Source organism: Protomyctophum parallelum (assembly GCF_964188405.1).
Source record: "Protomyctophum parallelum genome assembly, chromosome: 16".
In the NCBI taxonomy this organism is placed as follows: Eukaryota; Metazoa; Chordata; class Actinopteri; order Myctophiformes; family Myctophidae; genus Protomyctophum; species Protomyctophum parallelum.
In genome coordinates, this window is record NC_139711.1 from 24140501 (window position 1) to 24212589 (window position 72089).

Sequence of the window (72089 nt, forward strand, 5' to 3'; positions counted from 1 at the left end):
TGTGTCATGTACTGTAATACACCTGCAATAATAAGCGCAGCGATAGTTCATTGAGACACGGAAGGCATGAAGGTTTAAAGGTATTATGACATGATTTATAACATAATTTTAACAACATTAAAAGTCTTGGCCATGGTCCTTCAAACGTGTCTAAAAAGTTTGAACACTCAACTCCACTCCAGTATTTATTTTTTTCTCGTTTTTGTGTATGTCTAATCTTCATCCTGAAAAGCCATGGAAAAACACATTATTTTAGCCTGTAGATGTCGGTAATTCCCCCTTTCCTGTCAACCCAAGATGCGCTACTTTGACAACTTGGTAGGAAGTCATCGTCAAAAATAAAAGAGTCATCTAGGCCAGTTGGTATCCAGTGTAAGGACTTGTGTTGATTGACACAGCCAACAACAGAGCAGATTGATTTTTCTCTAGAAGCCATTATTAGTAAATATTACAAAGAAACAAAGTCGCGATCACAATGAGGAAGCGGAGAAGAGAGGGTAGGCACTAGGCAGGGAGCAGAGGGGAGGGGGCGGAGCTTTAGCGGAGATCTACGTATATCTCTGCCGTCCAACCAGATGAGACATTTTTGCATAATTATTCACAGAAGTCCAGAAAGCAGAGAATACACTGAATGTTCAAACTTCGTTTTTTTTGGTGACATTGATGTCAAGAAAAGCCAAAAAAGCCAAAAAATCTACAAAAATGTGTTTTAAATGTCACAATCCCTTTAATATATAATACCCTTCATTCTCTATCAGCAATTCATTCCGCTCCTTTAAATCAGCTGTCTCTCTCCATGTCAACTAGTAACTACCCTCACTCTCATTCGCTGGCAGCTAAGTCACTCACGCCCACATTCAATCAGGTGTTCTTTTTAAGCAGTCACTACCCTGTCCTCAGTCTTCATGCTAGCTGACTCTGTGGTTGTTCAGTCTTCATGCTAGCTGACTCTGTGGTTGTTCAGTCTTCATGCTAGCTGACTCTGTGTCTCTGTTGTTCAGATGTCAGCATTCAAATTCCCTCCACCTCCCCAGCCTCCTCCCTGTGGCATTCGTTCTGTAATGGGCAATTTTGTGATTATACATGTGATTTATGGATTGTACTATATGTGGTATCTAGTTCTGTTATGGGTATCTGTGATTATAATATATCTTTTATTATTATTTTTCCATCATGGCTATATAAGTGTCATTTGTTAGGGTTATTCTTTTCTATGATATCTTCTAATAAATATTTTTTATCCCACGATTTTGTAACCCATTTTTCACCCCTGTGTCAATCATCTAATGTGATCCTGGGCTCTACACACCCTCCACCAACCTAGTCCCCATATATGGGGGACAAGGGGAGAGCAACGGACTTGAACTCATGCTTCTTTTCTATGATATCTTGAGAGATTATTATTTTGTGTGATGCTGCTTGTGAATCTATATACTCTCATAGTATTTTCAAGTTCCATTATTGTTATTATTATTATTCTGTTAATAAAATACATTATGCTGCAAAGTGGTTGTCCTCCATCCAAAATGTTGCGGGCTCTTTTGGCCCTAGCCATAAGGGCCGTAACATCAGCATCTCCAGGACCATAAAGCTTGTCAACGTACTGAAGCACACATTTACAACACTGCAATGTGTGTACATAAACACAAATATCATGTTCAGCCAATAGCATAACATTTCAATGCCCCTATTTTCAGCTCTCTCCTATACTCCATTTACTATGTAGCTGAATTTAGCAGCAGAAAGCTTTATAATTGGACGGCTGCATCAAAGCAAATTCTAGATTTTAGAATTATTCTAGCGGTTGCACCACTCTACACATGAAGGTGCTCACTGCTCAGTTGCATATCCCACATGCCATGATATAGTTTATCAACCTTATAATTGACTATTTTAAGTCCTTAACCAATGCCTCGACCCCAGATGTCTGATCATGTCTATAGTGGTGGTGCATAGTGGCAGCCTGAGTCCAACACTCTTCAACATAACAACGAATTAGCAAAAACGTTAGAACAGTCTACAGCTCCAGGCATCCCCTTGGCAAACACAGAAATCAAATGCTTACTTTAAGCAGATTACCTGCTGCTGCTGTCCCCAACCAAGGAAGGACTACAGCAGCAACTTGATCTCCTAGACAAATTCTCCCAGACATGGGCCCTGACAGTGAACCTAACCAAGACTAAAATCATGATATTTCAAAAAAGGCCCAGCCGCCAAAACCACCAATTTTTCCTAAATACAATCCCACTAGAACAAACTAAAAACTATACCTACCTTGGCCTAAACATCGTCAGCACAGGGAACTACAACCAAGCTGTAAAGGACCTGAGAGACAAGGCAAGAAGGGCATTCTATGCCATCAAAAGAAACATCAAAATAGACATCCCAATTAAAATCTGGCTTAAAATACTGGACTCTGTGATAGAACCAATTTCCCTCTATGGTTGCGAGATCTGGGGACCATTAGCAAACCATGACCTTGAAAAATGGGATAAACACCAAACCGAGACCCTACACACAGAATTCTGCAAATCCATTCTCCGTACCCAGCGAATAACACCAAATAATGCATGCAGGGCAGAATTAGGACGATACCCACTCATAATCAAAATAAAAAAGAGAGCACTTAAGTTCTACAACCACCTAAAAGAAAGCGACCTAGATGCACTCCATAACAAGGCACTCACACACAGTGAAACTCTAGAGAGATGCCCCCTCAGCCAGCTGGCCCTGGAACTCCGGGCACAAACACAAACAGAGCCACGAGATAGAAAACCCATTGGACTAAACCAAATTATAAAACAGCAAAAGGAAAACTATCTGACACATTGGAAAGAAGCAACACAAAAGCAGAGTAAACTAGAATGCTATCTGGCCCTAAACAGAGAATACACAGTGGCAGAATACCTGAGCACCGTGACCGACCCAAAACAAAGAAAAAACTTAACTAGGTACAGACTCAGTGAGCACAGTCTCGCGAACAAGAAAGGCCGTCATAGGCAGACTTGTATCCCGAGAGAAGACAGACTATGCACCCACTGCACACTAAATGAAGTGGAAACCGAGCTACACTTCCTAACCATCTGTCCATTGTACCAAGACATCAGAGACACATACTTCCCACAGATTACAACCACACACGTTGATTTTGAAAACATGACCAATGACAAAAAACTTCCATATCTGCTGGGCGAAGTACAACAATGTGCAAACACAGCAGCAAGATTTGTGAGCTGCTGTGATAGGAGAAGGATATCAAATGGAACACAACCACCCTAAAGACTAATCATTGTGTATATTCCTGCACTATACCTGCATCGAGTGATCTTGGTACATAGAAGTTGATCTATTGAAGATCATGACCTTCAAAGTACATAATTTTTGTTTTGACTGTATTGCTGTATTGTTGTATTGTTCTTTCTGCTTTGGCAATGTAAACGTATGTTTTCTCGTGCCAATAAAGCCCTTTGAATTGAATTGAATTGAATTGCATAGTGTTCCCTGGCCCAGTTCCTAATTAATAAAAGAGAGGGGAAAGAGGAGGAAGTTGGGTAATCAAATTGATCCACTCCATTAGAACAACCACGGGCACAACAGGTCACAACAACATTAATTATCAGGTCATAGAAGAAGATTAGATGAGAGAAAACAAGCCAAGAGCCAAAAACAGCCGCACTATAGACTCCACGCTACAAAACATGTCTTCACAATTTGTACTGTGTGGCTCTAGAGGCTAGCAATCTATGACAGTGTGTGTGTGTGTGTGTGTGTGTGTGTGTGTGTGTGTGTGTGTGTGTGTGTGTGTGTGTGTGTGTGTGTGTGTGTGTGTGTGTGTGTGTGTGTGTGTGTGTGTGTGTGTGCGCGTCTGTCTGTCCGTCCCGAGCTAATCTTACAAAACTCTGCCAGTAGTCCAGGTACCTCAACTATTTTTATTCATCGTCACCTGTCTTTTTGAAATATTGAAACTTTCATTTCATAAAGGAAGTTAAAGGGGCCGTGCTCCCACTGAAACCTTGCCCGAACTTTCATACCTTCGTCACAGACATTATTGATGACTGATGTCACAGGCTGGTCACATGAAGTCGGAGTAAAAGTAGAGCTAATTATTTTTCAAACATTCAAAAATAACACTGAAGTACAAGCTAAAGTATAAGTTAAAGTTAGGACATAAGACCTGCTAATGAAAATGCACAAAACATGGCCCTGTCTGTGTGTATGTACCAATATGTACGTACGGTCTGTCTCCGTGTAGCATGAAGACCTAGAAACCGATTACAACACCAACGGAACAGCAGCAATCACACTCACCACTTAAAAAAGACCGCATGCATCCTTGTGAATACAATACATGTATGTTGCATTCTAAAGTGGACACTTTCTACAACATTTGGGATCCCTATTTAGATCATATTGGACCTACATTGTCTGCCACAGTACTTGGAGGTTTTCCGTGCCAACCTTAGATTTCTTTGGGGTGGGGGCTTGTGGGGGGGGGGGGGGGGGTCTACTCTCAATGTAATGATTTGGTGCCTATGATGACTGTATTGTCTGTCTTTTTATATTATATATATATACACAGTAAGCATTTCCTGAATGGGAGTCTATCAATAGCCACTTATTGCCATTATGGTTCATTGTCTTGCCATGTCTTTATATATTCCATCTTTTTATTTACAATAGTGTTGTGCCTGAGCTGTTTTTCTTTTTTCTTTTCTTGTCTCGTTTGTTATTATGTTCTTGTTGTGTAATGTCTGTGTTTATTGTCCTTCATTTTGTTAAAACCAATAAATATACTTTATATAAAATAAAATAAAAGACAGCACACACCACACGCACAAAGAGGGAACACGCACGGATGCGCACACGCACACACAAACACATGCATTCGCACACAAGCACACAGCGTGTGCAGTTTTGATCTTTAATTACCAGTATATTTGCCATGTAAATCTATGACAGTCGACATTAACAAACTCCTTACTGTGAAGCCAATGGATGACACGCTGAGACACACTTAAGATGCACACAAGCACAAATAAACTCATCAAAGTCACCACTTACAAGCAACATAATGTACAGTATGTTGTTTGTCTTGTATTTGTGTGCTCTACCATGCAGAGCAAAGTGAGGGGATTCACTAATGACGTATTTGATCTAAATGCAAGGAACAGCAGGTGATTTGATAGACCTGCTGAACTCAAAGAATTTCATTAAATATTTTATTAGCTGAGCTAAAACCAGTGTCAGCAATGCCATCTCATTATATTATCATTGTAGCATTTAAATGTTGATCCTAGGTGATAAATATGTGGATGAACTAGGTTTATGTGCTTTATTAAAAATAAATAACTGACTCTATAAGCCAAATGAGTATTTGGACCTATTTTTTAGGCGATTCATATGGATGAGAAAGGACATTATTTGGCTCTCTCTAGAGAAGCAAACATTGTTTACATGAAGGGAACCGAGTTTGTGTCCTACCTTTCTCTAAATAGTTTAACCACATTAATCCTAGTGTCCCTATAATGTTGGCAAATTGTTAAAAAAAACAAAAAAAAATATATATATATATAATAAAGTTTAAAACAAGCAATATTGACGATATATTGACAAAGTGGGGCTTAATCCACTTAGTGGCAACAACCCCGTCTATATGCTCCCCTCCCTTCTCATGTAATCTGTTCTTTTATAAATCAACAGCAAGCATAAACCAAACAAACACATACAATTTCATAAATACAACCTGACACACGGGACCTGAGGTTTGCCTGTTGGTTGTGTTGAGCTAAACCGTGTTTGCTCCACAGTGTGCTAATCCTGGAGCCTGGCCCAGTTCTGTCTCACTGCAGCTGTGGTTCAGAGAGCACATTAACATGCTTAAAGCCACCATCCGCAACTGTTGAACCCGGATCCCCAACTTGTGTTGGTAGAGGGTTTATTGCACTTTGACCTTCATGCAAAATACCACTTGTCTACCAATATCCTACCCGACCACAGGATATACATTTCTCAACAGAAGAGCATATGTAGGCCAAATACATCCACCACATTTAAGTTAGTTATATTGTGTTCAACACAAATTGGTCACAAATTGAATATCCCCACCAAAAAGTTATGGATTGCCGCTTTATGCCAACATGCCAGGAGAAACCCAACAGATTTCACCCAGCATATGGAAGCTCTTTGGGGGCTAGAACAAAAGCAGCCTGCCTGTGATGCCCTCTGCACCTGCAGAAAACATTTAATCCTCAATTCTCTCTGCATCAGTGACTCCTGTTTGGACAAACGGTTTGCTGCACAGAAGTATTGAGGAGAAGACGGGAGCATTGATGATAAACTGAAAAGAAGCAACAAGGCTGTTTGTTAACCACACGCTTTATTCTCCTTGGAGAATAGAGAGTACTCACACTGCCATTATAAACAGGCAATAATAGAGACAGGAATGAAAGTAATCTCATTGTCATACTTCGATGTGGTAATTTTGGATCAGCATTTTCCTTCCTTTTACATTTGAACTTCAAACAACCTCCTGTGGACAGGTGGTTTGTAGTGTGATTTTCCTACAAAACAGTAAATGTGATCATTGCAATGTCTAATCTAATTCTACCATGATATTCACATCTACTACAATTATGGTCATTTTGTCACTTCATATGGACACCTCCATTAACTCTGACCATGATACTGAGATAATATTGACCACGATACCAACAATGATAATGACATAAGCAAATTACAATCAATCAATCAAGTCTCTCCCATGTAATGGCAGTGTTCAATGTCATGATGTCAAGTCAGCTGTTGACAGTCTGTCTCCAGAGCATCTGCCTCCACAGAGAATCACATCAAGTTTATAGAACACCAGGGAACGTCCTTTCCCATAGCACAGCCATCTGTACATTATGAAATCATAAGTATACTTCAGAGTTGAAGCACTGATCAGATGGAAGGAACCTGTCAGCATCATTTCAGTGCTTTACATTGACTGGTAGAGGGGAGGAGGTCTCCGTAAGACTTTGTAAGAAGAATTTGTTCCCCTGTTGCCTGTGAGAAAATGTCATCACACACAGTAGCCTATCCATTTCACTGGTGTGTGCATATTCAGGAACACATCTTCATAAAGGTGCTGGTGATGAAGTGATGAAGTTAGTACTCAGTGGGGATGAGATGAGTCTTTGCTGACAGCGCAGTGGGAGCACATTTGGCATCAGTTGACATCTGGAAAAACGACAGGCTGCTGACAGGGAGATTATTTCCACCAGGGGCTTGCGTCTCGGAGAGGGCTGTCCACTGTGGGAGCAAGGCTCCCTGCATGGGACGGAGGCCTCTGAGATGTGCCAGACTGTTTTACTGGCACGTTATGAATTGAGGTGGAAAATGCACAATACATTCACCTCACTTAGCCCACCATGTCACACAAAAAGAACAGTGGCGAGGGCATCCATCAAACAGCTGGTGAGAGATGGAATGCAGCCATGATGAAAATCATGATGGTTGCTGGTATTAACTAACCTGACTCTGCCAGATGAGGGCGGTATTGGGTAACCATGTTTCCCAACACAGCAATCATCTGGGATCTCTCACACAGTTGAGCTTACAAAAATCCGTTCCGTACCGGACCAATCAGCGTGAGCTAAGGGCGGGATATGTGCGAAACCGGACGTGAAGCTATATAGACACGTCAATATGATTGGTTGTGTTTGCACGCCCACACGGTGATAGACAGACGGTCCCATCCAATCATCTACCAAGTATCTTGAAAAAAGGAACAGCCCCGTCATCGAATTTGCTTCCGCGATCCCAGATCCCAATAAGCTGTGAAACAAATTTGTGTAGCAAGCTTCTTGGATCTGGCAGCGTCAGGTTAGGTATTAACTGGTCTAACCTTGAATGCCCGGATGTAGTTGGAATCAGTAAATCAGTGTGCCCAGCGATTTGCAGCTTCAGAGCCCATTTCAAGGTGACACAGCCGTCAAAAACACAATCTTGAGCTGTTTGAATATCACAGGTGATTGTATAGTCTGCAGTACTGGCTCTTTGAAAGACAGTCTAAATGTGTCACTGAGATCTACTTGTGGACAAATTTGATGAATTGAGTATGTTTTCACCTACAGTACCAAAGTGCAATAAGCTGTGTCTTCACAAAGAAAGGCAAAGTCACACCACTACTCGGTAGTCGGTAGATTCAGAGTTATTTGCATTTAGATTTTTAATCCCATCCATTAACTAACTGGACTTAACTTAACTTTCTAGGTTAAAGTATAAAGGAACAGCGAGGTGTAGTAAGTATTCAGATAACAAAATACGTCAAAGTAAATCTTTTAAGCAAGTACATAATGTCTTGTATGTCCATTTCATTTTTTTTGAAAAGATTATCTATAGGTGAAAGTGGTTTTATTTTAAGCCCAGTTTCCTCCCACCCCAACTTTACACCAGAAAAAAGTGACCTTTCAAATGACCAGGTTCGGATTTGAGTGAATATATGCCAGAGGTCTGACTAATAAATGTTGAATGCAAATTTTCTCTCACACACACACACACACACACACACACACACACACACACACACACACACACACACACACACACACACACACACACACACACACACACACACACACACACACACACACACACACACACACACACACACACACACACTCCAACATCAAACACCACAAGCAGTATCCAACAGCATACAGTACAGTACACCATAGCCAGCATCTAGCCCTACAAGTCAGAACCCAATGCTACTGAAGTTTCTGACATTTTTGAGACCCAGATAGCATGGGGTCCTATTCCACCTCCACCCTGCCACCGGGTACGCACACATAATTAAACATAAATACCTTCGGATATGTTCTTCTGCTCTCTTTGAGGGCTTTTGTTCGTTTGAGGGCTTCTGAATGTGTGAACTATAAATACCTATAAATACCGCTGCGAATATCTCCTGTGGCGCGGAAGCCGTTAAGTATTTTTAATCTTTGTTTGACCGATTTGGTCGCTTTGATTCTTCTCTTCCTTCCTTATTTATTGACACCTCATTGTACCGCCTATCTGGCTAGCTACTGGCTATAGCTATGACAGAGCAGATCAGAGGCAGGAACGTAGCCACGCACAAGCCAACCGCACATCGGGAGGCGGTACAATAAACGGTAAATAAACAAGAACAATCAAAGCGACGAAATCGGTCAAACAAAATACTTAACGGCTTCCGCGGCACAGGAGAATTCGCAGCGGTATGTATAGGTACTTATAGTTGACACATTCAGAATAACTCAAACGAAAAGAAGCCGTCAAACGACGCAGACACGACGTATCCGACGATATTTATGTCCGCGTTCTATCATTTCAATACGAAAACACAGATACGCACAGGGACCCTACGTAAAGTGACATCCAAATTTCAGAAAAGCTTTACGGAGGGTTCCGAGAGGGGCTAGCCAGCATCCAACACAAACAGCATAAAGTACAGTACACCATAGCCAGCATCCAACACAAACAGCATACAGTACAGTACACCATAGCCAGCATCCAACACAAACAGCATACAGTACAGTACACCATAGCCAGCATCCAACACAAACAGCGTACAGTACACCATAGCCAGCATCCAACACAAACAGCATATATCAAACCAGCACCCAACAGCAACAGCATACACCATAGCCAGCACCCAACACAAACAGCATACAGTACAGTACACCATAGCCAGCATCCAACACAAACAGCATACAGTACAGTACACCATAGCCAGCATCCAACACAAACAGCATACATCAAACCAGCACCCAACAGCAACAGCATACACCATAGCCAGCACCCAACACAAACAGCATACACCAAGCCAGCATCCAACACAAACAGCATACACCATAGCCAGCACCCAACACAAACAGCATACACCACAGCCAGCATCCAACACCAACAGCATACACCACAGCCAGCATCCAACACCAACAGCATACACCAAGCCAGCATCCAACACCAACAGCATACACCACAGCCAGCATCCAACACCAACAGCATACACCAAGCCAGCATCCAACACCAACAGCATACACCACAGCCAGCATCCAACACCAACAGCATACACCACAGCCAGCATCCAACACCAACAGCATACACCAAGCCAGCATCCAACACAAACGGCATACACCAAGCCAGCATCCAACACCAACAGCATACACCACAGCCAGCATCCAACACCAACAGCATACACCAAGCCAGCATCCAACACAAACGGCATACACCAAGCCAGCATCCAACACAAACGGCATACACCACAGCCAGCATCCAACACCAACAGCATACACCACAGCCAGCATCCAACACCAACAGCATACACCAAGCCAGCATCCAACACAAACGGCATACACCAAGCCAGCATCCAACACCAACAGCATACACCAAGCCAGCATCCAACACAAACGGCATACACCAAGCTCTAGGCCAAGCTTGAATGATCCTCTTTCAATCTGCCGAGCTTTTGTTTCATAAAAATCCACCGTAGACATGCTATGAGCTACTTTCTGTCAAGAAATTCTATGCATCTGATTCTTTTTATAAGTGTTGCCGTTTGGAAGCACTCGTTTTTATTAACGGGTCCCGCTGCTGTCTCCTGCATTATGTGCAAATTCAAAACAGGTGGTAGTTCAGTGACTTACGACGAGTGCTTCCAAACTCCAGCACTTAGAAAAATAATTACCTGCACAGAATTCAACTTATTCCCATCCAAATCTACAAAAACTAATAACTAACATTTTCAAATAATTGTAGTGGAGTAGAAGTAAAATAGGGAATGTAGTGGAGTAGCTATAGATCAAAGAATTGAAAATTATACCCCGGTAAAGTTAAGATTTAGACTCGTATACGAGAGTCTAAAATATTAGGCTGCAGTAAAGTAAAAGCTCCTAAAAGATTTGTACTTATAGGTACTTTACACCACTGACCAGGCCTGATAACCTGCCAGTCTCACAAACAAAACCCAGCTCAATACAACATAGGTTACCGGTATTCACTTCATGCTGCATTCGATTCCTTATACTTGTAGCTTTTTACCAACTGAAATGCCATGTTGTAGCTAAGCTAACAGACCTGCAGGCACCTGCAGAGAAAACTCACCTCTTTGGTGTGATGGAGAGAGAATTCACTTGTCTTTGTCTCACGTTGTCTTTTAGCAGCCTTTTTCCAGCAACCACCCTGGTAAACCACCAACTTCACTCGACGTCCACAAGGAGTAACATTATTGCATTATGGAGATGTTTATTTAATTGTTTTACTCCCAAACAAAACGGAGCTCAAAACAAACAGTGTGCCGTGTGTGTGTGTGTGTGTGTGTGTGTGTGTGTGTTAGAGGGGAGGGCGCGACAATTGGAGAACTCAAATAGCCCCACCCCTTGATTGATTGAATATTGATCGATTGAATATTAGAAGTTTGAAAAAACAAAAAAATAAAATAAAGAACACAAAGCACAGTTAATTGTTTATAGGCCTACGGATTTTTAAACCCAAGAAAGCACTATGCTTTTTCCTTTAGGGTCCTTATGTACCAAATTCAGAAAAACGTTTTATGACAAATAAAATTATAATAAAAATACTATGCAACAAAAGAAAAAAAACGTCATATAAGATTATAAGAGTAGAAGTCGAAAAGAGGAAATATGTACAGCATTCTCCCTCCACACTTTCAGCATCTGAAAGTTTGATGAGATGCATTTTTACACACAAGTGCAGTGACTACTTTTACATTGCATCTTATGGTCAGTCTTTTGTCCCATGCAGCCTGTACCATCTATAGCCAGTGTAGATCGACTATCGGCCTTGAGTCGGTCGGATACACTGTTGTCGAGTCAGTCCAGAACCGCCAGAAAAGGCTCTGGCCAGGCTCTGCCAGTAGACCTAATGACCCCACACCTGTCCAATTTCCAGGCTCTGCCTGAGCCAATTGATTGTCATGGCAACCCCAGACTACTGCCGAATTCCCCACACCTGCCATTTGATTACTTATAGTCACTCCACTTCTCAGTCTTCAGACATTCTTCACACATTCTCCACAGGTCTACGTTTACCACGAGCAGAAGGACTTTCCACAACTACCGTTCAACTTTTCTCTATATGATAAGAAAATAAGCAAAGCCAAGCCAATGTTGGTAAAATGTATGTAACATTAAAAAGGAGCGGATATATCAATTCTAATGAGTCATGCAAAAAACATATTTTAACGTATTTGAAAATAAATTAAAGCAGCAATTCAACCAATAATATCAATAAAGAAAAGTACAAGTTTAGTAGTTTAACACTGAGCAGACAAAGCAGATATTCTTCAAAGAGGGATCGAGGGACTCCGGGACAATGACACCTTAATTCTTTCAACGCCATTGCTGTAGATGTAGGTCAACGATACAGAGACACCTCCCTGACAATATCGCTGAGACAGTTCATTTATTTTTGGACCACAATTATGCTTATATGAGACTATTTAAAATTAAACTAAGTGAGTGACGTCAGGACTTGGTACAGCGTCTGTCCGGCTGTAATGCTGACATAATGAAGTGACATTATTCCTATAAAACAAACGCGTCTTGCACTATTGTTTTCTCTCTTTTCTGTCCTCGCTTGTTTTCTTTCTATTGCTCTCGTTTGGTTGTTTACTTGGTTGTCTCTTGTTTGTTTACTTAAATGAAAATACTTGCACTCTAATGACGTCAGTAGCGCTCGGGTCGCGCTGCAAGTGACGTTTGGACAGTTTGATATGTGACTCGAGTCACTTCATGTGGTCGTTGCATTCAGACTGAGCCAGATCTCCTCAGATAGGATTTAAATCAGATTTGAAACCACCTCTGGATGTGACTCAAGTCACATTTGAAAAAATCCTAATTCCATGTGACCTGTCTGCGTTTAGACTTATTTAAGCAAATCGGATTTCTATATCTTGAAGTGACACAGATCTGATTCAGGCTACATTCAGGCTAGATTTGGCTGCCAGTGTAAATCAGGCCTAAGGGACCCCAGCTTATGTTGCCTATTCTGTACTCGCTCAAGGACACTGCAGGGTATTGATAAGAGCGCTTTGTCTTGAACAAAGAAAGAAGACAAGATGAGGAGAATGTAATTCATCCACTATTTGATTCCAGAGACTATTTGCTTCCCTATCCTGAGAGAGCTGTTCTTTCTGCACTCTGTGTGTGTGTGTGTGTGTGTGTGTGTGTGTGTGTGTGTGTGTGTGTGTGTGTGTGTGTGTGTGTGTGTGTGTGTGCGACTGTGCGTGTGTTGCCATTTTCAACCTGGCATACGTATTTTGGACATGCCATTATACTGTAGGGGAAAACTTTATAGTATATTTTTAATGTATACTATTTTTTTTTACAAATAAAAATAGAATCTAAAACAGCTGATCTACAACCTCACAACATGCTGTTGCTGCATTGCAGTTATATTTGCCATGAACACATGGTGTGCCTTGAGATTTTGACTTTCCCATTTGTATGCTTTCGGCACAAAATGCATTGTCCTGCAGACCCGCGCCGTAAAAATGTACTTCCTGTTGTTTGATGTTGTTCAGAGCCATGCTCTAGCTGTAATTTAACACTGATAAATCTCTGACCCAGTCAGCAACCTCCTGGTACCACCAACCATCCTAAAATGTGTTCTCAATTTTTTCTCTCTAATACAAAGTTGAGGTCGGAGATAAATTATATCTTGGTCTCCTCACTGTGCTCTACTGCTCTAGTATTATCGCGTGCCCCGGCCCGCTCTTAAGTAAAGTCTGTTGTGTTTGGAAGGGAAGAGCTGGTACCAAGGAGACCTCAGGGGTCTTCAACGTTTTCAATGGTGCATACTGTGTAGTGCTTACCCGTTTTATATGGTGCTTCCCTAATTGTATGCCTATGGTACTATAACCAGAACGCACACCCCAAAACACACTTTCTTTCTTTATTTATAATTTTTTTTGTGGACCGCTCAACCCCCAGCAGTTTTTATTCTTATTCTATGTGACAACCGGGAATAGTCTGGTGACCACCCGAGAGATCGTTGACAGCCGGAATATAGACGGCACCCGGGTAAGCAGTTTGGGTTAGCGCCCCAGCCTGTGTTCGCCGTGAGGAGGACACCCAAAAAACCCACGTGAGGCCTTTAGGAGGGCCATTCAAGCCGCAAGTGGAGCCTGCGGCACCACCGTTACCCTGCGGAATCCACCACTCCCGAATGAAGTGTCTGGTGCTGGGAATCTGGTGCAACGCACAGGTCCTGGGCACACCTGGTGAGAGCAGGAGAGGACCTGGTGAGGCGTAGGAGGTTTGATTGATTGATTGAAATATTTATTAACAGTTTGCAGAATTACAGTACATTTCAAGCACAAACTCAATACAAAGACTGTTAACTGTGAGTGGACTACCCAATTAAGCATTACACTTGTTTACAACAGGGTCCACCATGTTCAATTAATCAAAACATTTAGAGACGTACAAATAGACACTTCTATATAGTTAAAGAACAGAACAGGACTTCATCATAAAGGAAGCAAAAAGGGAAAAGAAACATATACAGTGAGGGGGAAAAAGGTGGGGCCAGGAGTCAACCCACAGTCCCTCCACGCGCCAGATGGCCTGCCCAGTACCGGCAGAGTAGTTCTGGATCAGTGGATTGTGTGTCCCTAGTTTTTCCACAACAAAGTCGGACATCACTTTCAGTAGAGGTTTATGTATTTTTTTATTTGCACTGAAATCCCCATAGGGGGATTTTAGGTCACTTCATATAAGAACTGTGTTTGAAAAAAAGAAAGAAAAACGATCATCCCAGCCTTTCTGTCAGGGTGGTGGCTGTGCGTTAATGATGTCCATTCATATTTGATACAGCCAGTTTCTGGAGAAAATGGAATTAATGTGGCCGCAAAAGCCTTGAAACTACAAGGGTATGAAAGCAATGTCGCTGCTAATATACGTCACGCCCAGATGTCAACACATTGCGTTCCTGAGATTACTCGTTGACGTAAGCTCAGCTGGCAGTGACTCGACTAGTAGTAACCATGAAACATTAAATATCAATAAAAAATAAACGTAATTAACATGTCAGTTTCTGTTGTGCAACGGGCAGCTGCAGCCACCCCGCCTACCCGGAAATGTAGTCTCTGGGTTGTTTCTAGCGCTTATTGTGTTACTCTTTGGGTATATATACACATTTCCACCTTCAGTCGATGCTTCATATCCATATGAGTGAAAAGGTCGGGATGATCGGTTTATTTTTCAAACACAGTTCTTATATGAAGAGATCTAAAATCCCCCTGGGGATTTCAATGCAAATAAAAAGTACACGAACCTGTGGACATGGCGCCCTCTACTGACAGTGACGTCAGGACTTCGGTGCTCTATGGGACTGATCGAGGGTAGCTACTGGGTCATAAGTCGGGACTTGATCACCCCGGCTGGGTCACCCGAGTGAGGGGTATGATGTTGGAAGACCCGGCCGAAACCCTGATGAATCCGATACATCACTGAGGATACGTCCCAGTTGCATCCTTTTTCAGTTTACTATACCTGTTTTCTATGATGCTATAGTATAGTATAGTGCTTACCTGTTTTATATTATACTTACTGTGTGGTACCATGTTGGGAACCCATCGCAAATTATTTCACAGAGATTTATGTTTTCAAAACAGGTAATCTGCTGAACTGGGAGATTATTATTTCCATCGGCGGCTTTCAGCTGCAGTGGGCGCTTTCTAGCCTGGCATGGCCAGACTAAAATCACTGCATAGATATTAGTCTTGAACTGCGGCGTGGAAGATTTATTTCCAAGGGGCGGTTATAAACAGATTCCAACTGGGCTCTGATTGGTCACCCACAACTAAATACATCTAAAAAATGGAGTTGAGTACAGTACTTGAGTAAATGGACTTAGTTACTTTACACCACTGAATAAAAACACAAACCAACTCACATTGTGATGCTGGGAAAATATAATATGGGTAATGAGTACATACATTCAGCGTTGCTTATGTATTCTTGCGTCGATTACGTTCGACTCTGTCATCACTGGCCAGAAAGGCACAGGCCAATGCAGTGCTCTGCAGCAGTTTCCAGATACTGGATTCATCATGACAACCTTTACCTTTACTGATCAGCAGCACTCTGGGATCTTCTGTATGCTGTGGTTGTGTCTCAGCACACATGCCCATCTCTATGAAGTACCCTTTTGTTTTTTATTTTTACTGATAGTGCATATTATCCCATTTAGACCTGAGAAAGGATTCTACAAATGCCTTCTAAATCCTGACAGTTTTCTGAAAAACCCATGTTTCTATGTCAGTGGTTCTCAAACATTTTCATGTCAAGGACCCCCAAAATTATATGTAATTGGCCGCCGACCCCCATCTGAAAATATGTTGTTCCAGGGACCCCAGAAGCAAAGATTTGAGTTAAAAACGCTCGCTCTGAAAGAATATATATTCAAAGATTTGCAACACATTTTCTCATTTTTTCAAAAATAGCAGACCTACAAGCTCATAGCGTGGCACACGCTATGAGCTTGAAGATCTGCTATTTTTCAATAGCTAAAGTAGAATAAAATGCTTAAAACGCCAAAAGGGGTTCCCGTTCAGAACAGGTCGTTTTGAGGAAACAATCTGATTGGTTGAACATCTTTCTAGCCGTGCTACAAACCACATTATTTCAACGCCTAATCAAAACAAACAATTCAGCCGTGCTTTTCTCTCAGAGCAGCAGACTCGGTGACTAGGCTAGCTAGTTTCTTGGGACATTAGTGGTCGTATAGTGACTACATCTGTCATTGAATCTTTTTTATTTCCAGCTTTTTTCTTAGTTTCAAGGGTAACTGTATAATTGCAATATTACTCTGTAGCAGACTCGGTGACTAGGCTAGCTAGTTTCTTGGGACATTTGTGGTCGTATAGTGACTACATCACTCAGCGATTTTCTTAGATTTAAGGATAACTGTATAATTGCAATATTACACTCGATGTACACTCGGGTGGTTTAACGTCATTAATGCACTTGCCCGCAACGCAGAAGTGCATTAATGACGTTAAAACACCTCTCGAGTAATATTGCTTAATTGAACAATGTCAATTTAAAAAAATATATATACTGCACTGACTGTAGCATGTTGGAATTTGATTTATGTAAATGTTATAGCCTGCCTGATGACGAAGGTCGTATAGGCCAAAATGTTTTTTTTTGTTTGAAATGGTGTTTCTAGTTTATATATTTTGATAGTGATGTGCGTGCACCTCTTGACTGCTTACTAGTCAAACATCATCATATAAGTGATTTTTACATCATGCTCCTTTCAACAATCCCTCAATTCAGTAACAGATGTCTGCTTGCGTATTTATAGTATACACCCGGACGTAACACAATTAAATAAGTAAAACTCAACAGGGAAATTATATTTTGTGTCAATGGAACGGTGTCAATCACAGGCTGATGGTACTCTGCTGATTGTGACTGACAGACAGAAGCGCTGATCATTCATGGCTGGACATCATTGTTTTCGGGAAGGGACACTGCATAAGCAGGAGTTTGGGGTGAGGAGCCCACGCACGCCTGTTACGTCGGCATTCATAGTATGTCCCCAATATACGTAACGTTACTTATGTCTGTGATAATTCAATACACCTACTCATCCACATCCACAGCTGTGTAACCCTGGAAGCCAGTCTGATGCTTCTTTACCAAAGCTGTGTTTGTCACGGACCACGTTGTTATTAACAATGCAAGAATGGCAACATTCATACACTCATCTGATAATGATCCATCACCTGTCTGCAGTATACACACCTTGGTGGATTAAATGATAAAATAGCCCAATATGCTGGAGAAAATATGAACTACTCTTTAAAATTATCTGTCTTAATGTTGCTAAAATAATCAAATAAGTATTATACCATGGTTGATTTGCGGAGCGAATGTGAATCACTCGTTAGTAGACTACGTAAATTGTAGCTGCCCGCTGCCTCTGTAATTGCAGATCGTTTTGAAGAATTAATCCAGCGTTTTGAGGTGAAGTCCAGCTCAGTCCAGTCCACAAAGTTATATACCAGCTTTTTCTCATTATACTTTGCGGAAGAGAAGAAATTACGGAAACAATATGAGACATATAGCTTTACTTTGTGTTTTACAATGTGTCAGTATGAGTGGAAGGTGGGGAATAAATAAAGAAATAATAACTTTATCAACCTGCACCACAATGAGGCCCATTTGAAAAATAATTGGGGCAAAGGTTTTTCCTTGGCCTACTGGGAGTGTGCGTGGTCCAGCAGTGCCTGAGTTTAGCTGTTCACAGATGGACACAAGACAGACTGACAGACACACAGGCGAGAACGGGCAAGGCTGTGTAAGTAGGGTAATCAAACATAAATATCTGTTAAATATGAAATATTGAAAAAAGCAGCATAATGTCAACAAGTCACAACGAGGAGTACAGAAATGTGGTGGAGAAATGAATCAGCTGGGCTGAACAAAACATGAAGAAGACCAAAGAGCTGGTGATTGATGCCAGGCAGATACCTATCTGACCCCAGTAGTACCTATCACCATCCAGGGGGAGGAGTTAGAGATGACCCCAGTACCTATCACCATCCAGGGGGAGGAGTTAGAGATGACCCCAGTAGTACCTATCACCATCCAGGGGGAGGAGTTAGAGATGACCCCAGTAGTACCTATCACCATCCAGGGGGAGGAGTTAGAGATTGTGGAGTTAGAGCGTCGCAGTCCCGCCCCCTCGAGAGACCAGGAAAATAATTCCCCATTCATTTTCCTCATAGACTTTTAAAAAAATATTTATTTAAAGACGTTTACGCCGCGGACAAAGCCAACTTGAGTTTTGACAAATCATGACAATGAACACAATGTTTTGGGCTGATCAAATAATTTGAAAGAAGAAAAAAAGGGCAGGATACAACACTTTTTGTTGTTTTTCTTCTTACAAATGATTTGATTAGCCCAAAACATTGTGTTTATTGTCATGATGTCATCGAGTTGGCTTTGTCCATGGCGTAAACGCCTTTAAATAAATACGAAAAGTCTATGAGGAAAATGAACGGGGAATTATTTTCTGGGTCTCTCGTCGTCATGAAAGGGGGCGGGAGTGCGACGCTCTATAAGTTCCTTCGTGTCCACCTCAATAAAGACCTGGACTGTCTACAAAAAGGGACAGAGCAGACTGTAGGCTCAGGTCCTTTAATGTGTGTAGCAGGCAACTAGTAATGTTTTTTTTTTTTTTTTTTAAGATATTTTTTTGCGGCTTACGCCTTTATTGATTTTTTAAGGGATAGAAAGTAGGCTGACAGGAAACGGGAGAGAGATGGGGGGATGACATGCGGTAAAGGCCGTGTCGGGTCCGGGAGTCGAACCCGCGGCACACCGCGACTGGATCACCAGTCCGGTGCCCAGACCGTTACGCTACGGCCTGGGCCAACTAGTAATGTTTTATCAGTCTGTTGTAGCCAGCAAGGCCGGGGAGTTCAACAAGCTCAATAAGATCATAAAGAAAGCCAGCTATGTTGTTGGCCTCTGAATGGAGAACCTGCAGTCAGTCGCGGAGAGGAGGATCATGGACAAACTGAACTCCATACTGGCAAATCCCTCGCATCATTTTTATGTCATGCTGCAGGATAGGGTCGAGCACCTTCAGTCGAAGGCTCACCTTCCCCCCGAGAATGCATACGGAGTGGTACAGACTCTCTTTCATGCCAACTGCCATCAGACTCTATAATGCAAATGTTATGTAAGAACTGTCTCCCCAAATTGCATAATGGTCCTATGGTGGTCCTGGTTTTGTGTGCTTATTATGTCCACTTGTGTCTGTTGTTTTTATTGTTGTGTTTGTCTAGTCATTTTATTTATGTGACACATTATGCTGTTGTAAAGCTTCAATTTCCCTTTGGGTATATAGTATATCTCATCTCATCTCAATTGTCACATTGATTAATCTCTTTTTAAAACAAAAGATAGCACACAGTTGTGTTCTTAAACAGTAAGAACACAACTTACTTACTTGTTCTAGACAGTAATGTATAATCTTCTGTCTAGCACAATGTCCCTTAAAAAAGTTTAAACGCTCCTAAAGTTTGCAAGGGCAAAACAGCCTCACATACTGTAGATCACCTTCTGCTGGTCTTCAGTAGAAGCTGGTTTTCAAAGTTTTTGCCCCTCAGTCTTTTGCCTGGGAAGATGTACCCAGTACAACTGAACTGTCTCTCTCTAGCTGCAGGGGCCAGTAGGGGCAGTACTTGTTTATCTTGACGAAGAGCATCTTGAATGCAGGAGTGTAGCAGGCCATTTTCTCGGAGGAAATGATGACAGGTTCATCTGGGCTTTTGGTTCAAATACTGTAGATTGTTTTCTTGTTAAAAAGAAGCTGAGGTAGCTTCACTTTGTATCATCTCAATGTTTCTTCTGACATAGTCCATCCCTGTAAAATGACCAACAATAACTTATTACTATTACAGTACATATATGTTTTAGGGCGCGTTCAGAAATAGTGCACTGTGCAATGCAAACTAATAGGCGAGTGCACTCCGGTGTGGTATTTCCGAACGCGCCCTTAGTTGTTGTTTTTTTCCATCATTTTCCAAATCAATATTTATAAGTTTACCAGTTTCACTAACCAAATTGAAAATAATCTGTACCTAGTTAACACCAGTTGTGTGCAAGTACGTTCTCTCCTAATTTAGGGCGTAACGTTTTTTATTATTTTATTTTTTACTTGACAATAATTTGATACACTGCATGAAAACATACCCCAATTTATGATCCTTTCTTCATCTGTCCGGTTGGTTTTGAACTAGGAGCAGAATGTTTCAGAGAAGAGCCCTGCAGGGTCCTTCTTCATGTCCCCAGATAACATGTTGAGGTCATGTTGGACAGACTGTGGTGTGGTAGTGGGAGGCACACATTGATGCGCGTCTCCGTCTTTGCCAGCTTGTCTTCTAGGAGGTGAATGGTGTGGAGAAGCTCACACATGTGAGAGTTTGTTTCTGCCTGGAGAATGTTGAGAGCTGATGCGATAGGCTGCATTACCGTGTATAACTGTGAGAAATTAGTAGAGCAGAGACAAAAGGAGGGACAAATATCAATTAATCACATAGCTACTCCTTTGCTGGTGTTTTCTCTACAGAGCAACTGTAGCAGTAGTGGCTCAGAGTCTCTGCCTCATTACCAAAAGCCTAATATCTATCTCCCCTGGCCCTGGGCCAAGTCAATGGGGAATTGTCCTTGGCCTTGAAATACAAAACAATGCCTCCAGACTGTCCCTGTCCAAAGATTATACAACTGCAAAAGGAAGTCTGCCCCTGACCCCCATGACAACCAAGTCAACCAGGTGTGGTCAGGGATTGTCACTGTAAGAGAAAGCTCTCGTGGCTTTGACTCCATCGTTTTTCATAAATTAACGCCCCTTACTTCACACTAGAGTACCACACAAAAGCATCAAAAGTATCAGATTTGCATGCATGCCGAATCCGATCTGCTACTATTTCTGAATTGGAATCCAGAAAGTAACAGTTTTGGACAGTTTCGGAGATTTCCACCCGATAGAGACGAACGATTTGCTTCTTCTGCTTTTATGGAGTTGGAACAACAAAGGTTCGGGAGGTTTGGCCAAGCAGAAGACAACCCACCTGCCTGACATCTCCTCCCTTGCCAACCAATACTCCACCCTTGCCAACCATGCCACCACTCACCCACTTCCAACTAGCCTGGCCACTCCTACGTCGCCCATTACCGTGGGTACTTAAACTCAACCGTCAAAAAATGCCCTGTGCCAGTTTCTTGTAAACACGCACACCCTACGTTACCAGAGACAAATCGAGTATTTTTCCTCTGCCACCTAGCCAGCTAACCACCAGCTACCAAATATGTCAGACCGAGGACTCGCGGTGCCCGATCTTAACATGTTGCTCTTCGCACACGCCGAGGAGAATGATGACATGTTTCTCGGTACTCACCAGGACGTCGCCGATCCGAATGCCGTGCCCGACACGCCACCGAGCCAGCACGGCTCCAGGTCAGCAGCCGTGGCACCTCCTCGTCCCGCCGCGTCCGATCTCAACCGGACACCCCGGGAGTTTCGCGGGGATCCATCTCCCTCCCCAGCTCTCCAGCAAAACCGCCGCGGCGCCTCCTCGCGCGGCACGAACGACTCGGCGCCGACGCTAATGTCGGATTGGACCGTCGTCGGTCTCCAACGAGCACTCACCGCCAAAGGGATATCATTCACCAGAACCGCCAGGAAACAAAGCCTCTTCAACCTTCTCACCACCACCCGCATCGGCCAACGCAGCAACAGCAACAGCACCACAACAACACCACCAGCCGTCGCAGGTCCGTCGCGCCGACACGACGTCACGCGCCCAGGAGAAGACCAACAGGCGCCTGCTCGGCCGAGAGGCGGCGTTGTTGCGCGGCAGGCAGCTCCGCCACGTCGCGGGACAAGGAAGGCCGCCACACAACGTCCCGCAGCCACCGTGACCTTCCAGAGGCAGCTGTTTTCACCAGACATCCACCCTCTCCACCACCCCCCCCCCCCTGAAGGAGCTCCAGCCACCTCAGCTCTCTCCACCCCCCACACGGCCAGCGTTTTCCATCCACCTCACACCTCCCCATTACTATATCCTCCTGGTTCTTTCCCCCATGCCCAACCCGTTCCTCCCCCCCATTTCCAGCAGGCAGCAGCACCCCACCTCCACCCCCCCATTCAGTACAATTACCAAGCCCCATCTCCCCTACACCAACGTGTCTTCTCTCCCCATCCACTTCCTCCGTCCTCACACCCACAGAGTTTGTCCTAGCATTTTCCATATTCCGAGACATTCTATGCACCTCATTCCCCTCCCGCCGCCAAGAACTGGACGACCACCTCTACATTTGCATGGACCTCTGCACACGGTTCGGAGGCAGCCTGTTTTATGAGTACCACCGTCAGTTCTCCGCCAGGGCCGCCTCCAGACTCCAACATTTCAACACCACCACCTACTGGGGCTCCCTCGAGCTGGAGCTATACTGCAGGATTTTTGCCGGCAAAACCTCTGAAGCATGCAGTCTCTGCAACTGCCCCACCCATCCCACCACCCACTGCACCTTCAGAGCTCCAGAGCCCCGCCCCCACGCCGCACACCAAACCAGCTACGTCCCCCCCCCCCTACTGAGCGTCACCACCTCCAGCAAGGTCTTCCCCACTTCCTCCAAGGCCAAAGACAGGCGTGGCCGCCCGCTTGTCTTTGTCGGCACCAAAGTGCTCTGCAATAACTTCAACGAAAGAGGCTGCGATCTGTCAGAGTGCCGCCATCTCCATATTTGCACCTTCTGCGGCGGCTCCCACTCCCGCCCCAACTGCACTGACAAGCAGGCAAAACACCCATCTCCTCAAAACCAACCCCCCACACCTTAACCCACACCAGCTCCATCCTCCGCACCGGCTTCAGGCCCCTCACCATGCCACGCTCGAAGCCAAGTTCTCCTGTTCGCTTTCTTTTGGGTTTCCCGCATCTCCAACACCTCCCTCAGCCCAATGAGCCCCCTTAACCACTCACTCACCCGACACGCCCAGCACGCACGCCATCGGGTTCGTAACAACAGCGGTCCAGTCGCCATCCGCTCCTGGTTCCATTCCTACCTCCACCTGGTCCCCGCCGACCAGGACACTCCCCGGAACACTCCTTCGGCTACCCCTCCAGAACTGGAGCCGCGTCACAGCTCCAACAAGGGAGTTCCCGACCACATAACCCAGACTCTCGGCCCGAAGGTCTTCCCAGGCCCATCACAGCTACGTCTGCTCCAACGCGCCCTCCACGACGCCCACCGTTCCAGGGTCTGGTAAACTTTAGAAAGATACTTTTGGGGTTTCTACTATATCACTCAGGCCCACGCCTCGACCCCTAAGCCAAAGTATCTGGGTCCGCCCCCTCGAACCTCGGGTCCCACTATGTATTCATTTAAGCCTTGGTCGTTTACGTCGTGCGTAATCCGTGCTTCGCACTCTACGCACCCATGGACGACCTTGCTGCTTCCCTATGTATTCCATGCCTGGCCGTTTATACTGCGCGTCCCATGCTCGCATGTGGAGCGCACTCATAGACGATCATGCTGCTTCACTACGTATTCCAAGCCTTGGCCGTTCATGTCGTGCGTAATCTGTGCTTCGCACTCTATGCACCCATGGACGACCATGCTGCCTCACTAAGTATTCCAAGCCTTGGCCGTTTATACTGCGCTCCCCATGCTTCGCATGAGGAGCACTCATAGACGACCATGCTGCTTCACTACGTATTCCAAGCTTGGCCGTTCATGTCGTGCGTAATCTGTGCTTCGCACTCTACGCACCCATGGACGACCTTGCTGCCATGCCTGGCCGTATATACTGCGCGTCCCATGCTTCGCATGCCAGAGCGCACTCATAGACGACCATGCTGGCCCACCATGTTGTATGCAATGGATGTTTATGTTGTACAACCATACCCCGCTTTCTTACTTCATGCAATGGCATTCGTGACAGCAATGACCATACTCCACCCTCGTTCAATAAACCATCTTAAAGGGTTCCCATGTCTGATGTTTGGTCTTTCCTAGTGAAGTTTAGGTAAGGTTGTCATACGTCGAAATCACCATGACAGCTATTGTCTATCAATCTGCTGATTCGCCAGAAGACATCAGGACAGCTCACTTGGTTATGTTCAGTGTAAAGAGTCTATGTGCTCTTGATGCTCTGGAAACCACAGAAGTTCCATCGTTTCTCCAGACTGGCTCCCACCCCGGTCAGCTCCTGTTTGAAGGTGCAGGGCAGCCGAGAGAGCAGGGCATCCACCTCACCAGGGTTAACCTGGACACACATAAGTTACATAACACGCACGCTCACACACACACACACACACACACACACACACACACACACACACACACACACACACACACACACACACACACACACACACACACACACACACACACACACACACACACACACACACACACACACACACACACACACACACACACACACACACACACACACACACACACACACACGGTAATGGTTAGACGGTACAAAAAAGAGAGACCGTTTAAAACCCATTAATTCACACATCCGCCTCTGAGATCCTCACAACTTCCAAAATTACTTGTGCGCTCACTCTCACTTCCACCATCATGATCTAAGAATCATACAGTAGGCTACATGTTAATGTTGTTGACTAAGATTAAAAGTCTTTGATAGATTTTGATATTCAGTCCACTAAAACTAGACTAAGACAACTTCAAATTACTAAAATAGGACTAAAACTAAATGGTGTTACTAAAATAGGACTAAAACTAAATGGTGTGTTATTCAAAAGGCTACATGTGTGACTTGGCAGTTAAGGCTGACTCCACTCCCTGTGTGTGAGTGCGTGTGCGAGACAGCGACACAAATTCAGACTGCATGATTTGGTGCTCATGCACGCACACACACACACACACACACACACACACACACACACACACACACACACACACACACACACACACACACAAAACAGACCTTCTTGTTCTATTCTCTGCATGCGTGAGAACAGAGAACAAAGTACATGCAGTCATCAGCAGACAACTGGGGTAGTTTCAGAGATGGGGTGTCAGTAAGGGTCGGTATCTAAGGAAGACTGCGCAGACTAAGTTGGGTTACTCTTGAACATCCCATCAGAGGAGGTTGAAAGGTGTTGATGGACCTCTTTGCTGAAGGCTTGAGATCAGACAGTCATCACCTGGCAGACAGGAGTGGCCATTAAACAATTAAAACAGTATAGTTGTTGAGGCTGGGGCTTTATACCAGGTCCGCTCTTTTTTCCCTCTCTACCAAATATATGAAAATAGTAGATAAATAAATGCATTGTGAACTTGTACATCGGCTATTACCGCGGCTGCCAATGTACGCCCCCAGAGTAGCAACACAAAGGTTCATGTGGTTAATCTGGGTGAGTGAGTGGGGTTCATTTTATAACTTTGCGTTTTGTTTTGCGGTTTTGACATATAATATCTAATGGTCACAATTCACCAGGAGTCTGGATGGTTGGTTCCAGGCTTAAAATAATGAATATAAATATTTTCAGACATTTCTATGGGCTGAATTAATGGGCTTTCTATCATTGCCAGTAAACAAAATGGCCACCACTGTGGCTATACGTCTATATGAGGGTTAAAACAGTGGCACTCTGGCCAACAGCGCGGTTTGTTGCACTCATGTGTCATAATAAGGTAATAGCTCCCTGAAAACCCCACCGGTCGCTGCTAAACCAGATATAGCCGCTGTAGATACATAACGATGATGGCTGTGACATTTAAGGAACAGCAAAGAGAGAGAGAGAGAGAGAGAGAAATGTCAGCACAGAGCAGGAGACACAGGAGAACTATCGTATCGATGGCTTCTGCTCCAGGCAGAGAGAAGAAGAAGAGGGATAAAAAAGTGTCTCCACTCCACCAAAGTTGAACTTTCATTCCATCATTTAGAACAACATCAATTATATTGAGTTGCAAGAACACTAAAGGGTGCTTTTATTACACACGCTTTCAAAGAGACCAATGTTGAATTGGCCTGTGTCTTCTATTTCCAGGCAAAACATCAACCAAACAGCAACTCTGCCATTAGTGACACCGGAACTGTACAAATAAAGATATCAAACAAATCTTCATAAATAAATGACCCTTTGTAGAGTAATTAAACAAATGAAATAAATCAGTTGAATATGATTGTCCCTGGCTGGTCCTCAGTTTCAGTAGAACGGGTTGAAAATGCAAGTGTCTGTCTGAATAAATGTGTGTGTGTGTGTGTGTGTGTGTGTGTGTGTGTGTGTGTGTGCATGCATGTGTGCGTGCGTGCATGTGTGTGCATGCGTGCGTGCATGCAAGAGCGAAACGTTAGCGGAGGACAACCCCTGCTGTGTCTGCGTCCAGTACCTTGGTGCCCAGGCACTGTAGATAGGAGCAAATGTACTCGATGCTGGCTCCAAACGGATGGACATGGAGGAAGGTTGAAATGATTCCTGAGGAGGTGCAGAAAAACACAAGGCGTGCAGAGATGTTGATCACACTGTCAGTTGAACAGACACGTCCAATCGTTAAGCTAAATCCGTCGCCTGCTGAGTCTGACAAAAACAACAACATCTCTCACATATTATAAAATAAAGAATGTAAACCAAAACCATCTGCTATCTAACAGCTCAGTCATAAGACCATGCTGGAGACTAGAGACATCATACTCTATATATCTACTAATATCTATCTATATATCATACACCTCTTCATCTGATGAAAAGTACGGACATAATCATTTTTGAGAGGCCCCTCCCATGTCCAGCTTTTGGTGTGTGTGTGTGTGTGTGTGTGTGTCCGGGATTAATTAGGCTGCAATCGCGCAGGCTGTGTCCGTGGGTCAGCTGCATTATTCCAACGGCCCGTTGAGCCAACTCGCCCAATTACTAATCGTGTCCCTATAACCCTAATGCGCCGCCGGACTTACGAGCGGATCCCGTGTCCGTGGCTGCGAAAAGAATGATTTCTCAACAAGGTGTTGCATCAATAGTTTCATGCCAAGACATGTTCTTCAGAATAATGAGCACTAGTCTAAAATTCGGGTTTGCACAAATGTTTCATAAGGTTGATTGATTCATCTGGCTAGTAATGAATCACAATATAGGCTAAATCAGAGGTATGGCCATATAGTGACATAATTATGTCAGGAGCGCGTCCATGCATATAGATTTTGAGAAAGTTGAACAAGCTTTTGTGGTGATATTAATGTACAGTCTCCTGACACTCTTCATAAATTCAAGTGGTGATGTTTGTTTAGTTGTTTACAGAACTTTACGGATTGGGACCGTGCATGCTTTCCATCTTCCTGTTTTTTTTTTTTTTTTTTTTTTACTTTAATTTTTATCCCACGATTTTGTAACCCAGTTTTCTTTTCACCCAGTGCCAATTATCTAATGTAATCCTGGGCGCTACACTTCCTCTGCCAACCTGGGGGGGGCAGCGGACTGACCTCATGCCTCCTTCTATGCATGAGGAGTCCAAGCTGCTTCTTTTCACCTGACAGAGGGGAATTTCCCCGGCCGGAAGTAGCGCGTGGAAGGGACACGTTATTCCGACCAGTTCCTTTCCCCTCCATCAGGCGCCCCGGCTGGCCAGGGGGAGGTAGTTTTAGAGACCAGGATTACGGCAGTTTTTGTGAGGGTATCTACCCTTGGGGACACGGGGAGAACATGCAAACTCCACACAGAAAGGCCCTATCGCCAACCCCCGCCTCTTCCTGGTTTAACCACGATACGCGACCCGATGCTGAAATGGACAGATGTTGTCTTTGCTCCATGCGTGTACATTTTCTTGATTTCCGTGACAGTTCCACGCAGAACTCCACAATAGCCTACACAGAACAGCTCTGCTGTGAAGTGCACACAAGTGTTCGAGAGAGAGAGAGAGAGAGAGAGAGAGAGAGAGCTGCACTGCCACAGCAGAGGATTTGAAATGTATTTGCAGACAGTGATAATAATAAATTATAGTGGGTTTCTATGTCTGGAGGGAATTATATTTTTTGGTCTTGGCCTTAAAAAACGATCAACACGGCGAAACCTCTGATCTTTAGTAGTTGTATTGATGACTATTGGAGTACATCAATAAATGGTACATATCATTGGTATTGTCAAAGATGTATAGATGTGTAATCATACCAACAAGGAGGGCGTCTCTCTGGGAGTTGACAGAACTTGGGGGAATCTTCTCTGGGGGGCTGTCCTTCTCCTGACTGCAAGACACCACTGATGATGCTGTCACCTCCTACAAATACATAGAAAATGATGTTTTGAAATACAGTCTATCCTTGAACCCACACTATATGAAAATGCATGTCATGCTTTTCGCATCATAATCATGGTGTGAGCTTAAACTAGAATATGTTGTCAGCATGGAAGATATAAAAACAGGATTGAGGTATATTTGACCAATGAATGCTCATGTCCCGTTTCTGAATGGCGCCAAGTCGCTTTTTGACTGTTTGGAAGTTTCTTAAAAGATTTTAGTTAGTTAGTTAAAAGATTTCATGTTGCTGTTTTATGTTGTTTCTTTTATTATAAATATTGTTCTATGCTACCTATATGTGAGAGTGAGAGAGAGAGAGAGAGAGAGAGAGAGAGAGAGAGAGAGAAGAGGGTTCAGTCCTTGTAGTGTCTTACGTTGGTCTGATTAACACTCTCCTCAGTCCCTCGGTCATCTTGCTTTGATGTGTCCAGCTGCAGCAGAACATGAGAAAGATAGAGTTTTTCATTTGTTACATTAACATTGTTGTGTTTCAACATTGAAACACAAATAAGCATGTGGACAACTGGACGCACACATTATGTGAACACATACAGGCGCGCGCGCGCGCGCACACGCACGCACGCACGCACGCACGCACACACACACACACACACACACACGTCAATACCTGCAAATTAAGCGTGTCATACCCTTAACTGATTGAAACCGGGAAAGCATCTGTGTCATCATTTTAGATTTTTAGCGTTGGCTATTTTAAAATAGCCTAGCTGCGTGTGTGCGTTGTGAACTAACCTGTCTTGTAGGTGTACTCTGTATGTTCTTCAGTCCTTCTTTGAGGGTCTGGACTTGGTTCTGCAACTGCTGTTTTTCCTCCATACTGTTCTCAAGATCCGCTTCCCGTTGTTTTAACTTCTCCCTCATCTTTAATAGTTGCTACACCAAGAAAAACACAACAAGTTCTTCAGTCCTTCAGCATGTAGCAGTCAGTCATTAACTGTGGTTCACACACAATAATTAGCAATTACTGTCATTGTTATTTCGTATCTTGTTCTCTCTGGCAGATCCATCCTCAGCAGGTGCTACACAAGGACTGTCACCGAAATAATGACTATAGAATCAAGAGGTGATGTCGTGACGGCACTAATGAAAGTGTTTTGCAGAGAGAAGACAAAGCATAAATTCTGTCTTGTGTCTGATATAAGCCTGTGAAAACCCTTGGTAAGCAATAGAGCACTTAAGTCTGACATCAATGCCGCTAGAGGGTGCTATTCTCCTGGTTTGTGGGGTTATATCTTTTGTTGAAAACCCCACAATCTTAGGGCTGATTCATACTCCTATTTTACCGCTGTTTCGGCGCTGTAGTCCCGAAATGATTTCGGCTCGCCAGAAATTTTCAGTAGCACTGAAGAGCCGACTTTAGGGCGGTACTCGCCCCCCGAAACTCAAATGACGTCACATTGTAGGCTCTACAGAGCCGAACCGACTTTTATTCGGCTCTAAAATAGGAGTATGAATCGCGTCTTAGATATACCATTCAGGGTCTCAATGTCGCTACTAGCCACAATTTGCAACTCTAGATTTTTTTAATAATGGAATGAATCTAGAGTTGCAATACCCTCCATTGACTCCCTACTCATCCAATTTGCGTTTGTGATCTGCTTGTATTAAATTACGTTAAACTCACCATCATTGCAGCTCTAGGCCAAGCTTGAATTATCCTCTTTCAATCTGCCGAGCTTTTGTTTCATGAAAATCTACCGTAGACATGTTATGAGCTACTTTCTGTCAAGAAATGCTGTGCATGTGATTATTTTTGTGTTGCAGTTTGGAAGCACTCGTTTTTTTTTAACGGGTCACGCTGCTGCCTCCTGCATTATGTGCAAATTCGAAGCAGGTGGTACGCAGGGCCGTTCAGTGACTTACGACGAGTGCTTCCAAACTCCAGCACTTAGAAAATGAATCACCTGCACAGAATTTCTTGACAGAAAGTAGCTCATAACATGTCTACGGTGGATTTTTATCCATAATTTTTATTATTACAAAAGCTTGGCAGATTGAAAGAGGATAATTCAAGCTTGGCTGCAATGATGGTGAGTTTAACGTCGTTTAATACAAGCAGATCGCAAACGCAATTTGGATGAGTAGGGAGTCAATGGAGGGTATTGCAACTCTAGAATCATCCCATTATAAAAAAAATCTAGAGTTGCAAATTGCGGCTATGTCGCTACTAAAATACGCTCTTGTAGTCTTTGGATTGTTTGACTCGTTTCTAGTGTTTATTGTGTTACTCTTTGAGTATATTTGTACATTTCCACCTTCAGTCGATGCTTCATATATACGAGTAAAATCGTTGGGGTGATTTATTACATTTTTATTAATTTTTTAACAGTCCTTTGCGATCTAAGATTCCCTAAGAAAAAACACTCCTTGGGCTAAATTCGGCCATAGCCGCTGACAGCTATGGCTGTTTTTTGCCCAAGGAGGAGTTTCTTGTGCAAAACGAATGCTTACAATGGATTCAGAATCATGAAAAGTTTGAAGTTTGAAACGCCACATGCTACTTAAAGGACAACTTTAGTTTTTTTCAACCAAGGTTCATGTTTTAGGTTGTTATTAGAGAAACTAAAAGGTGAGTGTTAATTTTCTTTCATTTACTGCTTTCTTTCGTTTTGGGGATTTTAGCAGTTTTTGACAGGGGTGCGGGGGCATTCGAGCATGGGGCTAAATATGTATTTTTGTACAAAATATTATAGCGATTTATTATTTTATTATTTACTATAGTCCTAATAAACCCCAAGAAATTACATCTGGCCACAAAAGATCACAGGATCTATTGAATGTGACAAACTGACATATTGAGCCTATATACACAGTATAAGCCTTCCCCCAGTAGGCTACCTTCACATTCAGTAGATCCTGTGATCTGCTGTGGTCAGATGTAATTTCCTGGGGTTTATTAGGACTATAGTAAATAATAAATAAATAGATCACCATAATATTTTGTAAAAAAATACATATTTAGCCCCATGCTCGAATGCCCCCGCCCCCCTGTCAAAAACTGCTAAAATCCCCAAAACGAAAGAAAGCAGCAAATGAAAGAAAATTAACACTCACCTTTTAGTTTCTCTAATAACAACCTAAAACATGAACCTTGGTTGAAAAAAACTAAAGTTGTCCTTTAAAGCATAATAGGCCAGGCAATCTAGCCCATTTTAGACCCAAAAGTCAGACTAATTAAAAGAGATTCTTTTTCAACAGATATCATTTCTATGAGGTGTCTAGAATAAGGGTACAACCAAGCCCGGCAGGTTTCAGGTTAGAGGCCAGTCCAAAAGCAGCATTGCCATCAACCATTAGCAGTAGGATGGTTGGAGGAAGATTTGACGGATTTATGCATTTGTCATACATATGAATGGTGTTATTCTATGAAGTCACAATATTTCGATGAAATGGTTCATGAAAGTCTGATCAGTGTGTTTGATATCATTAACAAACAACAATGTAAATATTATACATTTTGGGGAAAAGTAATTTTCGTGATATGCAAATGTGGGCATATTCAATATATATATTAAGCTAATTTGCATATTCAAATTAGGTTTCAGAGAAACTCGTAATACAAAAAAGTTTAGTTTTCATGTTAAGATTCATTGTGGAAAGTTTCATTGTGATAGGACAAAAGAAAAAAAAAAGCCCATTAGGGTGTTTAGTTTTCTCGAGGTATTAGCACACATCTTGAATTGATGAGAATTAAACATATTTCCGCATCTAGGATTTCTTAGGACTTTTAGTATGTTGTTCTAGACACCTCATAGAGATGATCTATGGTGAAAAAAATTCTCTTTTAATTAGTCTGTCTGTAAATGCTACTTTGCCTGGACTATAATGAAATTTAGAAAATGTTGCCATATATAGGCTGTTAATGGTGGCCATATGGATTTGGCTTCTGTGGTGACCCCGAAGGTCGCCGGCTCGGGCGCTGCAGCTAAATCCTTAAAGGGATTGTGACATTAAAAAAAAGGTTTTGGAATTGTTCTTATTTTTTTAGGTTTTCTAATCTCAATTGCACCCAAAAAACATTCAGTAGATTTTCTGTGATCTGGGGTTTTCTGGCTCAAACAGGTGCCGGCAGATTGTGATGTAAAATCCTGCAAATCCCATATATGTCAATGGGATTTGCCAGCAGATGTCACTGTTTTCACTGTGTTGCCTGTTTTCATTGTAGCTCAAAAGGCTTCCAAACCCCAAAGAAAACTTCAGACCACAGAAAATCCACTGAATGTTCAAAGTTCAGGTTTTTTGGGTGTAATTGAGGTCATAAAACCTAAAAAAAAAAAAAAAGAAAAAGAAAATGAATGTCATAAAACCTTTAAAGCATGCCCTGGGCTACATCTTTAGACGAATTAGCGCGAAATATCTCTATGCTGCTCCACTATGGGGTTTTCAACACAACTAATAACCCCATGGACCAGGGGAATAGTGCCAACTAGTGGCAGTGGTGTCAGGACTTCAGTGGTCTACAGAGTGGTTCCCAAACCTTTTAGCCTGTGACACAAAAGACAAATGAGACGTTTGCTCGGGACCCAAACAAGTGAAAATAGCTACAAGCTCACAACGTGGCGCTTGTAGATAGGCTATGTTCACTCATTCTTAAACATCTGCTTCTAAATTGAATTTCTTAGATGAATCATGAATTTCTTAAATGAATCACGAAATTGTTGAATTCACGAAAAATTTAGCTTTTTTGGGGGAATGTTTTTGTAAATTTTTTTTGAAATAATTAAAAACAAAATGTAGGAAACCAAAAAAAGGGATCAAAAAAAAATGTGTCCGCGACCCACACATGGGTCCCGACCCAGTGTTTGGGAAGCAGTGGTCTATACTATAGACTCTATAGACAAGATTGTTGACAAAATAATTAAAAACGATCAGAAAACTAACACACGGCACAACTATATTTTATGTTCACAATGTGGAATATAAACAGATTTTGGCAATGGTTTGATCACGTTAGGTTCTCCTTCACTGAGAACCCAGCTGAGATGACAAGAATCATACTGTGCTCATTTCAATACCTAGCCCCTGACTGAGTTGTGGAGGCAGCTTTAGCATGCACATGGGAGCATATTCATCAAAGTGTGACACATTCAATGCTTTCAAGCTACAATAGCCAAGAGGAAACAGACAAATGACATACTTTCACTGTAATTCATGTGGCTGTGTGATACAATACGTGGACCAGACAAGAGCCGTTCAAACGTGGCATCTTCCAATTCATTTAATCCATTCAGCTAATCTTTTCATAAACACACCATGAGAGACATACTGTATGTTTGGTACAGTCATTTCTTTCTGCCTGCAGAAATGAACAGCAGGGGCATAATGGATTCTCTTCGTCCAAACAAGACTCTATCATCATTTCCATTACCTGTGGCAACTAGCTAGGTGACGAATGAAAGGTGAAGGAATCTGTTCACAATTCAAAAGACACATTTTGAGCATGCCAAACAGTGCTTGGGTTCTGGGGAAATTGCCTCAAGACGTCACAAATCGAAGACATCAAAACTGAAGAGGAAATAATCTGCAATGAGCATACTGTATACCATGCAAAAATGGCCTCCCTCCTCTTCTTCCACTCGTTATATCTCTTTTCCCGTCAACTAAACTACAGTTTAGGGAACCAGAGGTTCTGCCTATGTGAGGACGAAGGCCTGTGTGTGTGTGTGTGTGTGTGTGTGTGTGTGTGTGTGCTGGGCGTGCGTGCGCTACCTTCTGCATGCCCTGCAGAGCCTGCTGAAGGAAGCTGAGCTGCTGACGGCGTGTGTTGTCCTCTTCACTGATTGGCTGCTGGTTCTTGCCCTGTTCCTGCTTGAGGAGTTCTACTTCGTTCCTGTAGGCGTCCAGCTGGCAGCGAAGGGAGTCATTCTCTTCCTTCAAGGCCTCTGTCTGTAACACAGCTACACACACACACACACACACACACACACACACACACACACACACACACACACACACACACATTTCACAAGTTTTAAAATGTATAAAAATCTCCTGGAAATAGCTGATTTACAAGCTCACAATGCGTCACAAGCTTGTAGATGTCTATTTTCAAATGGCCAAAATGTATATACGGTATAGGGCTGAAGTGGGTAATGTATGTATTGTAATATTAATGAAAATCCACAAAGTAACTAGTAACTCAACAATGTAACTGTTTTGATTGATTCTCATCTACCTATTATAGTTATTTTTGCTTTGGACACTTTCTGTTTTACAATTTACTGTATATATTTGATATTGCTGTATTTAGTGTATGTTGATTTTGTGTTTTGTATTTCGGCTTTATTGGGTCGTCCACTCACAGTTATATGTATTGAGTTGTGCTTGAAATGTACTGTAATTCTGAAAACTGTTAATAAATATCCCATCAGTGGTGCTGATGAATCTCCTGCTGTGTGTATGTGTGCGTGTGTGCGTTTATTTCAGGCGGCAGGCTGTGAGTGCGTGCATTTCTTTCTCCCGGCAGGAGGGAGGTTTGAGTTGAGGGGAGTATTGATCTGAAAGCTTCATCAAGTTGCTGCCCAGAGAAGCGCACGCACGTAAGCATGCACGCGCACACGCAAGTGTCTGTTTCGCTGTGGAAATGTTCTGCATCGACTCAGCAGACTCTGGAAGGTGCCTTCTTTCAATAAGTTTCTATGCATGCATGCATCCATGTATTATGAGTTGCAGACTGTGCACACAAACTGTGTGTGTGTGTGTGTGTGTGTGTGTGTGTGTGTGTGTGTGTGTGTGTGTGTGTGTGTGTGTGTGTGTGTGTGCGCGCGCATGCACACGTACCCGAGTCCTCAGAGTCCTTGCTGTCTGCACCGTTCACATCTTCCATGTCGTCGTCTGACATCTCCATCTCCTCCTCTCGTCTGATGTCCATCAGCTGCGCGTTGTGCATGTTCCTGATCTCCTGGAACACAACGACAGCCATAGAACAAAGAAGAGTAAAGTGGAGATGGTTGGTCTGGGGCTCAGGGCTTTATCTCCCTCTGGCACAGAAACAAGGCAGATGGAACAGTATTACACTGCATTGTATTGTTCTGTTGGGAAACATCAGCAATGGCTCTTTAACACAGGTTACCAATAACGAATCAAATAGTGAGTAGCACCATGGAAACACCATGACACTGACTACTATACCGCTGCTGATGCACTGCAGCTGTGAGACCAGGAGGGGGCAGGACCAAATGGGTTTGCCTTCAGTTTTCAAAGGTTTTATGCACCTTTGCTTGCTGTGAATGAAATCATATCTTTTGGGGTCTGGAATGCAGTGCATTGCACCCTTGGTGAACGTTGGCCATTATGCTAATAGGAATGTGTGCTAGAATGGCTGACTGAACCTACCGCTAGCCCTTCACCTACAGGAGGGTTGTTTGGGCAACAGTAATGCCTGAGCCTTCCAGCTATACAGAACCACTGAAGCTAATGGAGCAAGAGAATGGAGGGTAGTCAACCACACTGTTTGAGGAGACAAATCACACATGGCAACACACAACACTGAGACATGATGCATGTGATGAACAGCAATACAAGCTCCACACCAACATACCAGAGCTGCCATGTCTCACCCTTTGAGTGTGACAGTCACGCAATTTAACCCTTTACCACGCACCACGCCACACATGCCATTTCACACGCATTATAATGATAAATAACAATTTTCTCTGCGGCTCCGCCGCGTAATAACGCACGCTCCTCACAAACGGTAAAATAGCCGATCTGCATGCAGCGCTGATATATGCAGGAGGGTAAACAGTGGACCAATTCGTCAGCAGGGTCCCTGACTGTGTGACGCATGGAAATGAGCCATGCAGAGTTTAACATAGCTTAAAAATATTTTTCATTGAAGACAATATAGCCCCCACAAGTTACAACAAGTGAGAAGTGACCTGTGACTATCTCTCTTCTATACTGGTGTGTGGCGTCTCTTGATGACGCCACACGTGATATGAGGAAGTGGAACGGTGCCATAGCCCGTGCACATTATAGGGACAAAGTCGTGTGTGTGTGTGTGTGTGTGTGTGTGTGTGTGTGTGTGTGTGTGTGTGTGTGTGTGTGTGTGTGTGTGTGTGTGTGTGTGTGTGTGTGTGTGTGTGTGTGTGTGAAGTGAAGTGAAGGGGGAGGGGCCGCATCACGACTTGTTTCTGTTCATAGAGAGAGAGAGCCCACAGATGTGTTTGAACTAAGAAAATGTAAAAATAAGGAATTTTCCCACATTCCAGTTTTCTGACATATTCCCCAATTTCCACTGAGATTATGGGGTGAATGAATGTGGCCAGACCCATCTTCTCTTTCTGTCATAGTGACATTGTCCTGCATCAGATCATGTCCAAATCAGGTTCTCCAATCTCCAGTAGCCTCTTCAGTTTTTTGAAGATTTTTTGAGTGGTGCAACCACTCCCTTACGGAGCTATGTGTGTGGCTGGCTGGGTCTGAGCACTATGTGTGTGGCTTGCTGGCTGGCTGGGTCTGAGCACTATGTGTGTGGCTTGCTGGCTGGCTGGGTCTGAGCACTATGTGTGTGGCTTGCTGGCTGGCTGGGTCTGAGCACTATGTGTGTGGCTGGCTGGCTGGCTGGCTGGCTGGGTCTGAGTACTATGTGTGTGGCTTGCTGGCTGGCTGGGTCTGAGCACTGTGTGTGGCTTGCTGGCTGGCTGGCTGGGTCTGAGGAGCATAGATAGATAGATAGATATCTTTTCTACTCTACATTTCTACTTTAAGCATGAGGAGGCTGTTAGTGCAGGGAGAGCAGCTGGCATGGAGGTGAAGACATCAGTGTTAAGGTTAAATATCAACGTTAAAACGGGCCAAATCGACATTAAAAAAGCAAACACATTAAGACACTAGAGTCTCACTCTTGACATTTTCTGAAATATGGCAGCCCTGCCAACATACTGACAACATCTCCTAGGAAGACATGGGAGCAAAGAAGACAAGAAAACAACAGTAAACAAACTCAACCATCTGCCTGCTACCACCATCTACCTCAGCCCCCGGGCAAGGTAAGCATGCACACACGCACAGCCTGGGTAGAAGGTTTGTCAGACCGCATATAAACAGACATGGTGGCAGCTGTTGTCTCCACTGCCTCTCAGCTGCAGTTTGTTTGTCTTATACATTATGTTCATCCATTCTTTGTCATCCCACTTTGGTTCTCACTTTAGGGCAAGAATAAGTCTTTTTGGTGTGTTTGCACGCACGCAAACACACCAAATTTCCCATTAAAATGACTTCCTATTCGAAAATGGAAAAGGTAATGTTTACACAAAACATACATTTATACAGTGCAACACTGATGATAGTGCTGTCAAACAAGTCTATGAAAAAGTTGAATCTGCAACACAATATACAATATGTGTTGTCCCTGTTTCATCTCTATCTCTCTCTCGCTCTCTCTCTGCTTGAGGGTTTTTGGCCTGAAAAACGTTGAAGAAAACGTTGTTTTCCACTGGACTGACACTCCTCAGAGAGACAGCCCCAGCAGACCAAAGTACCAAGAAGATCTGATCAGACCAAGACCCCTAGAATGAGGACGGTCTCACAATCCTGATGATATCTAACATCATCGTCATGACACTAAACCCAAGCGTTTAGGTTATAATCAGTTTTAAAGACATATTTGTAACACTTTTTAAACGTGTCACAGTGTTTAGATTATAAACAGAAGAACACGTTTAATCCCTGTAACACTTTTTAAACACATAAACGTGTTTAGTTTTTACAATCAAAGTCAGTCATATAGGTGTTTAGAATTTGAACACTAGGTGTTCTCGTGAGGTGTTTGAGTGAACTCGTGTTCTACTGTATTTTATGACCATTAATAAACACTTGGAATTTTATTATTACACACATGGTGTTTAGGTTTAAACGCGTCACATGTTCCAGGGATTTACAGTGTACAAGGACATTTGAAGATGGACCAAATAAGGTGTTCCTTGGACTACCCCAGAGATGGAAAGCGATAAGAGACTGGGACTAAATTAATTCTTACAGTATTGTAAGACTGCCTACTAGCAGAGCCTAATAGCAGAGAGCACAAACACCAAATAAATTAGTCAAGGAGAATTCAGACCAACAACAGTCCCATGTTGTCAAACAGATGCAAACAACGAGTACCACTACTAACCTCGGCTTGCTTGCGCCACATGTCCAGGTTCTTGCGCTGCGCTTTGGAGAAATGGTCCCATGCCTTTTGTTTGGAAGCAGCTTGGAATACAGACACAATCTGTTCAACTGTGGCAGGATGCAGGTAAGGACAGAGAGACCATCCAGAAAGACAGAGAGAGAGAGGGAGGGAGGAGGGAAAGGAGCAACATTTTGAGTCAACCAGGGACGCATAGAACTGTGTGTGTGTGTTTGTGTGTGTGTGTGTGTGTGTGTGTGTGTGTGTGTGTGTGTGTGTGTGTGTGTGTGTGTGTGTGCATGCGTGCGTGCGTGCGTGAGTAACAAAACAGACAGAGCTCCATAATGCCGAAACTCTGACCTCCGCCTACCTCAGGTGCACGTGCGTGCACAACACATGAATGCGTTGCATGTTTTCCCATAGATTTAAAGCAGTCAGCGATCACACAAGACATTTACACAGTGCGTGCGTGCGTGCGTGCGTGCGTGCGTGTGTGCGTGCGTGCGTGCACACTGTACAGTGTCGCTACAAAGGTTATTTGGACTTGGACCAATCATTCTGATTCTGAAAAACCAAGGACATCTCAGTGTCTGGTCTCAAAAGGACAACATTACAGCTTTGAACAGGCAGCGTTGACACAACTCCTTGGCTATTGATTTAACCTAGGTTTAATGGGGGAGGTTTGTTCAGGTGTGAGTGCTTCCGCTTCAGTGAACAGCCTGTTGTCACATTCATACCCTTTCTCAAAAACGAAAAGATCTGTATCGATCTGTATAGACGTATACCCCCCGTCCTACCCAGAACAGTGTCATCCAGGGCCAGCCAGTGGAAATCGTTATAAGTATCTTGGCACGATTATCGATAATAACTTGAAATTTGATGCAAACACTGACATACTGTGCAAGAAGGGCCAGCAATGCCTTTACTGCCTTTTGGCTAGGTTTAATGTTGACAAAAGCCTGATGAAATGGTTATATAGTGCATACATTCCGTCATTTCTTTCTCTGTTGGTACGGTAACCTCACTATCAAAAATAGTGAAAACTGCTTCTAAAATTACTGGCATCCAATTGGAGAGCCTCGATTTCTTTTATAATAGACAGCTGCTCAAAAAAGCCCTGTCCATCCACTCAAATAGTGCCCACCCACTCAGTTCGGAGTATATGCTGCTGCCATGATGCCATCTGGCCTTCGCTTTTGTTTCCCTAGGACCACAAAAAACAGGTATAAATACTCCTTTGTCCCTGCCTCGATCCGAGCAGTCAATGCTGCTGGAAGAAGGTACTGAAGGTAAAACTGATGATGATGATGATGATGATGATGATGATGATGATGATGATTTAGTACCTAGCACTTATCACTTGGCTCTTGGCACTTTATGTTAGTGACAGTTTATGATGTTATGATGCTTCACTTTGTACTGTACATGGTTGGCTACTCTTTTATTTCTTGTCCTTTTTTATCAATTGCACAGAGACCTTTGTATTTCATTGGATCACAATGTACACAATGGAATCAATAAGACCCCAGAGATTTGGCCTCGGTCCAACGCTCACGCGTGCGTGTGTGCGTGCACGGTGAAAGTGAACAGTACATGGATCAATAGTGCCTTTCCGGGATCCTTGGTTCCCAAACTGTGGTGCATGCACCCCTTGTGGTGCGCGAGCACCTTCTAGGGGGTGTGCGACATGAAAAGGCTTATGGTGGGGCTATGGTTTTATTTTAAATATATTATTAACATATTATGCCAATATATGGTAAATATATGCAGAATATAGCCTATGCTGCATATAAAAGCCATATTCAGGTTCATATATGTGCATTGTGCATACGTGGATAAATAGGAAATGTATGTCCCTATACTAGCAGCTTATGCAATTTATATTTCCATGTGTGGGGGGTGGGGGGTCATCAGCTAGGTCAGGAGGTACAGTAACAGTGGCCAGTGGCGACTATATCGACGGTGCAACCGAGGCCCAGCACCCCCAAGGGGCCCATGAAGGGGGAAGAAGAGTCAGGACGACGGTGAAAGCCTCATGGTTCAGTCGCAGGAAGAGTAACAACAAGGATTCGTCAGTGATGTCACTGACTGACTGTTTTATAAACAGCTTCAAGTCCATACTACTTCCGTGTATTGCATAACAGTGACATCACTGTCCACTCCTTCTTGGTATCTTTACCACCTTGTTTCAACGTGTATGTTACTGTGTTCATGCGCTGCCTGTAATTAGCCTATGACAGGCAGCCTATTCTGTCACGTTCCGTCGCGCTAATGAAACACTAGATGGGATTATTATGTCATGTCAGCACTATCAGAAGATGTAACCCAGGTAAAGTAATCTGTCACTCTGCAAGTTTAACTAACGTTTTTTCCATCTGTCCAAAGTAATTTCTGATAGCCTGCAGGCTGCAGTCCTACAGATACAGATAGATTGAAAGTGAAAAATGCACATTTATTGAATATTTTACTATCAGATCGCTTAGGTACAGTTCAAAGACGCATTTGGTACAATGAAACGCGACGCATCATATCAAATCGCATCGCCTATAAATGCGCCACATGTGCGTGTGTGTAATGCACGTAACTCGAGAACCGTTTGCCCCACCGACTTCTAATTCGACACACGCGTTCCACCCCCCCGCAGTGGCCGGTACCCCCACAGGGATTACAGTGCCCGGTATCTCCAGAACCACCACAAAAGGCTCTGCTCAGGCTCTGCCAGTGGGCCTAATCAGCCTAAATCCCCTCACCTGTGCAATTTCCAGCCTCTGCCTCAGCCAGTTGATTGTCATGGCAACCCCACACCTGACAATTGATTACTTAACCCGTCCACTTTTCACAGTCAGTTTGCACTCTTCAGACAGACAGATACAGAGATCTCCATATACAGTATGGGCACAAAAGGGACACAGACAGATAGTTAAAACAGGTGCTATGACAAGTTGACAACTAGCATATAAATCTCATTGCTTATACATCTTTCTTTGAGATTTAAAAAATCCGATCTTTTCTCCTCGATTCCGATCTTTTGAAAATCATGAGTTCGGAGCTGATTTCCGATCACCCGATCCGATCGGGACAACCCTAATTATTAGGATCCCAAGTTACATCGTTCTCAAGTAGTCCAGTGGCCAATGGGCACGTACAGGTCTAGTTCATTAAATTATCACTGAGCAGTGGAAAATACACTAAATTATCTAAATAATCCATTCACAGTGTGTGGTGCTGTACACTCACATTGAACCAGTATCGCGGACAGGGCATTCTTCAGCTTCTCTTTGGCTTCCTCCATCTCCTTCTCATGCTGAGTCTTCTCACCCATCAGACGGCGGATGTGGCTGTTGGAGGACTGGATCATGGAGTAGAAGTTGTTGGCGTTCCGGCGGTTCACCTCGCCTCTCTCCACCCAGGTCAACAGCACCCGCACCGCCTCAGGAAATGTACCGTCATCTGACCAAAGAAGAGAGGAGGAAAGGAATTTAGAAAAAAAGAAGAGTCAGGGGTTCAAATATGTGAAAGTAGTAAAAACAAAAACAAAACAACATTCTGACCAAATTCTGAATAAGAGTTTTCATTAGTAAGTAACTAGCATGTAATTTCGAGAATAAATAATACTTGAATGAATTAATTAACTACATGCAGTTTGTAAATAAATGCCTATTACTGGAAACTTACTAAAATTACTCATCATTGTAAATACTTCCTCAATAATGGTACAGGGAAAGCGAGAGAGAGAGAGAGAGAGAGAGAGAGAGAGAGAGAGAGAGAGAGATGGGGGCTGTAGAGATCTGTCCAAGGATGTAAATTAGCATAAATTAGCATTGAATAGTGAAAGCAGTCTGACAGCCTTCGTCTTACTCTGAAATGCAAGTGTTTCAATAGGCATCAGGCTTACCTACATTGTAGTAGTGATACACTGTAGTAGGTTAATTTAAGGTTGCATCATTCGCCTGTCTGCCATGCATTTATGGTAAAGACACGCTTCAAGCACTCGAGAATATAGACGAATCCACAGAGCGCCGGCCTGTAATTGCAGTTTCATTATGGCTGCTTGCCACCGCAGTTATGATTGCCGCTCTGTAGCGCTTCTGTGCTCCCGACACCCATCGCTCATGCTAATAAAAAGAAGACAGAGATTCTCCTCTTCCAAGGTACGTGACGTCCTGTCCCATGCAGGATCTATAACTATTTCTATAGGCAACGCCCTGGTGACATCGGTCTAGACCAGGGGTTCTCAACGTTTTTGGCTGGGGACTCCCGGAAATGCTTTGCCCATGTCTCACGACCTCCGCCCTGCCCCCCTCCCCACCACCAATACAAATAGACTGCTACAATATCCTTAATAATAGAGAAAATACATCATTAATAAATACCAAATATAATAATTAATTCAAGGCACACATTGTAGCGGTCACTCAATCCTGTAGGTTTACACTCTATAGTTTCAACTCTGCATGTGAGTGCTATGGACATGACATCTGAAGCGCCCCTCCACTCAAAAGTGGAGAGTGTCATCCAGGGCTGGACTGGCCATAGGACGTACCGGGCATATTCCCGGTGGGCCGCAACCGTAGGGGGCTGCCATTATATAAAAGAATAATAACATAAATACAAAATTGACAGGCAGGCAGGCCAATAGGCGGCAGGCCACCAGGAAAGGTCCGGGCATGCTGCCATTCTGCCAGTGCCATCATGATAATTTCACTGTACCTGTATCAGTGAGTGACAAATAAACCCTCTTCTATTTGACCTCAGGTCAAATGCTTGGCTGCGGTGTGTAGTACCAGCATTCAAATCCGAGGGGGGTAAAAAATGTCTGGCCTTCTTTGGCCCTTGGTCGTGGAATGATCTACAGTCCAGACTAAAACTGGCTTTGAAAGTTCCCTTGAGAAGTTTCAAAAGGATAATCTTTGATGTACAGTCCAACACCTGCACATGTTTGGATATGTACTAGCCTATGTTCATGCCTATATATATATTTTTTTTTATATATTTATCGGCTCAGATCGTGTAGATTGTGTATATGGTGTATTTTGCCCTGCTGCTAAAAAGTAGGACAGGTGACTTGTTGTATTTATGCATAGGTACTTATGGATGGTGTATTATGGATGTTGTATTTGCTGGTTCAAAATGTAAAATTGACGATGTGGTATTGAAGTGTAATTTTAATTTCTGCCTCTTGGCCAGTTCCCACTTGTAAAAGAGACGCAGTCTCAATGTGATTTTACTGGTTAAATAAAGGTTAAATAAAAATAAATAAATAAAATCCTTATTGCCAGCAGCATTCTCGTGAGAGCAACAAAGGGTTGTGTAGTTGTCTGTTGGTTTTCATCATTTATGTTGTTCTGTAAAAGTGGTGGTATTAGGGCTTGTTTGTTTGTGTGTGCCTCGATGGAGCGGGTTTAGTTTCTGCTATCTGCCACCACTAATAGAAATCCTGTTCAGCATCTTTTCCCTTAAAGCTTCTTGACAAACAGCTTTGCTGACAGTACAGGAAACAGAGATCAGACACCATGACTGAAAAACTACTATTTTGTCATACGTCCAGAACTGTTACTTTTGCGCAATGAGGGCTACATGACTTTTGCAGCATTCAAATTCAAAGATAGTAAAAGTATCAGATCGACAAGCTCAAAACACGCCGATTTGCACTACGTGATGTTTTTAATTGTGTGACACTGTAGTATGATCAAATTAAATTTGGCATTAATCTACAAAACAATATATGGAGATAAGAGGTTTATCATCACTGTTTTCCATGATGCCTGGCTCTGTGGCTGCTGCCCTTCACAGGCACAGAGGTACATCTCTCTCTAGGTTGTCAGATAAATTAGATTGCGGTTTGAATAACTGGTGACTGTACAGTACCTTTGATCTTGTCTCCCAGCTGGCTACATTCATGATCAGAGTAGTGGGTGATGGTTGGTGGGGAGGGCGGGCGGAAGCGGTCCTCCTCCATCTTGCGTCGGTGTCTCTCCTCTCTGGCCAGAGCGCGCTGATTACACTCCCACTCATACAGGTCATCTCTGGCCTGAGCAAAGTCCACGTGGAGGCGACCAGAGTCCTTCTTGTCTGAGCTGGAGCCCAGACGGATGCGGTAGCCTGCAGAGGAGAGACAAGAAGAGGTTAGAAAGCGACAATGTGGAGGAGAGACAAGATGCTCGCTGCCAAAGATGTCTTTGATGTCTTTTGGAGGTTTTATCTGATTTATCAGAATAGCCTCTTTTATATTTACTGTATACATATAGTAGCTTCCTCTATGCTAGGCAATGCTCGCTTCCGCTGTGGTCCATCATTAAAATGTTTCCCTGCCGTCCACTTCCATTATAAGTAGAGTATAGTGAAGTCACCGGATTTCTCCTCCCATCCACTTGCATTGAGGCATAGCGCATGAGGCGATTTCAATTGGGCCATACGTGAACGTGCCGGGCAGATTAGTTATGGCTGATTATTTCTTCCGGCTCAACCGGGGTGAATTTCAGGGCTTGAGGGACAATGAGGGACATTAGACTGAATCACGGGCAGCAGTCAATTAAAGCCCTGAATGGCCAGGCTCCTAGCTATGTCTCCGACATGATGAAACCATATAAACCACTAAGGTCCTCAGACAAGGCCCTCCTGGAGACTCCTACAACTCAGCTTGTCACTAAGGGCGGCAGGGCTTTTGCACCCAGGGCCCCCACGCTCTGGAATGCCCTACCTACTGACCTAAGATGTGCAAAATCAATATCCACGTTTAAAACTCTCCTGAAAACCCACCTTTATGTAAAAGCCTTTTCCTAACCTAATTTGTATGCCTGCTATTGCATGGATTGATCTTTTGTTGTTCTATTTTGATGTAAAGCACTTTGTGACTTTGTATAGAAATGTGCTATAGGCCTATAAATAAATCCATTATCATTATCATTACTGTGATATAAGTGGGCGAAGGCAGATCGTGCAAGAAGCCATTTTAGTATGAACATCTTGGGAAGATTATATGTCTTGTGTTGTGTGTTTTGAGTATTGGTTCCAATATTCAGTTCAGTGACCACCATCATGCAGCTACAGGAAGTAAACAGGAGATGACATGTATTTATTTTTTGTGTGTCTTGGATAAAATGTCTCACCGGACAGGAAGAGAGCCCTGTCCACGGTGCACTCCTCTGCGAAGCGGATGTGACAGAAGTTCTTCTTGCTCTTGCGGATGGTGACAATTTCTCCGCACTGTCCAAACACCTCCACGATCAGCTGGTCTGTGGAGTTCTCTGGGAGGCCGCCCACGAACACCGTCTTACAGCCTGGTGGGCGCTCTCTGAAACCCGGATGTGGAAGGTCTGTCGAACGTGGAGAAACGGAAGAACAGTGTTATGTGTTTGACCTGCCGCAGGATGGAATACTCCTACTGCTGGGCAGGTGTCAACCTTTTTATCAATGTTACTTTTGGTTGCAGTTAAACAGACCGCCTTAGGTCTGTGGTTGTAGGTAAAGGATAATTCCTTACATTACATTACATTACATAACGGAAATAAGAAAGTAGCCAGCACACAGGGAATGTCCTTTTCACGTGGTATATTTACCTCTCATGGACAAGCAACGGAACACTTCGACCTGAAACGCGTTGAGGAAGACCTATCGGGTCACATTCGACCGTGCACGCTGCGTCTTAGGCTAAATCGCTTATTTTGATCGCTCTAAATTGTTTATTCTTTCTACACATCTGTCTTTCATAATGACCAGATAAACTTGCACAGTGTTTTGTCCAAAGGAGCCTATGTCCCACGTGCCTGCTCTGAGTCCGCTCCGGATGTTGTTATGTAATTTTACACCTGTACCACTCATTATTAGATATAATAATATCAGATTAAGCCAGGTCCAGGTAAGAAAATGGTTAATCCGGAATTCTCCTTTAAACAGACTGATTTATTAGGTCCGTGGTTACAATTAAAGTCACCTAATAGGTTGTAGTTAAAACGACCTATATGTCATTGGGTCTAGTTAAAATGAGCTATAGATGTTAAAATGAGCTAGATGTTGTTGTAGTTAAACAGACTGATTTATTAGGTCCGTGGTTACAATTAAAGTCACCTAATAGGTTGTAGTTAAAACGACCTATATGTCATTGGGTCTAGTTAAAATGAGCTATAGATGTTAAAATGAGCTAGATGTTGTTGTAGTTAAAGAGACTGATCTATAGGCCTGTGGTCGTATTCATTGGCGGCCTTCAATTCAGTCGTTTCAATTGAAATGGGCCTCGAGCCTCCAGGGGCCTCCCGATTAAAAGTGTGTGTATATATATAATTATTATTATTTGCAGTAGTATTAATAGTAGTAGTAGCAGTAGTAGTAATATTGCATTGCATCGCAGCCTTCCAATCAATTATTCAGAGAGGTCTGTCCTCAGGACACCCTGCATTCCCATGGACATGGTACAGAGTTATGCGATGGAACAATGTGGACACTCAGACCCCTTTTCCACCGGTTGGGTTCAGTTCTTTTTGGTTCTTAGTCCCAGATCTCCAAAATTGGAATGTTAATTATGAATGGAGGGGGCTATACTTATATTAAATTGTAGAATTGTAAAGTAAATTAATATACGATATATGATACCCCTTCCACAGTAGTGGCTTTTTAATATTTTCGAATTTGTAATACAATAAATCATTGTCTTCGTGTAAGTAACCAACTGGGGAAATTTCATGGTGATAATCTAATATAGGTATGGTTTTGCCGATTCAATCCATGATATTTCTCCTTTTTTGTGTATTGTATTGTATTGTATTGTATTGTATTGTATTGATTGTAGTTAGGACCCTCTCGAAAACGAGATACTGTATCTCAATGGGGTATTCCTAAATAAAGAATTTCAAACAAACAACATGATTAACATTCCAATTTTGGAGCTCTGGCTCTGGACTAAGAACCACTATAAGAACTGAACCGGTTCCCATTGGGAACCAACCGGTGGAAAAGGGGTAACAGAGTTCCTGGCTGCAAGCCAGTCTTCAGGAATAGATGTGTCCCTGATGACTGCTGTCTCTGTGGCCACTCGATGCTACTGGTCTGCTACACAAACCCATCCATCACCTAGATAATTTATTAGATAAATATTTTCACAATCTGACCTGCTAGAACCAGGACACTCCAACCCTCGCTTATTGGGAATGCCAAGGATCATAGCACAACACCACAGCACAACACAACAAGACACTCCCAGTCAGGGTGTTTTTGTTTAAATATGAGAAACCTTTCAGACAGACAGACAGACAGACAGACTGACACTGAAACTGTGTTTCAACAGGTCACACTTTCAGTAGCCTGAAAGAGACCTATGCTTTTCTGGGCATAGAGGGGCGGGTCAATCTACCGCTGGACACGGATTGGTTCACCAACCTTGAAGGAAGAGTGTTTGTGTGAGAGAGAGATTAGACACAGGTGCCGGGGATTTGAAAACAAAACACCTGCGGTCTCCGAGGCTACACTTCCACTTACATTCTTCCTTTTACTGCTTACCTGCTCTTTCCATTTATGAACCCTTCTTCTCTCTACTATGCACATGCATCACTTTACTGTAAATTGCACATAGACCTAATGCAGGAGACAGCAGGACGTTGCGTTATTGGAAATGAGCGCTTCCAAACTCTGACACCTCAATCACCTGCACAGAATTTCTAGATTGTAGATTGCCATAGAATGTCTATGGTGGATTTTTACGAAACTAAAGCTTTGCAGATGGAAAGAATAATTCAAGCTTTCCGTACAGCTGCAATGTTGGCGAGTTTATTGTTGTTTAAAACAATCAGATAGGACTTTTCTGTTTGGATGTATGGGCAACTGTCAAGGCCAGAAAGTTGTTTTTTTTGGCCACTCAGTAGGCGTTCACGCATAACGGTCACGCGCATATAGCCTCTATTCATCTAACGTCAAAAGGTGTAATGTCAGAGAATAACAAGTCTTTTCAGTTATTATTATAACCATGTAAACATACTGGGGTTCGCGGGGAAGAGGGTGCAGCTCTTGCAGTGAATGATGTCCTTCATGATTGGGACATCCTGGGAGATGGGCGGGGCCATCATGCCCAGGCCGGGCATCATGGGGTTCATGGGAGGGATGCCATTCATCACGCCGAGGTTGGCATCAAAATCTGGATGGTGTCAGAGAAACGTTTGTGAAGAATACACAGCGATGTCTGGCTGCTGGGAATGCACAGAGCCATAGAGTAAGACAAAGTCTTACAACATTGAGGGGGGGCAGAAAACTGAGTGCTCGAGCGCTTTGCATGCAGCCTGGACAGTGACAAGCTGGAGTTTGAAATGCATTGGTTTCAACAAGGGTGGCGCAAATAAGAGCTATTTTAGGCATGTGTGCAACATGACAACTGTTTTAAAGTATTGTACAGTGACAACTAAAGTCTCTGTAATGTGTATGTTGTACTATTACTAAAAAAAAACTATCTTTAAGATCATTAAAGCTGGGCTGTTGCCTCAGTCCAGTGCATTCTGCCAACATCCGGTCCAGGACTTTGTCACTGTTTGCTATGCTCTTCAGCAATAGAAGTCTATGTAGAAGAGCCACCATTAAACTGGCCCCATGAAGTGAATGGAGTTGTCGCAACTCTGTCTGTACTCTATGGCTCTGGGAATGCAGAGAGAGAGAGAGAGAGAGAGAGAGAGAGAGAGAGATATGGTGGGAGTAGAAACATCCAGACACAGATGAACTGAACTGTGATGCAAAACAATTAAAGGTCCTTTCAAACGGGAAGCGATGAACGCACACGTTGACGCATGGATCAAGGACAGGTCTGCTACAGGTCTGTTCAAGAGGGCTGCAACAACGCAAGCGTAAAAAAAAAGCTAAACAGCATCCAGGTCTGGTGAGTTGCGGGCGTGTGCACAAAACGAGCACAAGCGCAACAAATTCACAGGACCGCACTCACGTAAATCTGCCCCTCGACTTCTCAGCGCGTACAGAAAAAAATGCAGGTCTCATTGAAAATAAACTATAGGCGTGTGTTAGATCGCTTCCTGTTTGAAAGGCCCTACTGTTCTCTATTAATCCATTAAGACCTGCAGGCCGATTCACGTAAATGGTGCATTTATATGGCACCTTTATTTTTAAAGCACTTTACAATGTGCATTACATTCACACACCACCAGTAGAGGAAACCATGCAAGGCACCAAATTGCTCATGGGGAGAAGTTAGGGGTTCCGTGTGTGGCTCAATAAAAGGACACTTCAACACATACCAGTGGGAGCTGGCCTGGGGATCTTACAGAAGCGGCCGCTTTACCTCCTGGGCCAATACCGCTCACTCAATGGCAGTTCATTCACACAATATACCAGACACATTATCGAATTCAGAAACGGGTCTCATGGTCGCAGCTTACGTATTTCCTGTAGGCGGAGCAGACATAGCTGTGGGGTAAACCCGCACCTCTTCTACTACAGTGAATGGTAGAGTGACTGATGTTAGTCTGCCTCAAACGTTACTCTTTACTCGTTACGCTTTTTACTAACACTAACATTACAAAGATGCCCAGAACATCGGGATGAACCTGTGTAGTTGCTCCAACAGTAGTGGCAACATAAAAAATAAAAATAAAACGGAATGTCAAAATATCCACCGCGGTGGACCGCGGTGTACTTTAAGTACAGCAGCCTTGTGTTCATAGAACAGAACGATTGGGTATTGGGTAAGACTGATGTTATGTATCTTTCAGGACCTTTCACTGCTTCGTCTCAACCATTACTCTATGGCTCTGGTCTCAGCCACCGTGGTGGATATTTTCACATTCCGTTTTGTTTTTTTATGTTGTCACTACTGTTGGAGCAGCCATTGACTACACAGGTTCATCCCGATGTTCTGGCATGGTCAGTTGGTCACGGTGTCACGGACGGACCACAGTGATAGAGACAAACAGACCGACAGGACAGGAGGAGATGCACCTATTTGCAAAACAGAAGCGTGTGTGTGCCTATTTGTCATTTAATTCATGCAGGTTCTCAGGTTTTCGTTCACTATATCTTGTTGTATATTAAATTAAAAATACTTTAATTGTTGTGATATCAGGAGACTGAACCCAAAATGCAGAGTCTCAAAACAGTAAGGTTCAAATTAAACTTATGTATTAAAGTATGAGGCAAAAAGCACAAGGCAGCAGACACAGAGAAAAACAACGAACCAGGAACACACAGGACAGCTCAGGGAAAATTACATATGTTGTGACGGTGAGTGTTTGTAAGGACTCCAGTATAAATAGAATGCAGGTAAATTATCAAAGTGTTCACAGGTGGGCTGACGAGGGAGTAGGAGACAGGCGAGCAGTGTGATGGAATGGAATGAGGGAGTGGCCAGGGTGAAGACATGGTCTGTGCAGAGACAGACCCTGACATTAATAATTTAATATACAGTTGCTTGCAAATTGCGGGGGGGGGGGGGGCAGCAAGGCAAGTGAGGCGAGAGGAGAAACAGACAGGGTAGGCCTACAGCTTTATTTAATTCATGCAGGTGTTCGTTCTTTATTTATTTAAGAACACACCAGTTGGGCTTGCAAGTTGCATGTGCGTGCATGCGTGCGTCTGTGTGTGTGTGTGTGTGTGTGTGTGTGTGTGTGTGTGTGTGTGTGTGTGTGTGTGTGTGTGTGTGTGTGTGTGTGTGTGAGAGGGGGGGGGGGGTGCGGCGGGCAGCAAGGCAAGTGCTAAGGGCATGCGGGGGAAACTTTTGTGGTCGTATTGCAGTAGTTCATGTTGCAAAAACGAGGTCGAGGCTTGATTTCATAGGGCGTGCCAGATTGATTTCAGCCGTCACATTTATCACTGCTAGGAATGAAAATAAAGATCAGCTGTTTGCGATCACTTTATAAATGCAGTGGCGACGTGAGTGTACTACAAAACCGACGCTCGAATTTGGGGCAGATTTTACACTCAATTGATAAATGAGGGCCTTTGTGTGTTCTCTTTCCCAAATTTTACTCTACCTTTGCAATAGGGAGAGCACGCACGCACAAGCAAGCAATTTCACCCACTTTTACCGTGTAACTGTGATGTGACAATTTGTTTGATTGATTGATTTATTGATTGATTGATTGAGAAAAAAAACATCTGTAGTGTTTTTTTTTGTATGCCTGACATAAAGCTGGTTCACTGTTCATTCTCGGATTAATTCCATTCATCAGGTTTCTTTGGATTTTGGACCATTCACTGTAAAACTCTGCCTTAGTCAACACCACCGAGTAGGTAAACAATAGAAATAACGTGGGCGAACCACCCCTTTAATTCAAACTTCATGTTCTATTTTACATTGTGATTCTCTGGCTGATTCTTCTGTCAACACCAGTGACCCAGAAACAACACAATACACAGCTTCTCATGAATAAATCATCTGACAAACACCATGCATATTTAACAAGCCTTATCAGACTCACACTCGCCTTGTCATTTCCTCCTTCTGTTTGAAAAATTACTTTTATTTTTTTACCACAATCTGCTGGTGAAATACATGGATTTTCTGTTCATTCATGTGTGCACACTGGGACTGGATGTGAAATGTTTATTAAACGTTCATTGTGAATAGAAGCTTAATTGGAACCGGATCGAAGAGCTGTGTGTAATGTAAGTAAACAAGACATTTAGAGCAGTGATTTAGATCAGTGGTTTTCATAAATAGCAGATACATTGTGGTATTGACTAATTTAACGTAGCCTCGTCACCTGTTCTCCCTGACAAACTCATTACAGACTGCCAACTCATGCAAACCTATTTCAAACATGCCGACTGTCAAAGGCAGACTTACCATTGGGCTAGGGTGGGCTGCAGCCCGGGGGCTATATATCTTTTTAATGATAAAATTGTAAAGTATTAAAATCCAATTCAAGTGAAATGTGTTTATAGTTATTGTATTTAGTTGTAAAAACACTAATGTTACTGCTGCAGAATTAGTTACATTTTCACTAGAAACAGACTGTATCAAATATGAGGGACTGACTTTCATAAACAATACAGAACAATATCGCCGATACAGTTTGGACCACAATTCTTATATGAGACGATTTTAAGATGACCCCATGTTATTCTCCATAGAGAAAAACTTCCATGAACCAGGGGATGAGCGAGTGACGTCAGGACTTCAACACCTGACAAATTATTTGAAAATAATGTACAATATTTGACTGTCCCCCACATAAGCAAACAAAACATACTCTCTCCCCATGCCTTCAGCCTGGTGGAGACAATAATGTTATAGTGAATCTACCCCCACCTGAAGAATACGTCTATTCATGTTGAAAGTGAAGGACAGACGGTGTGTTTAACATGCCTTAAGGCTTAGCAATACGGTTTGTCTTATTAAAAATAATATAAAAAAATCATACTTATGTGAAGTGAGGGCGCTCTTATCATCATACATCATCATATAGTAGATCACAAAAAATATAGATCTCAGCCAATCAAATCATTGCTATGGGGCTGATCAGCCAATCACAAGCCAATGTTTGTGTTCACACATACCCGGAAAGCTGGGCATAGAGTCCAAAATCCAGTATACATCAAAAACTGTGAATTGTGAATCAGACTCTAAGGCTAAGCCATGTTTATTGGTGTGTGTCAATACAAAAGTGGAAATGTGAGTAGTTTGTCCTCCATTAGTCTCTCCGTCAATTCAAAGAAAAGAGGGCAGTGTTTTCGTTTATTGTTTGACAATGGGTTCTCAAATTGGTGCTCCATTGATTCAAAATGTGGGATATGCTAGCATTTTGCGATTCCTGTTTTCGACAGTTTGCCTTATCTAAGAGATCTTGAGCGCCTGCTCTATGAAAGAGCTCTTGTTTATCTCTCTTCGAAAAGGAGTATGACTGTGTGTCTCCAGATATTATTCATCTTTATGGTTGGTTTTAACTAACTAAATGTCCTCCATGTACAACAGACAAGGATGCAGCCTGCACAACATGATTACCCAAACATTTATATCTACGCATGCCATAATATTAGATTACACACACAGTTCTGTTAGTATGCAGTTACACCACACACACAAATCTTTATTTCATATTTATTAACCTTTAGTTATTATTGTATATAAGACATCCTGTCCTATTTCACGATTTTTGAGGGGCGCTAGCCCCTCCTGTAAACAGCTATAGTGTAGATTCTGTCTTAACACAAACAATAAATGCCATTGACAATGAATGGAGAATTTACGTCAATGCGTCATTATGTGTCTGAGCAAATTGGCTGTTGGTATGTCGGTGGAAACCCTTGGCCAAAAAGGGACCGTGATTGGTCATGGTGACGTAACTAAGGTATGTTTCAAGGTTGGTAAGGTCAATAATTGATTAGAGCGCCCCTCACTTCACACGGGTGTGATTATTTATTATAACCCATTTATTTTTTCACTCAGTGTCAATTTGTCTAATGTAGAGCTAGCTACCTGCCAACCTGGGGAGAGCAACGGACTGACCTCATGCTTCCTTCAATGCATGAGGAGTCCAAGCCGCTTCTTTTCACCTAGGGAGGGGGTTTCCCAATTGGACACGCGTGGAAGGAAGGAACAAACTATTCCAACCAGTTCCTTTCCCCTCCTTCAGGCTGGCCAGGGGGAGGCAGTATAGAGACCAGGATTACTGCATGTTTTTTTTGTGAGGGTACCTACACGGTGAGAACATGCAGATTGATAAAAAGAACATAGAGAAGACCACTATGTACAGTACTATCCTATTCTACCCCAGATTTGAACCCGGTGTCCTACATAAGTGCTGAAATGTTTTACCATTGAGCTAATCTGTTTGCTTGCCCAGGGGATAAATTTAATCTTGACCATCAGGTCAGATCCTGTATAGGTGAGACACAAGTAAGACGCGCAAACGCGGGAAGCGAACGCAGCTCATAAATGGCAATAACAACAATTAGAATAAATTACATTACATACTTTTTTAAGGTTTTCTTTTTAAAGTTCTCTTTTTTTAAGATTTTATTTTTAAAATGGAAGCCATCGTTCTCACGATAATGAAAATCAAAAAAATAAAATAATAATAATTGTTTAAAAAATAATCTGCCTAATGATGATGTCACTGGAAGACAGTTTCGAAACTGCCCACAGCCCTCATATGATACACAGACTGAGTAGAAAAAAATCGTGCCATTTTATCATGATTATTAGTGAGGACCTATTATATGAACATATGTTGAAAAGTGGTGAAGTGGACCTTTAAGTGTTTTTAAAGGGTTTTTTTTAAGTTAAGTTTTTTCTTTTTCATTTTAAGTTAAGTTTTTTTTAAGTTAAGTTGTGTGTGTGTGTGTGTGTGTGTGTGTGTGTGTGTGTGTGTGTGTGCGCGCGCGTTTGTGTGTTTTGTGTGATACAGCTGCGCCCTCTGGTGGCGGGCAGGTGGTGTAACATCGGGACAGACAGACATGATCTGCAGGGTCTCATAGTTAGTGCTCATTGCGTTCGCAATCACTGCGTTCGCAATGACCCTATTGACACTATCTATATGTCTTAATAGAAGAGCAGGGAAACAAAATACAACCACTCCAATTGTATAATGTTATATTGTATTAACATACATTAGCATACAGATTGGACATTACATTTTATTAATTTATAAAAAGTTACATAGTGTCTCTTTAAGGACAGAGAGTGTAAAAGCATCATGCTAGCACACATCTTCATAGCTGGACAGAGTGAAGTGACAGCAGAGTGGAATGGCGGTGAGTTGAGTTGTGAACCTCATGCTTCATAGTAAATGCTTCCCCAGCTTGTAATGAGCTTGGATAAATAATAAACCTGAGCAATGAAGCCCCAGTGTTTTTCATTAATCTCCCCTCTTGGTTCTGAACCATTAAACGTGATGTTATTAAACCAACGTCAGTGGAATGACATCGGCCTGGATGGAGTGGTGCTCAGTTTTCCCTTAAGGATGAAGAATGACATTATCTAAAGAGAGACATGTCGTAATTCATCTGCACTATAGTGTTTGTTACAGTCGGCAGCCATGTTACAGTCTGCAGCCTATACAGCTTTAATATATGGAGTGAGTTAGAGCAGTGGTTCTCAAAGTGGATGTCTGGGGACCCCCAATGGTCCTTGAGGGGGTTCCAGCCAAATTGTGAATAGTTAGGAACCAAATGGACTGTTATTGGTCTGTAACTGAGTGTGCATGGTCTATTTGATTCCATTTATACGCTTTCAGAGTTAAATTAACTGTGATCTCTAATGACATCCCTAGGGTAGGGTCCTTTGTGCGTTTTTCACAGTGAGCAGTTTCACTTCAAGCACTTTTGCCCTGACCAAATGGATTTTTTTTTGGTTGGCATTGCACTGATAACTATTATAAGTTTTATGACGAGATACGGTGAGATACTTATGAAACACTGACTGTAATGGACATGTTTTTACCTCCGTTGACTCTGTATCATTGACATTATTGTCATGGACAAGACATTGTTCTTCTTTTTTATGCCTCGAATTGCTTCTTCTTCTTTCGTTTATCATATGTGTCATACAGCCTGTGATGATGTGCTCGGCAGTCTGTTCAGGCTCGCCACACTCGCATGCCGCGCTGTCCGACAGGCCCCACTTTTTCATAGATGACTTGAAGCGTCCCATGACCACAGCGCAGACGGTTCAGCGAGGTCCATAGACGGGCGTGGCATGTCTTTTCCTTTTTACGCCACCTGCTGGGTCCCGGATGTATTGTTGGATCCGGGGGAGGGCCCGGCCCGAATTGCTGTACACAACAGTCGTTTTTATTTTTAGAATGGCGCAACCACTCCAAGGAACAGCAATGTCTGTGACGTTGGTTAACCTATGTGTTGGTTAATGAGCACCAGTATGTACCAGTAGGGGCCAGTAGGGGCGCCAGAAACAGAGAGACAGTGCTGTACTGTTGAGAGAGAGAGAGAGAGAGAGAGAGAGAGAGAGAGAGAGAGAGAGAGAGAGAGAGAGAGAGAGAGAGAGAGAGGGGGGGGGGGGGGGGGGGGGGAGTTGCACCACTCGGTTCACACGGGTGTGTTTTTTTCTTACTCTTTACCTGTACCTCTGTAACCTCTTTTATTGCCATCTACACTTATACACATAGCTAGGCTATTGGGACCTATTTATGCCAAATGTATAGACAACCGTTTAATCCATATATGAACGCGCTGTCCGTCTGTTTACCTTTTAGCATTGTTCTTGCTTCGTGTGGACCTTCTCCGTCACCACCAGCGATGCAATTTTTTAATTCAGCTCTGTTGAGCCTCCACCCGACGATTGTAAATCATTTGTGATTTTGTATCGCATCGCTGAGAAAATCTAGCTGCTTGTACTGCTAGCTAAAGGCTGCGGGCTAATGCCAGTGGTGGTCCTTCCGGAGGCCCCCACCTTCCTGTTTAACCCGGAAGGACAACAAGCTCCGTAGAGGGGACCTGGACGCCCGTCCAGGTCCCCTCTACGGAGCATATCGGGCAGTACCAGCATGCTAACACTAGGGGCAGCAAAGGAGTTTTAACTGCTGTGCCGCTTCTGGGCGACTGAATAAATATAGGGATAGTAAAGGAAGGTGTCTGTCTGTCTGTCTACCGGTATCTATCTACACAGATACTACACAGTGTGGATTGGGTTCCCAGAGATAACAATGGTATCAAAAGGGTTCCGTGGCCTAATAATGCATATCAAACCGAGGCTCCTTGAAATTAAAATGGTTGAGAATCACTGGCCATAAAATGTTATGGGGCTCCCGGGCGTATCTTTTCAAATGGAGGTCTGTGCTCCGCAGGCGTCAAATTGGGGGTCCTTGACATGGAAAGGTTTGAGAACCACTGAGGTTGAGTAGATAACGTATATGTAAAACGTACTCCCAAATTGATAACAATTTCACTATTTGGAGTTGGGATCCACATCAGTGGTGTATTGGATAAGACCTACTGTGGTTGTCACAGAGTGCTGTGCTGAGTGATTGCTGGGTTCACGGTTCGAGCCAAATGGAGGGTGTGAGAGCAGAACATGCATGAAGTGCTGCCAGGAGCCAGAGATCTTCCCCCACTTGAAGCAGGGAGAGCCTGCATTTTACAACCCACCATCCTATACCCTTCAGAAAACAAGAGAAAGGTGAAGAGATTGAGTGGCTGGATATGGAAGGGAGGCTATCATCATTGGAGAGTTCTGCAGAACAAGTTTCAATTTATTTTTTCATTTAGAAGCTAGACGAGACCATAGCCACTAGCCATCTTGTCAGAAACCCAGAAGAGTGTCAGTCTAATCAGCCTCTGCCTGCCATCTTATGGATGCGTGTGTGTGTGTGTGTGTGTGTGTGTGTGTGTGTGTGTGTGCGCGCATGTGTGCGTGCGTGTGAATGAGAGCGGGTGTGATTCTCCAGTCCTCAGACTGACAATAGTCAGAACCATGTCTCGCTGACTCAGCTCAGCCTGTTCATTTCAATACAGTCACTCCTAATGGCCGACGCATGTACGTACAATATCATCCTACAAGTCCCCAGTATATAGCAGAGTTCTCTACAGCAAACACTGTAGAGAAAAGGCGGTGACGTCCGCTTTTACATGTCAAGATACAGTCCAGTGTGAAGAAAGCTGTGTACTGTAGTTCTGTTTTAGAGTCATGTGGTATGGTACCTACTGCCTACCTGGCATGAGAGGCTGTTCATTCATGTTCATGGGAGCCATGCCCAGGTTGTTCATGGCTGTAGCCCAGGCACCCGGATCTGACATGGGCATCGTCATGGAGTTGGAGTCCATGGTGATGTTATGGATCCCTTCTGGTGGGGGGGGGGGGGGGGGGGGGGGGGGAGAGAGAGAGAGAGAAAAGATTAGAAGACAGGATTGCAGGATTGACCCTAACCCCCATTCAATAACATCTAAGACCTGAAGTAGAATTGCCTCACCATCCAAGAGGATAGAGACAGATTTAGTACAATTTTAAAAAAGTCTGAAGAGTGAGACGAAAGGAAGAAGTAGAATGAGAGAAGAGAGGACAGGTCAGTGCACTGTTTAAACGTCCACTGAGAGTTGAATCAGCTTGGCCTCCAGACACTTCCAGTTTATCTGATCTTTAACCTGCCTTTTTCTGCCCAGCTTCATTGGCTCCCTATCAATTTTAGATGACATTTTAAGGTACTGCCATTTGTTTTTAAGTTACTTCATGGGCAGGGCACTGATTGATATTTCTGATTTGTTCCACTCCCATGTCAGTCAAAAAAAATACGAAAAAAGTGGCGCAGTCCACTGAGGTTTCCAAATCCCTACTCAAGCGTTCCCCTTGCTTTTAATTAAATCTGAGTGGGCACTGGGTTCTTCTGAGCTTACTTAGTTTTGCACGCTGTCGATGGGTATGTCAAGAGTGTATGGGATTGCGCTTTTGTGATGCTTTGTTTTGTTCTTTCTGTGAAGCACTTTGGTCAACGGCTGTTGTTTTTTAACTGTACTATATAAATAAACATTCAGTTCCTAGTGGCAAAAACATTTAGGCCTGTCACAATTATTTGTGTGTGCATATGAATGTGCGAGCGTGCGTGCGACCATGTGTGCGTGTGTGTATTTGTGTGTTTAAAAGCTCTCTGCTGTGTGTTGCCATAGTGATTCTGATATAACATTCACTGCCATGATGCTGCTGATGATGAGAGCTTCGTGGACGTGTTAACTAATACGACTCTATTAAGAGAGATACTGCTGGAGCATGACTTACATAACAGAGAGCTGGGTGGGTTGGATTTTCTACTGCAGTTTCACTGGGGAAATAGTTGCTATTTCCGCTATTTTAGTAAAAAGTATGAACATTTTCCACATCTATCTTCTATCCAACATATAATTAGGGGAATGTCTGAATGAATGAATGAATGTCTGAAACACTGTCGCTGCTCCTCACTGGCTGCACCAATCGCTCTGAATTTTCACACAGGCATAATTACATTATGGAGGTCTTAACGAGGCCCTTCTTTCAATTTAACTAATTTAACGCTGTTCATTAAATGTATTAGTGCATTAATTCACTAATACATTACAGGTTCATAATAATTACAAAAATTAATAGATATTTTTTTAACATCAGCCGGCCTCACGTGGTGCTATAACGGTCCACTTTAACTTTTGCCCTATAACTCTTGAACCGTAAGTCGTACGGTTCATGACGCATCTCCCCATATCACGCCCATTTGCGTGTCGAAAGACTTTGCACCATTTTGAATTTTCTTCGAAACACACTTTGCCATTCCACCTACAGATTTTGTCGAAATCTCACAAAACTCAGTACAGATGATCTCTGGACATATCTGATTCAAAAACCACAGGCAGAAATGTGATAGTACGTATCGTTCGGTCGTAATTGGCTTAGTGGGAGGGGAATATTTTACAAAAAATGCCACAAATCACAGAATGTCCAATCCACCCCAAATTTTAATCACATGCTGAGGACAGTTTAATATACAGAGAGCCCAAAGAAATTCCATTTTCATCCATAGGGGGGCGCAATGGGCGGCACATGTGAGACATTTACACCTTTGTTGCAAAAACAAGATTTTGGGGGGATATATCCCCTCCAAAATGACTTACACATGATCATAGGGGTAACTTGACATTGTAATTGGCTAGCATTGCAACATCAGTGGGAGGGGCCTATATTTCCAAAGGCGTCTGTGCGATTGAGGCAACCACACTTTGCAATTTCCCCAGAATTGCACCTTTCCTCTAGGTCCAGTCAAGTGCCTCTGAGACCAGACTGATTACACCTCAAAATACAAAATACATACAGTACATCCGTAATATAATATATAATCACATTACCCACACTGTACATATTTGAACCAGTAAGGACTAGTGGACACAATTTTAATGATTATGCAAATTAGTTGTGATTATCTAAAATAATTGCGATTAGGCGATTATGTCATAATTGTGAATGGCCCAATACCTCCACCTTGCCGTTTTCCAAATAAAGTACATTACATCGCAGCCTGGGATAAAACATTCAAGGCATCTCCTGTGATGGAGGGAAAGAAACAAGAGGCCAGAGGTCCTGAGTTTATGTGACATTACGCTGACATTCATCTGAATGGCAGCAGGGCTGCTGCTGCGTTGGACCCTCTGGGACGCTACATTAACCTCCTGACCCCTGCGGCTACTGCTGCGTTGGACCCTCTGGGACGCTACATTAACCTCCTGACCCCTGCGGCTACTGCTGCGTTGGACCCTCTGGGACGCTACATTAACCTCCTGACCCCTGCGGCTACTGCTGCGTTGGACCCTCTGGGACGCTACATTAACCTCCTGAACCCTGCTGCTGCGTTGGACCCTCCGGGACGCTACATTAACCTCCTGACCCCGGCTGCTACTGCTGCGTTGGACCCTCTGGGACGCTACATTAACCTCCTGACCCCGGCTGCTACTGCTGCGTTGGACCCTCTGGGACGCTACATTAACCTCCTGACCCCGGCTGCTACTGCTGCGTTGGACCCTCTGGGACGCTACATTAACCTCCTGAACCCTGCTGCTGCGTTGGACCCTCCGGGACGCTACATTAACCTCCTGACCCCGGCTGCTACTGCTGCGTTGGACCCTCTGGGACGCTACATTAACCTCCTGACCCCTGCTGATGCTGCTGCGTTGGACCCTCTGGGACGCTACATTAACCTCCTGACCCTGGCTGCTACTGCTGCGTTGGACCCTCTGGGACGCTACATTAACCTCTGACCCCGGCTGCTGCGTTGGACCCTCTGGGACGCTACATTAACCTCTGACCCCGGCTGCTGCGTTGGACCCTCCGGGACGCTACATTAACCTCCTGACCCCGGCTGATGCTGCTGCGTTGGACCCTCTGGGACGCTACATTAACCTCTGACCCCGGCTGCTGCGTTGGACCCTCTGGGACGCTACATTAACCTCCTGAACCCTGCTGCTGCGTTGGACCCTCTGGGACGCTACATTAACCTCCTGACCCCGGCTGCTACTGCTGCGTTGGACCCTCTGGGACGCTACATTAACCTCCTGACCCCGGCTGCTACTGCTGCGTTGGACCCTCTGGGACGCTACATTAACCTCCTGACCCCGGCTGCTACTGCTGCGTTGGACCCTCTGGGACGCTACATTAACCTCCTGACCCCTGCTGCGTTGGACCCTCTGGGACGCTACATCAGGGTTCCCCAATAAATTTTCCTCAAGGGCCATATTTTGACTAGCGTACCAGGCTGGGGGCCGAGTCTGCACGCGCGAGGTTGAGGTCTTGCCCTGAAAATTCATTTTCAGGGCAAGACCCCATTTGAAAAGGATGCCCAGTTTGACATGCATAGGCTACTGACCCCCATTTAATGCCATTTATATCTGGGACCCTTAAAAATAAATAAAAATAAAATCTTTTTTTTTTGGAAATTCTTTAATGGGCCAAAAGGGGGCGCTCTGTGGGCCGCAAATGGCCCGCGGGCCGCCTATTGGGGAACCCTGCGCTACATTAACCTCCTGACCCCGGCTACTGCTGCGTTGGACCCTCTGGGACGCTACATTAACCTCCTGACCTGAGATCAGATTCATACGAGGTTTCCGCCGGACACACACTGGTCTGATGAACCCATTCTGACCTGAGATCGGATTCTAAAAATGTCAGTCGCTCTTCGATTTTTCAAAAATAGCAGACCTACAAGCTCGTATCGCGCCACTCGGTGGCGCGATATGAGCTTGTAGATCTGCTATTTTTAAATAGCTAAAGCATAACATGATGCTGACACCAAAATGGGTGCCCGGTCAGAATGGGTTAACCTCCTGACCCCGGCTGATGGGCGGGTGGGTGGCTGGTTGGTGGCTGTATCTCTCTCCCACATGTCACTCATTGGCAGCTATATAGCTGGCCGATATTGGCTTTATTGGTATACCAAACATCAATATTGGAGAGTTTTCAATATTGTCATGTCGCAAACTAACCTTCTGACATCGACACAATGGACAGTGATTATTATATATATTTTTTAAACCACATATACTGGACAGTAGGGAGCACAGACCGAGGATAACCAACCAGCCACAGGATCCTCTGATCTCTCTTAACCCGCTTGGGGCCAAAAGATTCCCATTAAAGGTGGTTGCACACTGGACGTGTTTTTCGGAAAACCGATGGAGAAACGCCGCAAAAAATATGAAAAACGCGCTCAGTGTGCAGGGACCTTAACTCTCTCTCAGGAGGCCAGCATAGGAAATTAATTCACTTTAATGACCATTGGCTGTTAGACCATTGCCCCTCTGGGACTGCGGAGAGAAGCTGTGGATCATTTAGTTGAAAGTGGACGAGGTTTTAACAGCCACAGCAAGTACAAGGCCATTACGGTCTCAAGAGAAAGCAAGGGTGGGGGGGACGGGGGACGGGGGACGGGGGGGGGACACAAAACGAAAGAGGGACAGGGGGAATAAGGGAAAGGAATAGATTAGGGAGGATGACAAAGAATAAGACAAATGGTGAAAGATGAGAGGATTGTAAAGAGTAAAAAACTGTTGCAAACCTTACGGAGCCTTTCAGTCGACTGTTAAAGAGACTAAATTTACCAAATTGTAAGCAACAAGTTGCAACAAAAAACCTGCTCACACATATCTGCCATTATAACAGTACACATGTCTCCTCTCTCTCTCTCTCTCTCTTTCTCTCTCTTTCTCTAATCCACAGTTTTGTGATTCTGCAACAAGCGTTTGCTCGTCTCATTATGAATCTTTAGTCTGAACTAGGCTTTAAACAGACCTGTTCTATATGTAGCATCAGAATACCTGGTTTAGGCACATATTTTATTAATGTTATGAATAAGGGATGGGACTGTGGTTTGTCTCAATTTACACATTCCTCCATTTCAGTGTGCAGGCTTAAAGCAAAATGCTCCCACACAGACATGGCACGCACGCACACACACGCACACGATTAATGATGTATGACTGGCCTTCTTCTCTGCTGCTTTGATCTGTTAATTATGATAAAACCAGTCGGGAATCTAATGATTATCGTCGGTGTGTTCCTCAACACCACATCGACTCATTTAAGACCATGCAGGAACAAAGACAGCAGGAATTAGAGACCCAGCACAGAGAGGAGAGACCCGAGGACACTGGTCTCACGGGACAGAACACATTTCTCCTGGCATGCTCGGTCAGGAAGATCCTGAAAATGACTTTGATGAGGGAGATATGGATTACAGAATGCAGCTAATGGAATGCAGGTATATCTGAGCACTGCACACAAGCACACTGCACCAGTGTTGCCAAGTCTCCTGACTAAGTGATACTGATAAGAACTGATCAGAGCTCATAAGAACCGATACCAAACCAGAGCCAAGAACCAAACCAAACTGATAAGAACTAAAGCAAACAGGGCAAAGGAAAACACTTGCCCCCCACCCCAATCCCTCCCATCCTTTTCTTGCACTATTATGCTTGAACTGCACCTTCGCTACTATATGAAAAATAAAAATAAGAAATGCTATATATGCACATTTATATATGATGCTCTTCTATTCTTGGTTTGCTCTTTTTTGCTCTCTCTTGGTCCTATCCCTTTTTTGCTGTTGTTATTGTCTCCACCATGGGGAGAGAGTATGTTTTGCACTCCGTCCGTGTGAGTGTGTGTGTGTGTGTGTGTGTGTGTGTGTGTGTGTGTCCGTCCTTCCTGCCGTCCGTCCATCCGTTACCAGCTAATCTCCGCCACCGTTAACCCGGTCGATGCCAAACTTTGCACACACACTCCCTGGATGCCAACGACGAACCTCTGCCCCAAATATTCTTCAACGGCCTGTTATAGCGCCACCATGAGGACGATTTAGGCAAAACACATTTCTGTAGGCCTGGGCCATGGCTCAATGGTCCAGGCAACTTGGCTGGTAATCCAGTCTGGCAGTGTGCCGCGGGTTCGACTCCCGATCCCAACGGCCTTTACTGAATGTCTTCCCCCCATCTCTCTCCCCATTTCCTGTCAGCCTACCGTCTGTTTCTCCATAAAAAATAAAAATAAAATAAAGGCGAAAGCAAAAAAAAACACACAAAAAAACACATTTCTGTAGATTACTTGTACACATTTTATCCATACATCACACAATTCGGTATACACTATCTCCATAGTCATGTGATCAACACGGATCTTGCACCATTTCCCATCTTATCCTGATTGGCTAAGATTGGCTTCCAAAGCTCACATGATTGGTCCGTTTCGAACAAAATGCCACAAATCACAAACACATTGAGCAATTTCCGTGAAATTATACACGCACATTTACACTAGGCCGCGGACGACATGCCACAAATTTTCTTCCAAATCAGCCTCATGGTGGCGCTATAACAGGCCAATTCCTGTTTTTAGCTATAACTGCATCGATCTGTATACAACTTATGTATGCGCACTCCCTAGAGGCCATGGAAAAACATTGTCCCTGCATCCCTCCACATCTGCTGGTTATAGCGCCACCATGAGGCCGATTCCTGCAAAACACATTGCTTATGTTAGTCGCACAGATTGCCTCCAAATCTCACGCAAATCGGTACACACCATCTCTGTAGTGATGTGATCAAGACAAGTCTGTTGGATTTCTCAGATTCTACACTGATTGGCTAACATTGCCTTCCAAAGTTCCAAAGAGTGGCCCGTTTCGTTCAAAATGCTGCACATGTCCTGCTCATCCAGAATTATATCCTCAGAGATGCTATGAGTGATCTGGCTCTGCATTTCCTCAACAAAATGAAGAAAATCGTTGCAAAAAACAAACAAACAAAAAAACATGATTATATTAAACAACCTAAACATCTCACACGGTCCTATCCTCCTGGTGGAGACCTGTGCCCAGAAGGGCACTTTTTCTAGTTAACTATGCTGCACAGCATTGTCTGACTCTTCTTATCTACCTGTACACAAGATGTAACAATAAAGTAACAATTGATAAGAGACTTTGGGATTGCTTGTAAATATTGGTGCTCGCAGGTTGTTTTGTTTTTTCCGTTTTTCTTTATTTTGTCAGTCTGTCTCTCCTAATATCACGTTTTCCACATTAGTGAGCTCTGACACTGTTGAAGGAACAACTGAGTGCCTCAGCTGTCTACTGTGGAGCTGTCAAGAACAGACAGAAAATGTTTACACATTTCAATTCGCAAATGTCGCTGCATAATAAAACATCATACTGACAAAATAACCAAATTCTTCTAATTTGCAATTTAGATGAAGTGAACCCGGCGAGGCCAGAAATGAAAACAAACCAAGCAAGAAAAGTTTATTTCTGTCATCATCCTCTCTGACATTTAGATGCTAAAGAGCAGCAAAATATTCTACCCACACATTTACTTGTATTCAACAGGACTCAAAAGAAAATGTGCTGCCATGCGGAGATAAATAAATATGATTTCCCTCCAATATTTATAGGAATGGCAATCGTTTCAATATTCTTTCGTCCCCAACAAGTCAATCTCATTCTGGACTGATTAAAAATTACTGATTTGAACCAACACATTAGAACTATACTCCAACATGAACATAGCTAAATGTCTATGTAGTTAGTTCCTTGAGAAATGCCACGAATGAACCCAAAGGACTGAATTCTTTGATTGCACATGAACAGCTGAGAAGACATTTAGGCTAAAACCTCCAATAAATGACAACACTTTCCTTGAATGATGTTACAGAGCTTTGAAGAGGCAGGGTGTGGGGAAGAGAGAGAAAGAGATACAAATTCACATTAAAGCATCCCGGGCACCAGAGGACATACTGTAAGCATGTCTTTGAAGTCGTGTGCTGAGGACTTCCCAGGGCTGATCGCCTTTCATAAACAGTCTCAATTCGTATTCCCTTGTCAGGATCCATTTTTAGACCAACATATAGCTGGGGTGGAGGTGTTGAAATATAAATAGGGGAGGAGAAGAGAGAGTTTAAGATTTAAGAAAATGTAAGAGTATTGTGGGGTCTCGCTATAGGAACCACCCCCCAAGGCCAGCCCTTGGACTAGTTGTGGGTGGGAGATTCCTAATTATGTCCTGAGACAGAGTGGGATGATGCCTCCACGTAACTCGAGAACCCCACCGACTTCAAATACGTCACACGCGTTCCACACCCCCACAGAGAGAGCAGTGCCCGGTGTCGAGTCGGTTGGACCCATGATTGTCCAGAACTGCCACAAAAGGCCTTTGCCCGGACTCTAGACAGGGGCCCTGCCTATGCTCCATATATGGAGCTGGCCTGTTCTGACATCACAACACTCCTTATAACCGTATCTGTGCCAAACGTTGTATATCTCGTGAAAAGCTATTAAGGTCATCTGAGCCATCCATGAGAAACACGAGATTTGATTAAAAAAAACATTTTAAGCGTGCACGCTTAATAGTCAGTTTTCTCCTCTAAATGAGACAAACTGCAATCTTTGAGACCTTATAAAAGTCAAAAATGTGATCGTGCTAAGAAAGTTAATCCATCGCGCGTCGAAGCACAGCCTAGAATGAGATGTGGCTCAAATATGGACGGCAATCATTTCCGGGTCGGGCGGAACTTATGCATATTTTTCGCTGATTTGTCTGGCACTGGCGCCACGTTCTGGCCTGGATGGCTGGCTCTTATTGTGATATATATATTTGGGCATGCCTGACACAGAACTAGGAATAAAGGGACACAGAGAGATGGGTGGAACGGGTACCCTGACACAGGTACAACGGTTATTGCGTAGCCGGGTGGGGCATGGATCTTCAACTTCCATCGTTTGGTCTACAGCCGGTTTAAAATAATGGTCTTTCATTCAAGAATGCAATGTGTTCTAATGCAAATCACAAACCAGGATATTCCTTATACACCGGCTCTCTTTATTCTGGGTGATCCATCGCCACTAAAACACCTCCCTGCACCTCTAGCTGACTGGATTCAAACAGCATTAATGGTGGGCAGGAAGATCATTGTTAAGGAATGGAAGTCTGAGGTTTTACTTCCAGCACATGTATGGTTCACTCAGCTCGGTATTGTGGCTGCTTTGGAGAGGTTATCCTTTAAAATGAATAATCAGTTGGATAAATATGATCTGAAGTGGGACGTGTTCCTCAGTCATGTTGCAGGTCCCTTGGTGTGATCCATGGTCAGGCAATGCCCTCTTGATTGTTTATTGTATTACTACACATTATGATACGGTTGATGATGCTGCGTTTGGTCGTGTAAATAATGTAAACTATTTTCACATTTTAATTTGATTTTTCCTTTTTTTTATTTTTATTTGTTTATCTTATCTATCTTAATTGTCTATCCATGAATACGTACTCTGCTGTTGTTGCTTGTGTTTGTATTGTAGGTTTTCTGTTTTATGTGTTTGTAAAAAATCTAAAATAAAGTACTGATCATAAAAAAAAGAATGCAATGTGTTCTCCACTCTAATCTCCTCCTAATACAACAAATGACATTCCATGGCCTAACTAACGCATGAACATTTACCATTTCAGTTTCCACGGCCTAAAGAAGAAAGACATTATTATCGAAATTATTATTTCTGTTGAGTGCATATTTAATTGGTGGCAATTTGTGTTTGGGAATAAACCCCTGCTGTGGCACGTCAAACCTGGTTCCTTTCGTCTCTGTGTGGTGACTTATTTTAGTATCAGACTTCACAGTATACAATCACAACTCTATGAGAGAGTGTTTCAAACTAACCTTGTTTTGACGATGTTTGATGAACATGATGGTCGACACCATTATCAGTCCCAAGGCTTTTGAGGGACACACACTCAATTTACCCTCTACAATTAATCACTATTGATTAACTCATCCAAAACCAGGCACTATTGACAACTACAAGCGGCACGATTACTCCATGAGGGATTCGGTTTCAGGAGGGCATCGATTGGTCCATTGATCCTAATGATGTAGCAGAAGCCACCATTGGCTGAGGAATGTTAAGCTTTATTAGAGGACGACGACGACTCCTTAATGAACACAATGCTAGATTATGCTACTGATTGTCCAAAGAGACATCCTCCTGACTGACTGTCTCCGGATTGTCTCCATATTTTTCCAGAATCTGTATGACATTGATTTACTATGACACTACGGCACATTAGGAGTCCACTAAAATTCCCCCAAAATTCTGTAGTTGTAAATAACGTGTAAATAAAGTGACTAAAGGAGGGTGTATTTTCTCTAAGCAAAAACTGACGTGCAGTTCATCAAGCAGTGTGTAAGTCCCCTTTACCGCCAACACCCCCATCTGGTTTCTGTGTACTCCAGGACCACTGCAGACATTGCATTTTTCACTCGGAAACCGAGAGTCATAAAGTGAATTATCACTATGTAACGGGTCCCGCGAATGTTATTTAATTCACCCAAAACATACATTTTGTAACTGGGGATCATTATTGTTTAGAGAAATGAGGCGCAAATCAAGCTTGTTTTTATCCAAAAAGAAGAATCAGAGATATTACGATTCTAAAAACTGCGTTTCCACTTTTCTTTTTCATCGCACCTGAACCGGAGTGTTATGAGCGCATAGAGAACACAGTTGTTAACCGTAATCAATTTATATTAAAATAGGTGTCAAAAGGCGATGCTGTAAAAGCGTTAAGCCTGACTCAGCACTTTGTAGTCTGCACTAACGTGAGATCATAAACGTCATCACGCTTCAAAATGGACAGATCTACATGCACTGCATAACTTGTACTGTAGATTGGCTTATTTTGGCAAGCGAGTCCCTCACACCCTCCCTTTTCGGAGCACGCAGAGGAGAGTGGAGGCCTCATCTCCCCATGGCAGGTCATATTCTAACTTCTAGTGATTATGTGGGTTTTTTTATGCCCATCCTGCACTGTCACAAAAGCATCAAAAGTAGCAGATCCACAAGTTCAAAAGGTGGAACAAATCGTGTTTCGAGCTTGGTCGATCTACTACGTTTGCTACTTTTGAAATTGAATCTTGAACAGTTTTGGACATATAGCAGTAGGCTATGGTTTCGACCCGACAGAGACGATATGGATCCACATTCATTACTTCCCTACTTCCCCTGTCTCTGGGGCTACAATGCTACTCACACACATACAGAATGATGTTCCTTTGATGGGAAACATGGTAGCCTGGTATGTTTTGTTGCCCCATAGGAGTGTTCTCTGCTCCCCATGTTTTCCACCGGAGGAGAGGAAGGGCTTTGCAGGCATTCATTCCATCGTAATTGTCCAAAAATGTCACTGTGCTTGTACACTGCAGCTGTCTGCGAGTACTGAATGATTTCTGGAATAAAAGTTATCTTGTTTCCTTTTGTCCAAGTTGTACAGTAGATGTCTGCTGGTATGTGTTTGGCATGGATATACCTACATCTTTTTTTATTAAGTTTCATGTTTTTTTGCATCAGGTTCCATGGTAACATGAAATGTGAGATGTGTACTGGACAGTGGTGTAAAGTAACTACCGGTAGTACATACTGTACAATTTTGAGGTACCTTTGAGGTAACTTTACTGTAGTATTTCTTATTTTCTACTTCACATCTCACAGCCATGCAAATATTGTGGATTTTATTCCTCTACAAATACTTGAAAACTCTAGTTACTAGTTACTTTGTAGATTTTGATTATTATTACAAAACATACATTAACCACTTCAGTCCCAGTTAAACTTTGGCCATTTGAAAATAGCCGATCTACAAGCTCAGAATGTGTTGCGATGCGACGCATTGTGAGCTTGTAGATTATAATTATTTTAGAAATATTATAATTATGATCAATTGTGAAACAGGACATTCTGCATAATGATGAGTACTTTTGGTACTTTAAACATATATTGATGCCAATACTTTTGTACTTTTACTGAAGTAAATTTGGATTAACAGACTATTACTTTTAAACAGAGTATAGGGCCTTTCAAACGGGCAGCGATGAACGCAATCGTTGTCGCCTGCATTACATGGGTCAATGACAGGTCTGCTCCAGGTCTGCTGAAGAGGGGCGCGACAACGCAAGCGTAAAAAAACACGAAACGAGCACGCGTGCAAAAATTTCACGGGACCGCGCCCACATAAACATGTTTGCGTTGTTGCCCCTCGACTTCTCCGCGCGTACAGAAAAAAAAACACAGGTCTCATTGAAAATGAACCATAGGCGCGTTAAATCGCTTCCCGTTTGAAATAATAATAATAATAAACTTTATCACCTTTTTGAACAGTGTTCCAAAGTGCTTAACAACATAATTAAAACAATCAAATAATCACAAACATCACAACAATTACAACCAAAAATATAACATTATCAGGGGTAAATAAAGGTGTCAAGTTCTGGGGGTTAAAAAGGCCTCTCTGTAGAAATGTGTCTTAAGTTTTGTTTTGTGAGGGAACTAGCAACCCTAAGGAGTCTGTTCCAGAGTCTGGGGGCCCTGGCAGCAAATGCCCTGTCGCCCTTAATTGGTTACCAAATTGGTTTTAGGGACCTCTAGAAGGGATAAGTTGGAGGACCTCAAGCAACGGACCGGCACATGTGGTTCCAGGAGGTCCGATATGTATTCTGGTGCCAGGCCGTTAAGGGCTTTAAAAGTCAACAATAACATCTTAAAATCTATTCTGAAAGTGACAGGCAGCCAGTGCAGTGATGCTGGGGTGATGTGTTCTGACCTCCTGTCAGAACCCAATCGCGTCGATTGGGTTCCCTAGGACGTGTGGAGCCGTCCTACGGACGGAAACGGATAAGGGAGGATAGACAGTTGGGTGTTGTCTGCATAACAGTGGAAGTGAATGTTATGTTTTCTGATAATTTGGCCGAGGGGAAGCATATAAATAGAGAAAGGCCCTTAATTCTACATTGCGGTATTCATACTTTTACTTAAGTAAAAAATGGAGTACTTTTCCCACCACTGGTGTGGTGGTAGAATGTTCAGACTGTTCAGTAGCGGTTTATGATAATGACCTCATTCCCCAGCATTATCCCTCATTAATCAAAATTGCTTCATTAATGGGCCTTAATTACTACACTGAGGAGAGGGCCTTTGAAGAGGGCTGGGCATTAAATCAAGGCTGCTGGCTGAAATCTATTTTGTAAACCACGACAGAAGAATATCTGCAATGAAATCAAAGCCAACTCCAGTAAACTGATTTGCTTCATTATCCACTGCTGGCCCAATTCCATATGCAGTCGCATAAATGTTATGTTCATGTTTATATTTTCAGTTTTCGTCCTCATAATGTCCTCATTGAACCTTTTCAACATTTAA

At 43.3% G+C, this 72089-nt stretch overlaps 1 protein-coding gene across 1 annotated transcript; it reads right to left on the minus strand.

The window, feature by feature from the left end:
• Positions 1–24705: 24705 nt before the first annotated feature.
• Positions 24706–58677, minus strand: LOC310873188 (ecto-NOX disulfide-thiol exchanger 2-like; the record flags this gene model as incomplete). Its single annotated transcript, XM_083785510.1, has 13 exons — positions 24706–24837; positions 26943–27028; positions 28712–28817; positions 29213–29269; positions 29592–29732; positions 34569–34756; positions 35640–35760; positions 38977–39083; positions 42211–42423; positions 44842–45075; positions 46083–46289; positions 48941–49096; positions 58566–58677. The coding sequence occupies 13 exons, from the start codon at positions 58675–58677 to the stop codon at positions 24706–24708; spliced, it is 1860 nt and encodes a 619-aa protein (XP_083641636.1).
• Between the last annotated feature and the right edge of the window lie 13412 nt (positions 58678–72089).